Source organism: Haemaphysalis longicornis, unplaced genomic scaffold (assembly GCF_048455015.1).
Source record: "Haemaphysalis longicornis isolate Haplotype H1 unplaced genomic scaffold, Haemaphysalis longicornis Haplotype H1 scaffold_13, whole genome shotgun sequence".
NCBI classification, from domain to species: domain Eukaryota; kingdom Metazoa; phylum Arthropoda; class Arachnida; order Ixodida; family Ixodidae; genus Haemaphysalis; species Haemaphysalis longicornis.
This window is the reverse complement of record NW_027526233.1, coordinates 18991227-19059053: the sequence shown is the minus strand read 5'-3', so window position 1 is coordinate 19059053 and position 67827 is coordinate 18991227. Positions and strand designations below refer to the sequence as shown.

At 45.5% G+C, this 67827-nt stretch overlaps 1 protein-coding gene and 1 pseudogene across 1 annotated transcript; both read right to left on the bottom strand.

The window, feature by feature from the left end:
• Positions 1 to 17318: 17318 nt before the first annotated feature.
• Positions 17319 to 19840, bottom strand: LOC144163728 (uncharacterized; annotated as a pseudogene).
• On the bottom strand, positions 19837 to 54485 carry LOC144163727 (uncharacterized). Its single transcript, XM_077694471.1, has 3 exons — positions 53371 to 54485; positions 28709 to 28955; positions 19837 to 20093 (listed from the first exon to the last, which is right to left on the bottom strand). The coding sequence occupies exons 1-3, from the start codon at positions 54469 to 54471 to the stop codon at positions 19837 to 19839; spliced, it is 1605 nt and encodes a 534-aa protein (XP_077550597.1). The 5' UTR covers positions 54472 to 54485.
• Between the last annotated feature and the right edge of the window lie 13342 nt (positions 54486 to 67827).

Below are 67827 nucleotides of genomic sequence, written 5' to 3'. Positions count from 1 at the left end.
GCACTCTGCTGTGTTGCAGCGAAGAAAGTTCGGGCTGTCTTGCGTCGTCTCTCGCATTTTCTTTGTCGGGATCGCACTTGTGTCGACCGAACCACCCGTGTCTGAGCACGCCTTGTAAATGTGGAGGAACTAGTTGCCCCCCGCCTGACAGAATTGGGTGGTACCTTAGGCGAATGTCCACAAGCTCTGCGTCTCGTCTTTAGCTTGGCAGTCCTTTTCTGTTTGCTAGGCTTGCCCCGAAGTCTTCGCCTCTTGCGCCGGTCCATGTTGGTGTTCATGGCATCACTGTTCTTGATCAGATGCGGCGAAACAACGAACTTTTGATGATTGTTCACGTACTCTGTAGATTCTGCTGAGAGGTCTTCACTCTTAGCGCAGTCTATCCGTGACCACAGCGTAGCATGCGTGGAAGCGCTAAAGTCGTCTGTTGGCAGGGGAATGGTTTCCGTTCTTGTCGTATTCGTAATGAGAAATGGGTCTCCGCACTCAGATACCTTATCACGGGCAGCTGGAGAGGTAATCAACGAGCTCCATGATGGTTGGACGGTTGCGACTTGAGTGGTTGCCGACGGTCTCTGTGGAAGACTGTTCTTCGCGACATGCTGCGTGGTTATCTCTTTCAGGTTCAAATTCATCTTAGATATCTTGTCACTAAGCAGCCACTTCGCGCGGAATATCATATACAAGTATTTGTCAGATTCTTCATAATCCTTTTCGTAGTCTTTGATATCTAGGAGATCCCGTACCTTTCTGTCAAGATTATTGATGTCGTTCAGCACTTCGGTAAGAGATTCAAAGAGGATTTCAAGCGTACTTATTCTCGGGGTTGGGGACTAGACAAGTTTGTCCGTTGTTCTGACGAGTTAAATACAGAGCATTTCAGTAACTCACGATGTCACCCGCGTTGACGTCCGTAGTCCGCAACCATACCTTTCCCTACTATATAAAAAATACTATCCGGCGCCCGGCCTCGATACCTCGAACCTGCGGGCGGAACGCAATGTTCATGGTGCTCTACCCACTGCGCCACAAAGCCTACACAGAATGGGACGTTACGAACGCGCCTTACATCGTTGACTTATTCAAATTACTGCTTACGAGCGCTCTCTCGTCAGCAGTTGCCACAATTGCAACAACATTAACGTAACTCAAACTACTTAACGTCGTGCGGCCCCGGAAATGCATTTGATCGTGCCCCTCGCGAGGGGGATGTTTCACTGCGTCTTCTCTCGGTCGCGGGACCCGTGGCGCCATCTGGCGGAGGCGCGGCAGAACTCGTAGCACTTTCTTTGAAAAAGCGCCTCGAAAGCACGGCAAATATGAAATAGGGATGACGCGCTTTCGAGGCAATCCGCCGACGCGGCTGCTTTGTGTACAGACTCGGCAGTGAGCGTCCCGGGGTTCTGGTTTCACCGTCCTACCTGTCATCTCGGATCGATCATGCGCACAAAGTTAGTTTTTTGGTCATCTTCGCAGGGAGCAGGAGCAGTATATCCAAGCGCCATTCTAGATGTCACCAAGTGCGACCGCTAGCTTGAAGCAAATTATTAACTTTCCTTAATAATTCCTTAATAATAACAGGCGTTTGTTGTCGGGTGTCAGATGCTCATTCACAAAGATTTTGCTTTCTTCCGATTCTGGAAAATTCAGGGCTTTCGTGGTTATGCGAGCTTTCCTTGCCTTGCGAAGAAAGTCGGTTTTCTTTGTGCGCGAGCAGAATCTAGCGATAATGTTCGTATCCTTCTTCGCAGGAACGCGGTGCACAACATCTACATCAGCAGATGTTACGGTGCAACCAACTGCTTCCCCGATTTTTTCCAGTATCTTAGAGCAGTCCTCGCCTTGTGTGCAGGGGATCCCTTTTATCTCGATGTTATTCAAACGACTGTACTGCTCAGATTCTGCTAACCGCTTAGACAGCTGTTCGTTCTCTTTTTTTAGCACTTTGTTTTCAGATGTCAACTGCTCTTGTTTTTCCTTCATGTTTCCGTACAAAGTATTGAACACCGAGAGGCTTTTTTTTCATTTCCTCAATTTCTTGGCTCAAAGCTTTAACGTCACGCGCCAACTCAGCATTCGTCGGCATCATTGCGATCAATGCACGTTTGGCAGCACCAGCCGTGGGCAAAAAAGATGCAAAAAACTTAAAGGTACAGGGCCTTGTTAACTGACCTGCGTATCAGAAGGAGCGAGTTTAGCAGCGCATGCCTCTTGCCACGACTGCCACTGCCAAGTGATGCTCTGTGTCGGTCGTTGCTGTTTATATGTGGATTTCCGCAGCAGCGCCGACTGGTGGTTGCTACAGGCCCTCCGAGATGGTGGGCTGAGCCGCTTCCTTGTCTGCGCAGCACGATGTCGTCACTGGTCGGTAGCGCGTGTCGGGGACTGCGCAGCTGCGATGATGCCCAGGACGCAGTGGTTACCGTGCTTTCTTGCCAGCAGCTCGACGACCTGCGTATCAGAAGGAGCGAGTTTAGCAGCGCATGCCTCTTGCCACGACTGCCACTGCCAAGTGATGCTCTGTGTCGGTCGTTGCTGTTTATATCTGGATTTCCGCAGCAGCGCCGACTGGTGGTTGCTACAGGCCCTCCGAGATGGTGGGCTGAGCCGCTTCCTTGTCTGCGCAGCACGATGTCGTCACTGGTCGGTAGCGCGTGTCGGGGACTGCGCAGCTGCGATGATGCCCAGGACGCAGTGGTTACCGTGCTTTCTTGCCAGCAGCTCGACGACCTGCGTATCAGAAGGAGCCAGTTTAGCAGCGCATGCCTCTTGCCACGACTGCCACTGCCAAGTCAAGACGATAACCGATATGGTGGGTCTGCCATATATGTATTATCCAATCAGCCCTACCGTCGCAGAAATGATATTTCATTTTCGACTGCTAGCGTCGAATCAGTTTGGCTAGAGTTTGATTGCAACTTTCTGTGTAGCAATAGCCGTAGCACAGTAATCGGATCGGTATACCGATCCCCATCATCATCATACGTAGAGTTCTGCTCAGAACTTGAAACTATTCTTAATATGCTTGCATGTGAGGATAAAAATATTCTTTTGTTCGGTGACACTAATATTAACTTATTGGATCCAACAGATAAGTCCTGCTTTAATTACGTGAACGCTTTCGCTGGGCATGGTCTCGAATCATTAATTAATGCGCCTACTAGATGTTCTACCAACGGTACAGAAACTTTAATAGACCACATCTTATCCAACCTAACCATTGAGCAACTTTCTGGTGTAGTAAATATTTCTATAACTGATCTCTACCCTGTCTTCACACTGATTGAATCTAGCACCAGGAAATACCCAACAAAACAAAAACAAAGCTTTGATAAGAAGAAGTTTGTTGCGTCAATTTCTAACTCTGATTGGTCTCCGGTTTTATCTGAAACAGATCCCTGTATTGCCTTTGAAAAGTTCAATAGCATTATCCAGCGTGCGTCCCAGCAATCTAGTTCTACGATCAAGGTTACCCGATGGTTTTCAACCCCACGAAATCCTTGGATAACACGTGGTCTCTTGCGTAGCATTACTAAAAGACACAATCTGTATAAGAAAACTAAGCTACAACCATTCAAATTAAACCTCAAACTACGATACAATAACTACTCAAATACTCTCTCGACACTACTAAAAAATTCCAAGCGTAAATATTTTGAAGAGGAAATTATGAGACGCAAAAACGATTCAAGGAAAACGTGGGAACTGTTTAAGTCATTTCTTAATCAGCCATCAACGAGACACACAATTTCTAAAATCAACACTACATCGCGAACGCTCATGGAACCAAAAGAGATTGCAAATGAATTTAACGAGTTTTTTACCGGTAATGAAATAGCTAACGGCTCTGATGCCTCTCCTACGTACAGTGTACAGTCGTCACAATCATTTTATCTTTACCCCACTAATCCCCCCGAAATCTCCAGCACCATATCGAATCTGAAATCCACAGGCCCCGGGCTTGATGGAGTGCTTCCGTCGTCAATCAAAATAATTGGCAGCCACGTCTCCGTTCCTTTATGTCATATTATTAACTATATGTTTAAAGAAGGTACATTTCCTGATCAATTAAAAGTAGGTAAAATTACCCCGGTGCTAAAAAAAGGCGATCCGGAAGTCGTTCCCAACTATAGACCTATTTGTATTTTGCCATTTTTTAGCAAAATTGTTGAAAAGCTTATTGTAACACGTCTCACAAAATATTTCGACAAATTCAATCTTCTCTCCCCTCATCAGTTTGGTTTTCGTCCAGGATTTTCAACAGAACATGCCCTCATTTCTTTTACGGATACCATAAAACGCGCTATAGACATGGGTCATATTGTAGGGGCTATATTTGTAGATTTTACTAAAGCATTCGATACGATAAATCACACAATTCTTCTTCACAAGCTTGATGCACTTGGAATTCGGGGTCCTCCACTGTCTTTAATTCGCAGTTACTTATCTAATAGGTCCCAGGTCGTTGAAATTAACGGTTGTCTTTCACAACCGAAATTATTAATAAAAGGTGTACCGCAAGGGTCTATTCTAGGCCCACTATTATTTTTAGCATATATAAATGATCTTCCGAATTTTCTTAAGCTTACAAGCGCCGTAATATATGCTGATGACACTACCATATTTGCTCACAAAAAATCCCTAACTGAAGTCTTATCCCTGTTAAATTCAGACCTAGATAATTTGGTATCCTGGTGCAAACTTAATCAACTCTACATCAACCCTGCGAAAACCCATTTTATGCTTTTTCACAGTCCTATGCGCAATATTGATCCCACACCATCAATAACGTTACAAAACGTTGTCATTCATGCATCATCTGCCGTCCTATTCCTAGGTGTACTGCTAGATACTCATCTCAAATTTCATCAACATATTAATATGGTATCGAAAAAAATTGGTTTTGGGTTACGAGTGATAATAAAAACACGACGCTACTTTCCGCGCCCCATTATACTGTCCTTATATTACTCGTTCATACATAGCCACCTACAGTATTGCCTTTCATCATGGGGAAATACTTACTTAACCCACTTGTCCCACTTACAGCATCTACAGAGACAGGCTGTAAGACTAATTACCTTTAACAGTCATTTTTCAGAAGCAAATGCAATTTTCAGGACCCTCAATGTACTACCATTACACAACCTTTTCCAGCAAAAGCTGGCAACAATTATTTACCGCGTAGTTAACAACAAAATATCTATTGGTACCTTAACACAATCTAACCTGCTTAACCTAAACACCACGAGATTCTCTGAAAATAACAATCTGCTATTACCCAAAGTTAAAACTAACTATGGAAAATTTACGGTGTATTTTATGGGAATTACGTTCTGGAATCAACTACCTACTAACATCAAAACCTCTACTTCATCTTATTCATTCATAAAACATGTCAAACACCACCTAGTTACCACAATGAATTCATCAATGGCATGAAGGCTGCCTAAATCAATAAGTACCTATTGCTTATGTCGCTGTTGTTTATATTAATGATTTAAATAATAGCAGTGTGTTTTGATGATCCTTTGCGTTGCACAATTTTCTTTTTTTTTTGCAGTACATTTATTTAGTCGATTTCATTTTTCGTGTCTTTTATTCTCACTCATGTTGTGTAAGTCATGCTTTCAGACTTGAATTTATTTTGATGTACTAATGCATTATAACCACTGCCTGTAAATTTGTACTTTTCGTCTGTTTTATGTATTAATAGGAGGTCCCCCTGACAGTTTTTTAACTTTGGGACCTCCTTCTGTATTAAATATTGTTGCAATGTTGTTGTTGTTGTTGCAATAAAGAGAAATAAAGAGAAACAGTTTAAAGGTGACGCCTTGCGCGATTTATTTTATGTTAGATCAATACGAGAGTGTAATTATCTTCCCCGTATGATTGTACCTACTGTTTTTTATGATGATTTTCAACGCGCTTTGTGGAAATAGTTTGTTATTTGGTTACGTATTTGAGGTTTAGTATTATGCATCTCCCTCCTGCAATGCATGCAAAAGCAAGCAGGTATAAAATAAACAAATAAATAAATAATTAAATACATAAAAAATAAGTAAATAAATAAACAAACTTGCCGTGCTGCAAGTGCGCCTTCGACGGGTTGAGAACCTTATGCATACAAACATGACCAATGAAATATTTGTTGTTTTATTCGTTGCGGTATGCAAGGTTTGAGGTATGAATACTACCAATGCAATGTTTTTGGTTTTAAACAAATTACGAAACTGTAGTCTTACGCCTTTCTTTGAGTGAACTCATAGAAATACAACTGCAGCCACTTGAAGCGCAAGGTGTCATTCGCAACGCGTCTAGAATTTTTTGACCGTAGTACGACATTAGATGAAAATTAAATTCTTTTGTGCTATTAAGTGGTGCGCACGTAACTCATGAAAGCAACATAAAAAATGGATTGAAAATCAAAGCACGTGTTCGATCTCTCCTAGGATTCGCCCTGTGAAAGATCATCAGAAAAGTTGTTCGAGTGCAAACTTTCTTTGCCAGAAAAATGGGCAAATACTGGACATACTTTGTGTGTGAAGGAAATTAAATGAATGCTCCTCAGTTTTTGTGGAGTACCAAAACGCTTCGTAAAGGCATTCGCGCTGGTTTTATATAAACCAAAACTGGTCAAGCAGCTGTTGTAAAAAGAGTTGATTAAGTGAGAGTATGAAAGTGCTCAGGAAGATTGTCCTAAATGAAATTGGCTGACAGCAACACTTTTATCTTTGTAAAATTCAACAGCCTTTAGCTCCCCCCCCCCCCCTCTTTCTTCCCAGTTTATTGTAGGTAAGGTGCCCCACAGAAGATATCAGGACATGGACACAACATCTGTTCCAGCTCTACAAAAAACTGAATATTTTCTGTGTTCGACAGCAAAAGAGGCACATCAATTAAAGGAACGACGATTTGTGCCCACTGTTTAATAAATGAATTTTGGTGTCAACTGACGCTGATAATTAAGCAACGCTGCGGTGAAGGCTAGACGGCTGGTAGTTGCGCGCGGGCTCACTTTGATGTGGCTGCATTGGACCCAAAATGCTGGGTTTGTGCTGCTGCACAGCGTGACTGAGTCATCTACTTGCGCGACAATCAGTGACCGGCCTCAGTACAGTGAACGTACTGTGGCTGAACTCTAATTCCTGCAGCATGGCCGTATTTCCGGCACCTTTATTCCGGCTGGAGTCCGAGGACAGCATCTCGGGTGTCCTCCGGTGGCCGTACTTCGGCCGTACACAGGTGGCTTTGGAATGGCCGGAGACCTACGGCTGGAATCTGCCCGTATAACCTTAGCCGGTCGACTGTCCGATGGACACGGGCCGTTGGACAGCCGTGGGAGTACGGCTGAATACGGCCAAAAGGCCCACATTTGGACACGGGCGGAACATGGGTGCCGGACAACGGCTGGGCAAAAAATCACCGGCCAAAGTACACCGGCTTGAGCTAGGCCGAACAGTCCTGTGCTGCCTGGGTGTGCGTCAAAAGATGTCGTTGTGGTGAAACTTCGGTAGCAGGAATAAACCACTTGGTCGAACTTAACGCGAGGCCGTAGATGCGGCAATATCACAACACTGATGAATGACTAATGGCCGCTTTTCGCGTGTCTAAGTGGCGGTACTCTAATACCTTATCCCCAAACACCACACTAATACTGACACCAGACTCGGCTTCTCTGGCGGAAAATGCAGGGTCGTGCTTAGCCTCACGCACACGCTCTGCGTTCTGGGCAAGACCGGCTGTATTTAAGAAACGTAGTCCTGCCTAGCTTCCAATAATATCCGCAAACATAATCTGTACTGGTAATCAGGGGGTGGGGTCCACTTGTTTACCAGTAATCATCCACACTGCGGTTTCTATGCTCGTTTTGTGGTCTGCTTAACGACTTCAATAAATTATCAGCACTATGTTATATGCCTAATTAGCATGGAGCATGTGCTGGGCGCCTTAGGCCTTGGTTACTTGACATTTTTCCAAAGGAAATCGTTTTTGCCCACGGCGATGAAACCGTTCGTGGTAGACGTATACAGGTTGGCTGTAAAATAATACATCTGGAGTAGAAGCCGACAGGGAAGTCACATGCGCCTACTGGCGTCGGCGAATAGATTGCAGCATAGTTTGCCTTGCGCACATTTATGCGTGGGTGTTAATCCTTCGCGAACTATTGAATCAGATAACAAAACACTGGCTTTCGAAAGCGAAACTTCTGTCTACTGATGACAGGCGATACATACATCCCGTAAAGGAATATAGTCTACGGGGCTTCCATAGAGGCGGTAATGGGCGCCTAACTTCTAACGAACATAAAACAGTCGGGTGCTGCGAGGCACCGGGTAACATAACCCACAAAGAAACAAATCAGAGAGAATAGACTGCGGCAATACATATGGTACAATTTCAAGACCCCCCTCATGGTAAGCGGAGGTGCTGGCTCATTCAACTACAGTTGCCAGTGACGAGGCGCTTCCTTGGCATCCCTTCGCGCTTCGCTTTCCAATCTCCGTCCCTAAGTAAACCCGTTGTTGATACGTTTAGCGATTCTGGTCACTGGAAATGTCAACACAGAGCACTTTTGCAGTGGCCACCAAATACCTGATACCCGGTGTGCTTACCGCTTCTGTTGTCAGCGCCGACGCATAATGTGAGCGGATACCTGTGAATGGGTTAAGGCGCACGTTGCTTATCGCGAACTGCTGCCCACGAAACGTGCATCGAAGAATCGCTACCTCACTGAAGTAAGAATATCCCTCGGGGAATCAACTTGTAATAAAAATATTACCATCCCTTAGTTAGGGACGTTTCGAGAAGCGCGAAAGCGTAGTGACACCAAAACTGCATCAAAGGTGCGTGAAAACCTTCGCTGAAAGCGGGAACAAGAGATTGTTAAAACTTGGAAGTCCCAAACCGCCATTGTAGAACGAACCTGCGTGACGCAAAATGTAGTGCTACGTAAGTGCGCCTACCAAAATGAAAATGCGTATCAATACGTGGTTTATGATTTTAAGGAATGATATTAAGAATGATATACTACTGTACCTTCGCTATCGATACGTGTATCGTCTTAACTAGAAACTTATTTATTTCGCAGATTTCTTTGTATCCGTTTTGACACAATCAAATCCCAGTTTCAAGAACGCTCCTGGTGGCTAGAGAGCTGATGAGATATTTTTGGTAGAATAAATTGTGTACGGGGAAAGGCAATATATTTTTGATAGGACGCCAATGGTCCCATTAGGAAAGCGTTCCTTTATTTAAATCTTTAATGTCTATCTAATGTCTCTCTCCCTCGCCCTTGAAGCGCTGCGACTGGGTCTACATGTCTTACATTAAGGCACAAACACATCTAGATCCACGCACCGTTGGCGCACGGGAGTCGCTGTTATTTCCAGACGGAGGGCGTCATTGCCGCGATGTCCTTTGTTTGAATGGATATGCCGCGATTGTGAGTAGGGGGAATGTTATTCGGTTCCGCAACGAGCAGAAGCAGCTGCAGCACCGGCCGTCAGTGCAGCAGTGCGCCTCATCGAGTGTGATGACTCTGTGGTGACTGCTGCGCGGCAGAGTGAGGCTGGTGCATTCTGCTTTCTCCTACTTCTGCGCCTTCAGAAAATATGGATGCCTCTCTGTAACGACGTATAGGGGACCGAACGTAGGACAGGAGGCGCGGCTTTCACCGTTCATCAACGCCACACGCGGAATAACATCGCAAAAATGGTCGTGCCATGCACTGGCATGTGCATGTGTAGAAGGCGTATTTCTGTATTATTTAAAAGTGCAACCGGTCGTTGCCGTCATAATATAAGTCATATGACACGCACATTTCTTCCCAGAAATAGGTCAGGGCCACACGCATTTATTTAAACTAATTATGGAATTTAGGCTAATCAACTATTATTCATTAGTCATTGATTGGAATAAAATTCACCTTGATGTTACTAGGGCTTGTGAGGTATCAAATTAAAGGCATCGACAAAGGGAATCATTGGGGCAAATTAAACATTGCTTCCGGTTATACTCATGGGTTAGTCACGTGAGTCGTGGAATGGGTCAAACATTTAAATGATGCCGCTAGGGCTTGTCTCATAAAAATAAAAAGTCTCAATGAGGAGAATCACGTCGGACAAACTAAAAACTGTTTCCTGGTTATAGTCATGTGATAGTCCCGTAATTTATATATTGTGTTAAAAATCAAAGTGATGCCACTAGGGCTTGGGAGAGATCAGATTTAAGGTCTTGGTCTGGAATGTTTTCATACAAAAGATTTTGCGAAAAGTTAAAAACGAAAATTTTTGAATAAAATAGAAAAAATCACCAGATAAGGTGGCATCAGTAGATATCACAAACAGAGACAAGTCCGCGAAAAATCCTTATTAGGAAAGAGAGCGCATTGTGTACGAGATTTTCTATTTAGCTAGTACTTGTTTGTGTTTACTTTAAAGACAACATCAGGTGGAAAATATGTTTGCTGACAGTTTTTAGAACCCGATTATGTGTTTTATTACTGAACTCGCTTCTCTTGTGACGTGCCACGGCTGTCAAAGCTACTCATTTCAACGCCTAATGAGCTCCCGAACCTCAGTTAGCTGATAAATGTCATTCGCTTTAAGTGTCCTTCCGTGTTGTGTAGCGCAGAATTATGGGCAATTAATGAAAATGTCAGTCGCTCTAAATATCATTTCATCTGCCGTCTCAGAGTGGTATTACAAATGCTACGCAATTTCAATAGTAATCTGATATTTTTTCTCATAAAATAAACTATAAATGATCAGTTGAACCGTTTCTGGGACAGCCGCTATGTATCCAAAGTAATGTGACCGTCGCAGAACACTCCGTGCCAGTACATGGCTTGCACAACGTTCACACTGGACTCTTACCTGATGTAGTTGGCTTACGCGGTGCGCGATGGTAAAGTAACTCAAGGGCGAGGAGGGAACACATTGAGAGCCTTACATGTGTTACTCTCCGTTCACCCCGGAAAATATTTCAAGGGGAATATTTCTAAATACGGGCTGATATTTTCTGAGCCACTGCACAAACAAACAAATCGGGTTTGGATATATATACTGTAACGGTCGAATGAAGTGTGGTTCAAAGCTAAGCTATCTGATGAGAGACAAGAACTCTAGTTAATTACCGCCATAAGAACGGACGCCACAATGATGATCATGACATTTCTTTGTCGATGCCTCGAATCCATACGGTATTGGAATGAGTATCCACGTTTTGGGATGGCACATTAAGGCAATGATTGATCTATTACGTTTGCGTAATAAGCAATGGTGCAAAACCATCCAAACGATTGATTTTCGTTGCTGCCGAAAATACAAAAAAAGGTCATTTTGCGCTCGAGCAGCGCCGCATATGTGAATTCGCAAGTAAATTCGCAGCATTTAGAACGCGCTGTACGCTAATAAAATCTTATCGAGAAACGCTTAGGAGAGTTCCCATACATCCGGCGTATTGTAGATATGTGGAAGTGTTCACGTTTCATTTCACCCACTTAGGCGTTGTTAGTAGTGGTGTTCTGGTAAAGGTGGTGTGGCGAAGCACCGACCAATGGAAAACCGACGTCACAGCAATTCCAACCAGTGTCCTCAGGTTCAGAGGCACAGTTGGAGAAGACGAAGCCAGACGCGAATTAAGGAGAACAAAAGGCAGAACGGGCTCAAAATAAAAGAAAAAGGGAACGCTCCTAAGATAGCTTTACCGGTTGCAGAAAAGAGGTGCTCACAGCCTCTCCTAAACTTTCCTTATCTTTGTGGTTCACAAATAGTTCGCAAATGCAGGCTTCAATATTCAGATAGTTGTTTATTAAGATAGTTCTACAAAGACAACCCAAACAGGTATCTCAATATTGAGATACATGTATGTCGATTAATTCATAACACTAGTAAGGAGACGAAAAAAGGTATAGCGGTGTTACCTTGAAAGAGTAACCTGCCAAGGGTGCGTCACGGTGCTGTTGCGCCGCCTATTCCTAAAAAAGAGCGAAGTCGCCTCGAGTATTCTTACTGACAATAATCCTGAACGGCGCATGACGTGACTGTGGGGTTACTCGTTCCGTCAGCGGCTTGCGACATACTATCTACAGCATGAAGTCGTTGATACCAAATTTCACTACAGGAAAGTCTGGCACTGAAATCAGGTGAATTCATTGGACTGCTGGAAAAGGTTGCATTTTTACTTCACCTGCCTTTCAGATTCCTGTGCCTCGTGATTCACAACTCTCTTTTCCCTACGGTGGCTTGAGTTTCTTTTTCTCCTAGCAGCACCACAGTGCGTATGCACTAATTTGAAGCAAGCACTGCTTGCTTTCTTGAGACGCTGTGTGTTGCTTTTTTCGGCCGCTGTTATTTCCCGAAACAGAGCCATAGAAAGAAGAACTCTGAACACATGTAGAGAACGCAGGAAAACTGGATCAAATTGAGCAAACTTTGACCGCATCCATGATGCAGACAGAAAGAGGAAGGGACCAGCGGGGGGGGGGGGGGGGGGGCGAGAGAATGGGCTGTTACAAGTCCAGGTGGCCGAAACCTAACGTCTTTGGATGACATTTCCAGCAAAAAAAAAAAAACTAATCAGACGCGCTGCCTTATTGTATTATTTCAGTACAAAATTCAAATTATGGGTGTTTAATGCGCCGGGGCTGCGCACCTGTGCGACGAGGGCTCTGAAATATTTTGACCACCTCGGGATATTTGGCGCGAAACGAAATTTCGACATACCTTACAATCCCTAGTAACATAATCACAACACAATCACAAATTTTATACCTCACAATCCGTAGTGACATAAATTTGACTTTGAACCTGATCAATTAATAATGAATAAATAATTAAGCTAAATTAGGAAATTATTTAAAATGAACGGGGTTGCCGGACCTAATTTCTGCAAAACAAATGTCCGTGTCATATGACTGCCATCACCCCGGTAACAAGCAATTGCACTTTTTAACAAAACAGAAACACGTGTGCTCCACATGCGCACGCAGGGCAAGCCCCCCCACCCTATTTTTGAGATTTTCTTCCATGGGTGGCGCCTTTTAACGGTGCCCCTAAAGATCATCATCATCATCATCAGCAGCAGCAGCAAGAGCGTCACTTGTCCAACGTTCCAGCCCTACTGCAGCGAGAAAAACTACTGGGGAGTGATGACCGCGCTCGATCAAGGAAAAAAAAACGTGGTATGAACTCCGGGAGACGGCTTACTGCCCGTCCACAACTTCCGTTTTCCCCCGCTACGGCAAAAAAGAGGCCCCTAGTGTCGCGGCAAACTCCAGGTTCCCGTAATTATACCCAGTTGGCGCATATAATCGGGTTTATAGCCACGTGACTCGTGGCAGACAATGGACACGTCGGGGTAGCGCATGCTCGCGTCGGTAGTGAACGTGAATGTAGGTGTCATTTCGGCGGTACAGACGCCTAGTGAGGCCGTTTTACCCAGTTGACCTTTTGTGCTTTTGGCTTAAAACATGGAGGGTAGGTGTACTTACCGCACCCGTATTTTGCGTGAGTGCAGTTTCCCTGATTCTACCTTCATTATTTCTCTCATGCTTAGACCGGAGCTGCTTATGGATAGATTCCCTATACATTTTATAGTCAAGTCCACTGACGTCGCACAAAAATTTCGCGAGGCTTGTTCGCACTACTACTTTTGATGTGATCGCACTGTTGGAACCCTCAAGCGGCATTTCTCAAGCTCTAAAGCGCGACGGGTCTACGAACATCGTCCAATAGCGCCGCCACAAGACTACCACCCACGCCATCTCCGTCCAGTTGACCTTACCCCATCCTTTATACCCTTTCCCCGTCATGCCTACAGCGACCTCACCAGATAAATGCTTTACCACTCTCTCTCTCTCGCTCTCTTTCTCTCTCTCTCTCTCTCTCTCTCTCTCTCTCTCTCTCTCTCTCATTAGGTTCAAGATAGTTTATACTGGAACCCTTCGATATACAGTGTGCGCTGTAACTGGGCCAAAGCAGATTAAGTAATGCAGCGGCAGAAAATAGCCAGGTGAGCCAGCAAACCGGCAGCGGAATACACCATAGTCGTGCTCTCTATCAACGCATAGCGGCAGGGACTCTCCTCGGCGAGGCGCGTAGAAGTGAACTCTGTACAAAGGCGTGTTAACTCTGAGGTAATTGATTTTGCAGTCGCATGTCCTCCCCCCCCCCCCCTACATTCGTCGTGTATTGTGAACTTGGGAACTGTTTGGATGTTTTTGTTTTTAGGGCACCACTGTTACTAGTAGTCAGTGCGCCCGGATATGGTGTTTGTAATAAATTTTCAAACAATAATTTGTTGAGTGGCTGTCTGGAGGACACTATAGCAATATTTTATCGCGTGTCAGTGCTGTGCGCTATACAAAGCGGAAAATAAACTATCGAGCCACCCAACAACTTATTGTTTGAAAATTTATTACAAAGCCCATATCCCTGCGCAGTAACTACTAGTAACATTGGTGCCCTAAAAACAGAAAAAAATCCAACCAGTTCTCCAGTTGTTCGGGCAATAAACACAATACACGAAGAATATCTTTTGCGGCAAAACAGCGACTTCAAAAGACTTACCACACAGCTGACACCGCATTTAGAGTAGTTCAGTGTGCAAAGCATAGGGAACGATCATCTAATAACTAACTATATAGCTCGCATTAAAAAATAAAAAAAAAAACTTGTCGCATCTGTATTTCAGCAAGATGAAAGTGTTCACTTATATTTTTAAACTGTTAAATTTTGTTTTGTTTTGTTAAAGAGCAATAAAGTAAAACAAGTACAAGTTTTTTTCTGTTATTAGTTTAGTGCGTTTAAAATTAATTACGGGGTTTGTTAAAACATGCATTAACATATTTTAAAAACACACTATTTAATATCCTAGTTTAGACAAAATGCACGTTCTCATACAATGGCATAGAGAACTGGATAAGCAAAAGACAAAGCCTTCAACATATCTTGCCATTTCTCATTTCAGTTTTATACAGACTCCGTTAAAAATAAGTGCGTTTGCGCCCATTATACCCTGTTTCGTTATGCTGTTTTGTTATGGTGTTTCGTTAAACCCGGATTTCCTGCATGACGGGGTACCCAAAAGACCCTGTCCTAGTACCTTTTCATGTAGTGTGCCGCCTGCACGCGGTATTTGATTGTATAGGATGAGTGAGCATGCCTGTTGTGAATCATTGTAGGCGTCAGATGCCGGCACTGCTGCTTCTCAGAGGACAAGCTCGGGAGAAACGCAACTGTAAGTGTAACCGGCAGGAAACCAAAATTTATGGAAAATCAAGTAAATCAAGTGCCCTCTCGTTAAGGCGAACTCGGTTAAGACAACTTTCATGGTTTGGACGAACCACACTTTCGCTCTGTTGTATGCACACAATGCAAAAACGTTCACTTACGACGAATGTTTTATAATACGAAAATATTTCATGGTCCCTTTTTGTTCGTTTAAACGGGAGTGTACTGTTTATGGGTGAATTATCAAGAACGCGGGAAGACCCGTTCTCTAAATAGCGACCTTTAGGCTTGGCCCGACTATTACGGGTACCTCCCGGCTACAGAAGTCTGCAACACCGCATTTCTCGCACCTCCCTCGTACACACCCCAATCGTTCGTAGCGCTCTCTAACCACACACGCGGTCACGTTTGCCCGCCTTAACAGCGGCCTTCACTGTCTTCCGCCCTTCTTTTGGAATTCCACCACTGTGGGGGTCTTGGAAACTTTATTACCGTTCCCATCCCTTTGCCAACCTGCACTCCTTGCACACTCTATTTTGCAACGCGCACACGCGTTTATACAGGACACAGGACGTGGAAAGGCCTATGTGTCCAGAGTGTCGCAAGAGGGAAGTGGGGAACCTACGTACGACGTGACGTGTCATTACAAACATCGGCAGCGCTGCGAAAACAGCTCTCTCCCCTCTCCAAGGCAGCTTTCTACACGCGTTCTGTCCAGTCAGTCTTTTTCTCAGTGATATTTCATAGCTCGCTCTAATTCCCCTAGCTCTGCCGAGTTTTTTGTTCAATGCTCCTCCACAGCTCGCTCTACTGACGTATGGGCGGCAAATGTTTCCCGCTATTTTCATGAACAGCTTCCCTAGAAACATGAGGCTGAGCTCTACACATAGAGACCTTCTTCAGAGTGTACCAATATTTTAGAACGCCGGGTCTGTATGACAGGTTTTCTGTGTTTGAATAGCACCGTTGTTCGGAGATAGAGAGCAACAAAAGCGAACACAAGCAACAAAAGCGACAGCTCGCTCTACCTCTACTAGCTCTGCCCAGTTTTTTGTTCAGAGATCGTCCACAGCTCGCTCTACCGACGTATAAACGCCAAAGGTTTTCCGTTATTTCCATCAACAGCTTCCCTAGTAATATAAGAAACAGCGCTACACCTAGACAGTTTTTTTCGGAGCGTACCGATATTTTACAACGACGGGGTTATATGACAGGTTTTCTGTGTTTCAATAGCGCCGTGGTTCGTGGACAGAGACCCACAGAAGCGTTTACATCGGTCCATCAGCCCACCGGAGCCAACTGTCATATGCAAAGTGTCCACGGCTACTTCCTGTATTTTTAACTCAGAAGTGGGGAGAATGGACTGAGTATACTGTGATCAAATAACAATGTGCCTTGATTTGTTTGGTTTTGTAAGTTAGGCACTCTTTGGTCGTAGCCGACACGTCGCCTCCTACAACGTCCTCGATTATTTCAATACTGTATATGTACACAATAATCGTTACGTCGCTTAGTGTGTGATACATTATCTAGAAATTTTGCACTTTTAGGGACAGCTGATTTCTTTGATACTGGTTTTTCTGCAATTTTGTCTTGGTTAATTTAGTTATTCCTTCGTTTCGCTTTTTTTCTCATCTTTGGGAAGTCGGGTGCCAGCGCCCAGGAAAGCGGCTCTGCTTAGGTCCGTTAGCCACAGATCGCCTCAGCTATAGGTTGTTTGAACGATAACATTTCACTCGGCCTTTCAGCGGGGAGACGTGGTGTTAAGTCAATCCTCTGTCTCGGAAGGTAGCGTTTGGGGGGGGGGGGGGGGGGGGGGGAGGGGGTACGAGCGCTGAGAGCTGCAAACTGCGGAGGGTCTGTTCGGGAAGCATGGGGGATATGGAAAATAAAGAATGAACGGAAATGGTGAGCTCAAGGCTCAAGAAAAAGAAGTGGAGGACTCCAATATTTCCTACAGATATTGACGGGCAGTTAACACAGCTCGCCTTGTATATGTGCACTCCTAGCACACCACGCAAAAACGAAGAGGAAAAGTGTGCGTTTTACCTGAAAACTGGTGTGGTTCGCATATTAGGCAGATATTTGAAATGCACGCAAAATCGCATATTGTCACTACACGAGAAGGACAGTTGGATGAACGGCTTTTATTCAGGGGCTACTTTGGCCCAACCAAAGAAGTGACGCCAGCATGGAACCACGAGACGACGCCCTGTGAAACTGCGCTCGCGTGATTTATTTTCTTCTTTTCGCCTTCTAATCCGCGTTTTTGAGCGCATGCTCACGGGGCGCATTCAGCCGCAGAAAGGCTGCATAGCCCACAGCAAGGCTAGCAGCCTGCCAGGAGTCTAGGAGACTACGAGCGTGCGTTATGCTATTCCCACTTCGCTGAGTGTATGCGTAAATATGAACAACTTTGGGCTATTCTTTTATCCAGAGAAATTAGGCAACTGTGTTCCCGCGCCTGTACCCATCAGGTCTGTTCCCACAAGCAATATTGGAACTTTTCATACCTTTCGGGACCTTAATACACGCTATTGGCAATAGGTACCGCTGACCATTAAAAGCAGATCAAAGCGTACTCCTTCTGAAAGAGAAAAAAAAGTACTCAAGAATTAGGCAGCGGGGATCTATGCATATAGTCGGGGCACCGTAATACACTTTCCCGAAAGTGTACCGTGTTTAGGCAAGCAGCTGGGAAGGAAAAGAGACTTAATTGAACAACGCGCAAGCATTTATGCATGCGAGCTGATATGTGCCGTCCGTAGCCGTGACATGCGCAGTAGTGTTGCGGGCGCGTATGCTTGCGCTCTGCTACATATTCCTTTTCGTCGAAGAGAAGAAAAAAACAAACATAAAAAACAAAAACAAGAAATGCCGTTCTTCACTTTTAACAATGCAAATGTTCGGTTATTCTGGTAATGGGTAGCGCCGGGGCTGTTAGCGGACGCGTTCGCTTCTTCGTAGACTCGTGCTTGTGTTGTCTTCTGGGATGTGCGTCACAGGCTCCGATTTCGCTTGCGAATCATGCGTATCGGTCTCGGTGGTCCTCAGGTGTTCCCTCGTACGACGTAGCTCCTGTCCGCTTTCTGTAGATACCACGTAAGACCGAGCTGTACCCGCAGTGCTGACGACCACGACCGGGGCCCATGTTTTGGTACGAGTCTCGTAGACAGACACTCTGGATCCACACTCAAGTTCTGGAAAGAATCTGGTACCTCTGTTGCAGTAGACGCGTTGGTTGTGCCTTCTTCTTCTTTAATGCCTGGTGAAAAAATAGGAGAGGTTGACGCTTTATAAAAGCGCCGGCTACTCCTTCTCGCGTTAGTTACTGTTCGTAATAGACATTTCAAGAGTCTCAAACTCACTGGCCAGTTCGGCGAAGGCAGCTCTTGCGGGAGAGTCCTTGCAATGTTCATGGAGTCAATGCACACAATATACTGCAAACACAAATTTGTCCCTGGTGTCCCTTTATAGGAGTCAGAAACTATGGTAGACACTTGATGGTGGTTAGGGGAACGTCACACAAAACAGGAGATGACAAATCACACAGAAGATTACAAACAAATCATACACTAAAGAAGTCACAATGTGCACCACAGAATGGAAGAAGGAAAAACAGCACAACGAGCAACGCAATAAAACGTAGTGTGGGCAGTCATGGTTGGAGACTCTAAGCGCAATAATACCAAAGGTAGAGGTAGATTTCATACTAATAAAGGCCTAACAAGGCAGTCTTTAGAAGGAGTTTAAGAGCAGAAAAAGAACGCCGTCGCTGACTGGGTGTTGTCCATGGTCTGATAACTTTGGCGAGATTAAACGGCCTATTCTCTAAGGACATGAGCACACTCCTAAAGTTTCTCCTGCATCGTCATGTCGGGGACATTCTAAGATTACATGATGAATCGTTTCATCAGGATGACCACATAAACATCAAAGGTTGTGCCTTATTTCGTGGAGTCGTTGTCGAACCTCCTCTGGAGACACAGTCCTTGGCTCCAGGTGATAGTTGGTCATAGGGAGTTGTGTCTTGATGTGGCGTCCCATCAACCTCTCTGCGGGAGACTTGAGGCGGTCGTCCCTTGGGGTGTTTCGCTACTCCAACAGGGCGCTGAAAAATGCGAGCGTAGAAAATGGGCATGTCTTTGGCAATTTTTTTGCTTCCTGGGCAGCTCTTTCTGCCATGCCGTTACCGCACGAGTACCAGAGGTGACATGGCTGATGCGGAAAGGCGACATGAACGTTCGGAAGCTTTAACTGTTGAAAGGGGCCCGTTATCGCTGCAAAGGCTGGCTAGAATTCCATGCGTCGCGAACACTTCTGCACAGGCACTTATCACTGCATCAGCTGTAGTACGGGGCAGTTTCTGAATCTCGAAAAAAAAACGAGTAAAAATCTTCTAGAATAAGATAGTCATGGCCTTCGTGGTTGAAAAGGTCAGTCCCGACAACTTGCCACCGCAGACTCGATATCTCGTGACTGAGCATGGGGAGCCGTTCATTTCGGTTTTTATACTTTTCGCAAGTGCTGCACGACTTCGCGAGAGCAGCAATGTCGGAGTTCATGTTTGGCCAGTACATCACCTGTCTGGCAATGGCCTTCATTTTTTCTTCGCCGCCGTGAGCGGCATGGAGTAGGAGAAGGACCACCCGGCGCTTGGCTGGAGGGACGACAAGCTTGTTGCTCCTAAGCAGCGACCCTCTTCGATGTGTAGCTCGTCGCGGTAGTTCCAGTATGGCCGAAGGGCGTCGGGTAGGTGGTCCTTGCGCTCAGGCCACTCTGTGCTTACGTAGCGACAGATGTTGGTGAAGGTAGCGTCGTTAATAGTCGCTTCCTTGATGGTTTGTAGCCGCCGATCTGAAACAGGCAATGAGGAAACAACACTGACGTGGAATTGCTTCGCTTCTTCAGACAGTTCTTCCTTGAAAGGGAATCGCGATAAGACGTCCGCTAACAAAAGATGCTTGCATGGTTTGTGAGTCACTTTGATTGGAAACTTTTAAAGTACCAGCCGCATACGTTGCAGTCGGAGAGGGAATTCGAAAAGCGGTTTCTTGAATATTGCTTCCAGTGGCCTGTGGTCCGATTCCACCGTTACTTCCAGTTGGCCAAGAATCTAGTCCCGGAATTTGACGCAGCGATGAAATATGCCTAAAGTTTCTTTCTCGATTTGCGGGTACCGTTGTTGCGCTTCGGTCCAAGAACGTGACGAGTAGGCAATTGGGTGTTCTCCTTGCAAAATAACGGCTCCTACACCATACTGGATGGCATCTACCGAGAGCTTCACACGTTTTGTTTGATCAAAGAAAGCCAGGACAGCGCTTTGCCAAGACTAGCGCGCAATGCTTCGAAGCTCTCTTCCTGTTCGTCTCTCCACAACCATGCGATTTCCTTTAATAGCTCCCGTAGCAGGGCAGTTGTGACGGACATATTTGGGATGAACCGTGAAACAAAGTTGATCATGCCGAGAAATACTTGGACTCCTTACGGTTCTTGGGTGGCGGTACTGTCATGATGTCGTCAACCCTGTCGTGATCGAGGTGAAGGCCTTGCGGGGAAAGTACGTAGCCCATGTAGCGCCCTTGGAACTGCGAAAAAGGGCGCTTCTTATTCAGCTCCAGGTCGTGTTCCCGGCATCGTGTAAGCAAGGCAGCGAAATTTTTGTCATGTTCTTCCCGCGAGCTTCTCCACACTAATAAATCGTCCATGACCACAGCTACACCGGTCAAACCATCGACTACTTCATGCATTGCGCGCTGAAAAACTTCTGGGGCCGATGGAATGCCGAAGGGCATAAGCAAAAACTTGTATCGTCCATAGGGAGGGCTAATGGTATAAAGAAGTCTTTCTTCGTCAAGACGAACCGGCTAGAATCCTGACGAAGCGTCGAGCGCGGAAAAGTACTTGGCACCGTGCTAACCTGGAAGTATGTACTCTAAAGTAGGCATGTGGTAGTGCTCTCCGAAAATGGCTTTGTTCAGATCTGACGCATCTAAAAATATACGCACTTTGCCATTCTTGACTACTAAAACCATGTAGCTGGACCATAACGAAGCCTCTGTTACCTTTACAATGACGCCGTCGCGTTCCATCTCGCCGAGCTTTGCTTTCACAGGCTCTTGAAGGGCGACCGGGATTCTTCTGGCCGACTTTATGGTTGGTCTCGCTTCGGGCTTCAGTTGCATATGATACGTGACGCCTTTAAGTTGACCCAGGCCCTGAAAGACGTCTTCAAGGCCCTTTGGGCAATCTTGAGAATCTTTGGCATTGAGCGTAGCTATGCGGGTTATCAGGCCCAGTCGCTGAGCAACGTCTCCGCACAAGGTAACCTACACATTTGACCACACCACAAAAACACTTGCCTCAGTGCTTTGTGCTTTGTAGGAGAGAGCGAGATTTATCTTCTTTGCAGCCTGTTCTGTGTGTCCGAAGAACGTGCGCAATGTGGTGGAACATTTGTGCGTGCGCGAAGCTGTTATCGTTCGTAGCACAGCTTCTGACATGACACAGCAGTTCGCCCCGGTGTATATCTTACACTGGACTGCGGTGCCTTCGATAAGTATGGTTGCCGACCACTGTTCACGACTGGAAAGTGCGTTAACGTGAAGCGTTGCAAGAACATATTCGTCCTCATGACTAGCCACTTCCACTTGGTGTACATAACGCCCTTGTGACAAAGTTTTCGCGTCCGCAAAGCGACACATCCTCGCAAAATGGTTTCAGCGACCGCACTTTTTGCACTGTCTGCCTATGGCGGGGCATTTACCAGATTTGTGCTGCTCCAGGCCGCATCTCGGGCAGAATAGGTAGCCTGCTTTTGTAGCGTTTATCTCTCACAAAACTGGCGATCGTTACGCTGCGGCTTGAATCTCGGAGATTTGTTCTGTACTCTGCTTTCTGGCCCGGCACATTTCAACTGTTTGGCGAAGGAAGGGGTTTTCGCGATGAGCCTTTGCTGCATCTCTTGGTCCCTAATACCCAGTATTGTTCTGCTGCGCAAAAGTCGCTGTTCAAGTTCTCCAAATTCACAACTCTTCGCGAGCGTGTTTAGCTCGGTTAGCAAATCAGTAAATGATTCACCCTCACGTTAATTTCTAGAGCCAAAACGAATCTCGTTGAAAGTTAGGTTTGTTGCCGGCTTGAAATGAGCTTCGAACTTCTGCATCGAAACTTTCAAGTCTTTTTTCTCATCGTCACTTTCGAAGGTGAAGTTGTCAAAAGCCGGTCGCGCTTCTTCACGAATTGCTATGAGAAACACTGCCGCTTGCACATCTGCATCTTGTTCCTTTAGTTTGGTTGCAGTGTCGAAAAGCTCGAACTCTCTTTTCCACACGTTCCATTTGTGAAGCACGTCGCCCGTCGTGTCAAGGTGATTTGGTGGCGGAAGAAGTGTTGTAGTCATTTCTTGTGCACCAGGAAAGCTTTACGGATTACGCCTCCATCCTATTGCTTGTGAACGTTGGAGACGGCAGAACTGAAACGCCGCCCACACTCCTGACACCATGTTTTAGGCAAGCAGCTGGGAAAGAAAAGATACTTTATTGAACAACGCGGAAGCATTTGTACATGCGAGCTGATAATCCCCGTCTGTAGCCGTGACATGCGCAGTAGTGTTACAGGCGCGTATGCTTGCGCTCTGCTACAAGTACTTCCGAAACTGCTTCGAGCAACCCTGAGGAAGTAAATCTCTGCCGAGGTTGGACACCACCAAAGTACGCTGGTTAGAGAAAACGGGCAGAATAAAAATTCCCCCGCACCTCCCCGAAGGGAATCGGGCAGAAATGCGAATGCATTGGGTGCACCGATGAGTGTGTTGCGAGTAATGGCGTAATGAATGACGAGAGTGTGAACGTAATCATTTATTCATCAGCACCTGTTTGTGTTATCGTTGTACCTGACGGTTACAATCACTGCCTTGTGATCGCTAAAGTGCACGGTCAAAGGGTCTTTCAGAAGCATACGCGCGTCACAGTTTCGCGTAAAGACCAGATCAATGCAACTCCCGTGAATGGTAGTGGGGCACATATCGAAGCCGGCAGAGAGACAATGCATAGAGTGCCTGGTCTGCATGTACTGGACCAGCCACTCGCCACTCTTCTTGCGGACGTCAACGTTGAAGTCGCCAACCGAGACTATAGGGTCAGAGGGTTTGGAGCGCACGCGCACAATTTCCATGGCCCCGTCCAGCTGCGCGGCAACGGCGTCTCGAGCGAGGTTGGGCGCGAGGTACACGGTCACCACAAAGACTCCGTCTCCGGTGCAGGCAAGGGTGTACAAGTCGTTGTACGGAGACGTGTCTCGTACGGGAGACGTGGCAACGGCGTACGATATCAAGTTCCTTCGGGCGTGTCCTCTCCCCTTGCCCTCCGCCACTCCCGTCCGAGCTACCACCTGCTCCGGTTGCTAGGCGCGCCACAGCTGTTGCTATGGGCGAGGAGGAGCGTGGAGAGATAACACCTGCGGGCGCACGCCGACGGAGCACGACAACCCCCGACTAAGAAATGCATTCGCATTTACGACGACGACGATGACGACGAAGGCAGAACGACGAGGCGCGCGGTCACGTGCGCTCGCGCTGGAGCAATGCAGGCGCAAGCCGGCCAATGGAGCAAGACAACCCCCGGCTAATAAATGCATTCGCATTTAAAATGGGGCGGTAGTGAGTCGGCCATGAATTCACCTGAGTCTTGCCCATCGAGCAAGAAATAGTATAGGTTTCGCATGGCGAAATATTTCTAGTCGTATGTATATATATATATATATATATATATATATATATATATACAAGAGAAGAAAAACTTCGAACAAGGTAAAAGCACGATTGTGGCCTACCTTTGAGCAAAGAGAACTTGCTTTCCTGAGGAAAGCAAGTTATCTTTGCTGAAACGTAGGCCACAATCGTGCTTTTACCTTGTTCGAAGTTTTTCTTCTCTTGTGTTCTCTACCATCTTCAAAGTTCTGCTACTCCCTGGATTATTATATATATATATATATATATATATATATATATATATATATATATATATATATATATATATATATATATATATATATATATATATATATATATATATATATATATATAGTCGTGAAGTGGAGTCCTTAGTTGCTGCTGGAATACGCACAAAGTAGAAGTACGCTCTTCGGAGACTTTATTTCCAACGTTTCGATCTGAGACAGGTCTTCCTCAGGAATGAAAGCTTTGGGTAAAATCGTACGGACTCAGAGTTGGGGCGGCGCCCCGAAACACAAGCCACATGGGAAACAAACACACAAACGACCACAAACAGCATACAGAGCTTCTTCTGCCAAAGGCAGGCAAAAAAAAAAGCCTTCAAAAAAAAAAAGACGAAAGGAAGAGGGAGGAACAAGGTGGCAAGGAGGAGGCAAGAAAGAGGCAAGGAGGAACACACTGCATGAACGCGGGTTGTGGGGATAACAGAAAATGCGACGAGTTCACGGGTGGCGAAAGGCCCAAAAACATGCGGTGTCTCCGGGAGGGAAAAACTACAAAGCACACGCCGCCACGAGCAGTGAGTTTACATGCGCGTCACCGGTAACAAGGATTAACTACTGACCGTCTTCAGCGGCATGGTCAAGAATGTAAGCGGGGCCAATTACTGCATCTGAAGCGCAGGCAGCCTCCACGACTTTGGGGGGTCCCACAAAAGCCAATGGGGGAGCCCATTGAGGCGTCCCCTTCTCCGCCTAAGCCTCCATTTGTACACGGCGTCGCGTCGTGTCGCGCCAGGTCAATGTACGGCCTGTTAACTGTTAGTACTCGGCTGTCGCCGGCACGCGTGAAGCCCTGGGCCCAATCCACGAAAATATGTCGGAGCGCGGCAATTTAAAAAAAAAAAAACATGAAAACAAGAACAGAGAGGCGACCGTCGGTATGTGCCGTGCCTCTGGGGCAACCAAAGAAAAAGAAAAAAAAAAGAAAAGAAAAAGAAAAAGAGGGAAACACTGAAAAAGAGAAAAAAGCAAAACATGAGTGGAAAGACAGGAAGGACGCGTGCACTCCGTGAATACCAGCATTGGGGATCACAATGTGATTACAAAACACCCGAGGCATAAGCCACAACGGCACCAAAATAAAATACATCTTACACGCTCGGTTGGAACTAAAAGCTTTAACATTTGGTTTCATATTTCTTAAGGATAAACTGGGTATGACATATGGTGACATAAACAGGCAATGGGTACCATCTGGTTATTAATGAGGCATGTTATGCTTGCTGAGCGTTGAGACAAGGAAATGAGAGAAAAAAATATAAAAATAAAAATAGCGGGGACGGGAAGGGAAGTCGGCAGCGGACGAGATAATTGTAGTGACTGCGGAACATAATGGTAGGTTGTTGGTGTTACAATGTACAACCTCACACCTGGAGCAACAGGCTGCCTGTAAACATCAGACCGTGCAATGCCCTGCGCGGGAAGGGCCGATAGCAAAAGGACAACAAAACTACAAGGTGTCGTATGTCCCGGGGTCACTATGCTTCAATGGTCATGCAGCGTACGAATAACAGTCATAGTCCCAGGACTCTCATTAAGACCCCCCTTCAGGGTATTAAATTTGTAGATTTAGTAAGACTCAGATTGTTCTCGCTCCCTACAGCTAAAAAAACTGCTCTGTAGAAGCGTGACTTTAATGTCATCGAAAGAGTGATTTTGCATCGCTAGGTGTCTGGACAAGGGAAGGTTTGGGAGTGCCTTGGTGTGATAGCGGTGATTGTTAAACCGCATTCGAAAAGGTCCATCCGTCTGTCCTATGTACTGCATATTACATCCGCCACACTCCAATAGGTAAACCAAATTTGACGAGTCACAATCGAATGACCCACGTATAGGATATGGGAAGTCCGAATGTGTGCTAATAGCCACCCTCGCGGTCTGCACGTGTTTACACACCAAACATCTGTTTTTGCCACATGGTCGGCAGCCTAATTGCTGGGCGTCCCTGTCTTTGGCGTGGACAAGATAGTCCCCTATGCTTTTTGCGCGCCTGTATATTACACGCGGAGGATCACTGAAAATTTTGGAAAGTCGTTCGCTCTGCTGAAGAATGTTGAAGTGCTTTTTTAAAAATTTTATTCACGTTCGGTGGGCTACTAGTAAACGTTAAGACCAAATTAGCGCGGGAATTATTCCCATCATTCACGTGCGACCCCTGTAGCAGTGTGTTACGATTTAAACTTGCCGCCCTAGAAATGGCATCGTCAACAAGGGCCGGCGGGTAACGCTGTTTGACGAGGACGCCCCGCATTCGGCTGGTGTTCGAACGAATGTCTTCATCCCTGGAGCAAATTCTTCTAAATCTATGTGCCTGGGAATAAGGGATAGCCGTTCTGCAATGGCGTGGGTGGCAGCTGTTGAAGTGCAGGTACTGCTGGCGGTCTGTAGGTTTCCTGTACACACTCGTCTCCAGTGACCCCGCCCGCACATGAACCTGAACGTCCAAGAAACTAATTTCAGTGCGAGAGTACCCGTATGTGAATGAGATATTAGGATGAACTGTGTTGAATTCTTCTATAAAGGCAATAAGTCCTTGCTCAGTGTCTGTCCAGATCACGAAAATGTCGTCAAGGAATCGCTTGTACAGTGCAGGTGAACTGTCTGAAGTAGAGAGGAATTTGGTTTCAATATTGTGCATGAATATGGTGGCATAATTAGGGGCCATTTTTGTTCCCATCGCAGTACCACTTGTTTGGAGAAAGTATTTGTTTTCAAATTCAAAACTGTTGAGTTCTAATACGAGACGCGTTAATACCTCAACAACCCTCGGGCTGGGAGAGTCTTCTTCGCGGTGTTCGTTGTACGACTGAATGAAGGCACTGATGCCATCGCTGTGCGGAATGTTGATATAAAGGGAGGTCACGTCCAATGTTACGAGAAATGCACCGTCCGGCAGAACCATTCCCTCGATTTCTTGGAGAAAATGGTTTGTGTCCCGTAAGTATGATGGAAATTGAGAGGGTATATCGCGAATGAGGTAATCTATATAACCTGAAATTGGCTCTGTGATGGTGCCTATTCCCGATATAATTGGGCGGCCGGGATTTCCAATTTTGTGTAATTTTGGAAGCATGTAAAAGCGGCCAACCACTGGGTGGGCCGATGTTAGTGCCCTGCAAGTTTTCTATCAATTTCTCGGGCCCCCAAAAGTTGCTCCAGCACGTTATTTACAATTTTTTGGTGTTCTTTAGTAGGGTCTGATAGAAGGGGCTTATAGAATTTCCGGTCGCCTAATTGCCGATCCCCTTCTTTGACGTAATCATTCCGGTCGAGAATAACAATCCCCCCTCCCTTGTCAGCTGGTTTGATTACAATGTCCTGTCGGTTACTCAATGCATTGAGAGCATCCTGTTCGTTTTTTGTGATGTTGTGATCACGGGTTCGGCGTGATTGGTATGCTTGGAAAACGTCTCTCTGGACGGCACGAACATACAAGTCGAGATTTTCCTCCCTTTGTGCACTGGGGGTCCAGTGGTGCTTGGCGACGAAAGAAGGTTTGGCGTTCTCCCCATCACTTCTATCGAAGAAGTACTCTCGTAAACGCAGAGTACGGGCAAAAATTATCTAAATCTTTCAGGAGTGTTAATTCTGAGTACTTCCCGTTGCTCGGGCAAAATGTGAGACCCCGGGACAGAACAGATATCTCAGTGGCGCTTAATTTATTCTTCGATAAATTAACGATTTGCCCGCCCCCGTCGCCGCATTCAACCCCTAGTGGCGGTTCCCCCGGCATGCTGTCAACACCCTCCTCGCGGTCAACCGCATTCACAAGAGGCAGACACGGTTGTTGTCTGACGCCCCTCGCATACGACCCGCCATGCCCCGGGACGTTATCCCTTTCGAGTTTTTTTAACTTTGTTTTTGAAACCTCGGGGGTTTTTTTGGCCTGAAATAAATTCAGCTCCTCGAGTTCCGGCGCTGAAAGTAGGGCACTTTCCCGGACTCGACGTTCCTCTCCCAAAAGTGACGTTAACATTACTTCAGAGTCCTCTATTGTGACCTGGAGTAATTCTAGAGAAGCAGTATTTAGTATTCGATTCCATTTTTCTACATTCTCATTAGATAGGTTCTTCATTTAAGGAGGCAGTGAAATACGGAGCCCTTTGGGTACAATACCTTCTAGCTTATATGTTTGAAGGGTACGAACATGAAGGTCATGGCGTACGCGCTTGTCTACAATTTTCCTGACTTTTAAGAATTCTTTGGATTTTAAGGTTACGGCACCTGAGGAAGAGGAAGTCGGCTTGGGCTCGGGGCCAACACGTCAATCACTCTGCACTCGGCGGGCCGATCCAGGGCATTTCCTAAGGTTGTACCTTGGAGCTGGAGTTTTGACAGCGTCCTCACTGTCCCCCGTGGAAAGTGTGTGCAGCGCTGCGCGATCTTGCGGTGCTATCCTTGACAGGGGTTGCTGCGGTGTTGTCTGGGGGGTGTTCGTTGTGGGTAACTTGGGAGACGTGCGTCCATTTCCCCGTCGGAGCTCTGCGGTGGGGCCAGGGCTGGAACACCTTCGTCGTCGGAGGCGTAGGAAGAGTGACTCGGGTCCTGGTGTCGGGTCCACTTGATGGGCTTCAGGGCTGGCACTCTGCTTTCGTGGTCGGCGTGGGGGAAGTACCTCCGGTTGTGGAGCTGGACTCTCAGGAATGACAGTTGCACCTCCGGCGGGTGTTGCGTCAAGGGAGTTGTGAGGGTGAGGACCGGTAGCTGGATTCGGGGAAGTCACATGGGTCAGTGGGGGCCAGTCCAAGTCCAAATGCCGACTTGGTTCAGTTTGCAGTGTGGCCTGTGCGAACGTAGGCTCCTGTTGCGTTTCACGAGCTGGTGATGGTGACGCATAATCCTGCCAGTCTGCAAACCTAGGCCGTCGGAGTTCTAGGAGGAAGGTGTACAAGTTCCACGCCATAATCGACACACCACCAAAGCTTGGGTGTAGACCGTCGGCTGCAGAACCATTTTTGGGGGGAAGTGATGCAGGCAGTGGTGCAAGAAAAAGACTTTTTCACGGTTTTCGCACAACTCGACCAAGAGGCAGTTGAAGGCGTCGGCTTCTCTGTTGAATCTAGCTGCAGCGCGCCAATCATGGGGGTTCCGTCGACGGTTTGGCGACCGTGGGAGCACCAGAGTTGCAAATGTTGCCTGGATATCAGGTCTTTCCTTTGCAATGTGGTCGAGAAGATTCGAGTATCTCTCCTTTGCGACTTGGCCGTTTGTGTTGGCTACGTCGTTTGTCCCAACGTGTAGGATGAGTTCTGTCACACCTCGTGGCACGAGGTCCAACAAGTTCACAACGTCGCGGATGCCGGCTCCCGGTAGCGTGATAAACGCCGGTGAGTGAGGACTAGATGGGTCGAAGTTCTTGTGTAAATATTTGGTTTGCGAATCCCCAACGATGGCGCACGTGGGGGCATGGGAAGGAAATTTCCAGATGAGTCTCGAAGAGGCGCACGCAGCAGACATTGTAGAAAAAGTCGTGAAGTGGAGTCCTTAGTTGCTGCAGGAATACGCACAAAGTAGAAGTACGCTCTTCGGAGACTTTATTTCCAACGTTTCGATCTGAGACAGGTCTTCCTCAGGAATGAAAGCTTTGGGTAAAATCGTACGGACTCAGAGTTGGGGCGGTGCCCCGAAACCCAAGCCACATGGAAAACAAACACACAAACGACCACAAACAGCATACAGAGCTTCTTCTGCCAAAGGCAGGCAAAAAAAAGCCTTCAAAAAAAAAAGGCGAAAGGAAGAGGGAGGAACAAGGTGGCAAGGAGGAGGCAAGAAAGAGGCAAGGAGGAACACACTGCATGAACGCGGGTTGTGGGGATAACAGAAAATGCGACGACTTCACGGTTGGCGAAAGGCCCAAAAACATCCGGTGTCTCCGGGAGGGAAAAACTACAAAGCACACGCCGCCACGAGCAGTGAGTTTACATGCGCGTCACCGGTAACAAGGATTAACTACTGACCGTCTTCAGCGGCATGGTCAAGAATGCAAGCGGGGCCAATTACTGCATCTGAAGCGCAGGCAGCCTCCACGACTTTGGGGGGTCCCACAAAAGCCAATGGGGGAGCCCATTTGAGGCGTCCCCTTCTCCGCCTAAGCCTCCATTTGTACACGGCGTCGCATCGTGTCGCGCCAGGTCAATGTACGGCCTGTTAACTGTTAGTACTCGGCTGTCGCCGGAACGCGTGGAGCCCTGGGCCCAATCCACGAAAATATGTCGGAGCGCGGCAATTTAAAAAAAACATGAAAACAAGAAGACAGAGGCGACCGTCGGTATGTGCCGACGGTCTCTGGGGCAACCAAAGAAAAAGAAAAAAAAAGAAAAAGAAAAAGAAAAAGAGGGAAACACTGAAAAAGAGAAAGAAAGCAAAACATGAGTGGAAAGACAGGAAGGACGCGTGCACTCCGTGAACACCAGCATTGGGGATCACAATGTGATTACAAAACACCCGAGGCATAAGCCACAACAGCACCAAAATAAAATACTTCTTACACGCTCGGTTGGAACTAAAAGCTTCAACATTTCGTGTCACATTTCTCAAGGATGAAATGGGTATGACATATGGTGACATAAACAGGCAATGGGTACCATCTGGTTATTAATGAGGCATGGTATGCTTGCTGAGCGTTGAGACAAGGAAATGAGAGAAAAAAACATATAAAAATAAAAATAGCGGGGACGGGAAGGGAAGTGTTGGTATATATATATATAGATATATATATATATATATATATATATATATATATATATATATATATATATAGAAAAAGAAAGACACACGTCGAAAGAGGAATGGTATAACGTTTCGGCCGAGGGACCGGCTTTCGTCAGAATAACAGTGGCGGTCGTTGTCACGAATCATAAAAGGCGTCTGTTGCAAGATCACGTGAGGGCAGAAACGATCAAAATGAAGTGACATTATAATAAATAAATAAATAAATAAATAAATAAAAATAAAAATAAAATAAAAAATAAATCTGTGCGGCACTCCGTTTGATAAAATACAACATAATAATGGGTCTGACCCGTGCAGTATAAAAACCAGCAATGACAAGCACAAATACGCGGAAAAAATGAGGGCATGATGAACAGTCAGTAGTACAGAACGCAGTCACTGATGCAAGCAACTTAGCTTTCCTGCACTTTCATTTAGGCCACGTGCAATAGTATTGAATTTAAATATCAGAAACGACTCGCGAACTTCCCTATCATGATGGGTTCGAAAACCAGACTCCAGTATCGTGGCTTTTATATGGTCAAATGAGTGGCCCGTGATGTTGGCATGCTTTGACATTGGAAGGTGAGGGAGTGTTGATATGTGGGCCTTGTGGTTGTTGAACCTTTTCCTGAAGGGTGTTTGGGTATCGCAAACGTACTGCATATTGCAAATATCGCACTGAAGGAGATAAACCGCGTTGCTTGGGTCGCAAGAATAATTCCCAGTTATCTTCACGCTGAAATTTCACGCATTGCTGCTAGCTCTTATTGTGGTAGTCATTTGGCTGCAGACCTTGCAGCGCGGTTTGTTGCATGGGCGGCATCCAGTAGGCGCTTTAGATTTGCTTTTAGATGAGGTAAGTAGGTCACGTAAATTTTGAGATCTACGGTAGGTTACACGTGGTGGTTCTCGGAATATCGGTTTCAATCGCTCGCTTTGTAGTAGTATGTTATGGTGCTTTTTTAGAATGGCGTTTACATTCTGTGCATGCGCGGAAAAGGTAAGGACTAGGTTAGTATGGGAGTAAACGGGTTGCCTCGTTTTGCTCAATAAAAGTGCTTTGCGGTCATGGCTGTCAGCACGCCTAATGGCGTCGTCAATTATCTGAGGTGGGTATTTCTGTTTAACTAAAGCGCTTCGAAGCTGGGAACAATTGGCACTAAAATCTGATCGTTCGGAACAAATTCTTTTAAATCGAAGAGCCTGACTATATGGTATGCTGGTTTTGCAGTGCTTCACATGGTAACTTTTGAAATGAAGGTATTGTAGCTTATCAGTTGGCTTTTTGTAGACCTTCGTAGTTAGTTGACCATCATGAATGGTCAATGTTACGTCGAGGAAGTTGATAGTATGTTCCGAGTAGGTATGCGAAAAAGAAATAGACGGATGGGCGGTATTAAAATCATAAATAAAAAATAAAAGCTGGGCTTCCCCGTGGTGCCAAATCATAAAAATATCATCAATGTACCGCTTGTAGTAGGTCGGTCGTAGGGAACGGCTTGCCAGAAATTCATTTTCAAGTACGCCCATAAAAATGTTTGCGTACGTGGGGCCGATGGGTGTACCCATCGAGGTGCCATTAATTTGGAGGTAATGAACTCCATTAAATTCAAAGTTGTTTAACTCTAGGACTAATCTTAAAAGGGTTCTCAAAGTGGAGCTGTCAATTGACGTGACCTACTTACCTCATCTAAAAGCAAATCTAAAGCGCCTACTGGATGCCGCCCATGCAACAAACCGCGCTGCAAGGTCTGCAGCCAAATGACTACCACAATAAGAGCTAGCAGCACTGCGTCAAATTTCAGCATGAAGATAACTGGGAATTATTCTTGCGACATGAGCAACGCGGTTTATCTCCTTCAGTGCGATATTTGCAATATGCAGTACGTTGGCGAAACCCAAACACCCTTCAGGAAAAGGTTCAACAACCACAAGGCCCACATATCAACACTCCCTCACCTTCCAATGTCAAAGCATGCCAACATCACGGGCCACTCATTTGACCATATAAAAGCCACGATACTGGAGTCTGGTTTTCGAACCCATCATGATAGGGAAGTTCGCGAGTCGTTTCTGATATTTAAATTCAATACTATTGCACGTGGCCTAAATGAAAGTGCAGGAAAGCTAAGTTGCTTGCATCAGTGACTGTGTTCTGTACTACTGACTGTTCATCATGCCCTCATTTTTTCCGCGTATTTGTGCTTGTCATTGCTGGTTTTTATACTGCACGGGTCAGACCCATTATTATGTTGTATTTTATCAAACGGAGTGCCGCACAGATTTCTTTTTTTATTTTATTTTTATTTATTTATTTATTTTTTTATTATTATGTCACTTGATTTTGATCGTTTCTGCCCTCACGTGATCTTGCAACAGACGCCTTTTATGATTCGTGACAACGACCACCACTGTTATTCTGACGAAGGCCGGTCCCTCGGCCGAAACGTTATACCATTCCTCTTTCGACGTGTGTCTTTCTTTTTCTTGATATTTGCCGGTGTCCTAGAAACATTTATTCGTGTATATATATATATATATATATATATATATATATATATATATATATATATATATATATATATATATATATATATATATATATATATATATATATCAAAGTTGCAGTCCTCATTGCCAGTGCTGTTTGGCGTTTTAACAGTGTTTTATAGTGCCGAATGAGCTATGATTGCCTTTTTTTATGCAGGAATAAATAATTGAAAATTCAAGTCGAGAAAAAATGCGCCGTTTTTTCCGGAAGCGGGAATCGAACCCACAACCTCCGCATAACGCGTGCGGTGCTCTACCATTGAGCTAGTTCCGCGGCAACTTCTCTCTCGACTATAGCGCGGGGTTTTGTATTTACGACTGCTCAGAGCCCGGTCAACTAGTGCCGCCCCTCGACCACCGCGGGAAGACGTAGAACGTCTTTTTCCCAGCGGCCGCACGTAAGACGTGGTCGGAAGTCGGGGATAGCCAAAGGCGTTTCAGACTGCTGAAGCCAGAACCCTCGTACTGCATTTTGTAGAACAGAGACGTACGGGACGAGGGATTCCGTAAGGACACATATCAAAGTTGCAGTCCTCATTGCCAGTGCTGTTTGGCGTTTTAACAGTGTTTTATAGTGTCGAATGAGCTATGATTGCCTTTTTTTTAATGCAGGAATAAATAATTGAAAATTCAAGTCGAGAAAAAATGCGCCGTTTTTTCCGGAAGCGCGAATCGAACCCACAACCTCCGCATAACGCGTGCGGTGCTCTACCATTGAGCTAGTTCCGCGGCGACTTCTCTCTCGACTATAGAGCGGGGTTTTGTATTTACGACTGCTCAGAGCCCGGTCAACTAGTGCCGCCCCTATATATATATATATATATATATATATATATATATATATATATATATATATATATATATATATATATATATATATATATATATATATATAGCAGAACAGAGAGATACGGGACGAGGGACTCGGTAAAGATACATATCAAGGTTGCAGTCGTCATTGCCAGTGCTATTCGGCTTTTTTCGAAATATATAATAGGGCCGAATGACGTGTGTTTGTCACGTTTCCCTGATTCATTGATAAATAAGCGAAAAAACGGCGGATTTTTTCTCGACTTATATTTTCGCTTATTTATCAATGAATTAAAGAAACGTGACAAACACACGTTATTCGGCCCTATTATATATTTCGAAAAAAGCCGAATAGCACTGGCAATGCACTGGCAATGACGACTGCAACCTTGATATGTATATATATTTATATATATATATATATATATATATATATATATATATATATATATATATATATATATATATATATATATATATATATATTGATATATATATATATACCTACAAAAGACACAACTAAAGTTTGGCCGTCAAAAAAACCTCGGAAAGCAAAGGGGAGGATATGGTATGTGATTGAAACAGATAAAAAATTTGGAACGAAAGAAAGTCAAGAAAAAATGTCCGCCAGGTGGGATCCGAAACCACGACCTCCAGAATACCGGGCTGGGGCGATAACCAGAACGCTACCGAAGGGGCTATTTTTTCCCTCCACTTTCTTGGGTATTTATTTCAATGTAATGTTTTCCTGTGGTTGAGGGTAGTAGCCAGCGCACTCCGACTTCTCGGGGTGGAGCGGACCTTCTTTTTAACCCTCGGGCCGTGCCTCGAGTGTCTACGACATGTCGAGAGTGGTCGACCAGCGTCGAACCCTCTTAAGCTTCCTACTGCACCAAGACTGCCAGAACAGAGGCCCTCGCTATGCATGTAGCGAATCAGAATAGGAAATGAGGGGCTCGTTGAAAATAGGACAGAAATAAAGTTTGGCAGTCAAGAAAACCTCGGAAAGCAAAGGGGAATATATGGTAGATCATTGAAACAGATAAAGAATTTGGAGAGAAAGAAAGTGAAGAAAAAATGCCCGCCAGGTGGGATCCGAACCCAAGACCTACAGAATACCGGGCTGGTGCAATAACCACTATGGTACCGAAGGGGCTATTTTTCCCCTCTACTTTCTGGGGTATTTATGTCAATGTAATTTTTTCCTGTGTTTGGGGGTCGTAGCCAGCGCCACTCCGACTTCTCGGAGTGAAGGGGACCTCCTTTTTAACCCCCGGACCTTGGCTCGAGTGTCTACGACATGTCGGGAGTGGTCGACCAGCGTTGAACACTCTTAAGCGTTGTACGGCACCAAGACTGCCAGAACCGAGGCCCTCGCTATGCATGTAGCGAATCAGAATATGAAATGAGGGGCTCGTTGAAAATAACACAAAAATAAAGTTTGGTATTCAAGAGAAACCTCGGAAAACCTCGCAAAGCCACATTCCAGAGGATGTCAAATGGCGCCCTTGTCTCGTTTACTTGGATGATGGAGTCATCTTTTCGGCCACGTTTGATGAACATCTTAAACGGATCCGCGCAGTATTTCATGCGATGCGTGCCGCCGGTCTCTCCCTCAAACCAGAAAAGATCCACTTCACCTTCGAAACACTTAAGTTTCTTGGACATGTGGTGAGCTCTGAGGGTGTGATCCAAACCCCGAGTAGACATCTGCAGTAAGCTCGTTCCCAACGCCAACTGACAAACGTACCATTCGCTGATTCCCTGGTCTTTGTGCTAATTTTCGACGACTTGTGGCCGACTTTTAAAAAACGGCGGAGCCCCTAACTCGCTTGACAAGGGACGACGAACCTTTCGTTTGGGGAGGACAGCAGTGCATAGCTTTCGAGGAGCTCAAGAGGCACTTGCAAATGACCCCTATACTAGGTGATTTTGACGAAGACGCCCGGACTGAGCTGCACACAGGCAAGCAACATTGGTCTCGGTGCCGTTTTAGTACACTGGCAAGAGGAAGTTGAGCGAGTGATTGCCCTCGCAAGTCGCACTCTGTCATAGGCGGCGAGAAACTACTCGACGGAAGAAAAGAATGCTTGGTGGTAATATGGGCGATTAGAAAGTTCAGACCCTACTTGAACGGCCGGCCATTCCGCGTCCTTAGTGACCACCACTGTTTGTGCTGGCTAGCAAGTCTCAGGTACCCATCGGGACGCCTTGCGCGGTGGAGCCCCAAGCTTAAAGAGTTCGATGTCACCATTGTGTATAAATCCGAGAAGCGGCACACCGACGCCGACTGCTTGTCGCGGGCCTATTTTGTATTTGGATGTGCTTGCTTGGATGGGATCTCTGGAGTTGGATGCGGATGCAGGGAGACCGGAGTGGTGTTTCGCAGGTGGGTCTGATTTCTCTTTCGTTACCTGGCCAGAGTTTGACCGTTCATAAAAGGTCTCATCAAGCTTCGTTGGTGCAGAGGATGTTCTATTGTATAGCATGCGTGAGTATGAATGTCTGGAATCAGTGTAGGGGCAAGACTCTTGGCGCTTCTGCTCCTTGGAGGAAAAGCATCGGGAAAAGGACGCCATCTTTACACGGCGGGAAAAAATGTTTCAAAAGATACTGGTAGAAATTCTACAATTCGCCAGCATTTTGAGCCTTTCTTTGGTGAACGTGATGCTCCTGCCGACTTCTTCTCTTTCATGAAGCTGCAGAAGTCCGCAACACAGCGTTTCTTCCACATCCCTCGTGCGCCGCCTTAGCCATTCTTAGCGCATTGTAAGAGGCTCGGGGATCAGCTTTGCTCGCTTTAACAGCCGTTTTGGCTGTCTGCCACCCTTCTTTTAGATATCTAATGCTGTCGGCTTTTGGTCCCTTTCATTTGCACTAATTTCCCCTTGCCTCCCTGCCCTAGCTGCACACCCTATTTTAGAACGGGCCCTAGCGTTTATTGGTGTTATGCGTCTATAGAGGTTATATGCGTCCGTTCTTTCGCCAGAGGCAGGTGGTGAGCTGCCTTTTCATGTTACGTCTCCATGGCAAAGTCATCAGCGTTGCAAGGAAATCTCTCGCCAATCACACGGCAGCTATCTCCATCCTCTGTCTCAATTTTTTTGTTCGGAGCTCTTTTGCCGTTGGCCGCTCTGACGGATACACTTCCAACTATTCCGGTATACCCATCGATTGCTTACGCTATACTACGTGATCGTGTGGACCACCCAAATGCGTTCTTCACAACGTTCGGACGTTTTTGAGACGCTGGGTCTGTATTACGGGCCACATGTGTTTTAAACGTGCAGTGTTACGGAGAAACATACCCGAAAAAGTGAATACTTAAAACAACGGCCCCCCGAATGCACTCATTTATGTGCAAGTTCTGTGCAAGACGTTCACGGCTCCTCTCAATTTTTCGGCTCAGTGGTGGGAAGAATGGACTGATCGTTCCTGTTATCAAATAAAAAGCTTTTATTTGTTTTCAATTGCCAGCTACGCAATTCGTTTACGCATCACCACCGTCGGCTGGCGCCCCGAAGGTCATTTTGGTATCATTTACTGAAAATAAAATCATAAGGTCGCGGAGCATTTGATCAGCTCATCTTGCAGTGTTGCTTTGGCCGTCAATCAATTCTTATGGACTTCTTTTGCTTCCATTTTTTGTTGTTTATTTTATTTCAATCCCCTTTTCTCTTTTCTCTCATTTTTGGGAGATGGTGGGCTAGTGCCCAGGAAATCGGCTATACTTATTTCCGATAGCCGCAGTTTGTATCAGGTATACCTTGAGTGAAAGATGCCATTTCCCGCGTCTTGGCAGCCTGGTGGTGTAGCGTCCCTCGCTTTCTCTGTAGGTAGCGTCAGTGGCGAAAGACGTGCTCTGAGAAATGACAAACTGCGGAGACGCAAAAAAAGAAACGCAAACAGTGAGATCAAGAGTGAGACAAACGGATGATGGCCTGCAGTCTTTCCTGCACATATTACGCATAGTAAACAATGATGGCCTCGTATTTACAAACTTCCAGCGCCAGCAACGGCAAAATTACAACACGAAGAACTCATTAGAAAACTCCTGCGGAATCGCCGCGCAACTGCTTTCGGCGTTGTTCTAGTTTTAAGGCACATATTCTCAATGCACACAGAACCGGATGCTGTCACGTACATAGGAAGGACAGATGGAGGAACAGGGCTTATTTAGGGCAAGCTTGTGTCCGAGAGAACAACAGAGGCCAGCGTGTCTTGCACGCTGCGACGTCTTGCTCATAGTTCTCATACAATTCACACACCCCACAGAGTGGAGGCTTTGAAGTCGGCAATAGTGTTAACGTTCTTATAATGCCTCGTTTCAAAACGGCCGACCAAAATCTTGCTCGCCAACGCTATCGCTGCTTGCACTGAAGATTCCATCACAAAATCGTTCAATCTTTACAATGCAGTCTATGACGGCAATATGAAAACGAGGCAGAGCATGACGGTGCTCGAGTGCTTACGATCCAAGGAGGCTCCAGCATATCCAGGATATCGTCACCCCCCAGTATTGAAACATTAAATCACAACTCATTTCAGCTGTTAGTTCATAAATTGTTTTAGTTCATTCATGTAATATAGTGTATGCATTTGCTTGTGTTGCTGAAATTTCATTATTAGCCCGCCTCCCACCAACACCTGCACCATCGACGATCACCGTTGTAGAATATTTGTCTTCCAGTGCCTTTATAAGTACCCCGCAACAGGCCTTTAATGGTACAGTAAATCATGAGTGATGATGATTACCGCCTCGTCCGCAGTAATTATCGCCCGGAACTCCACAACTCACCCTGTCACAAGAACGTACCGGGCGGCTTCTCAAAATCTACACTCTGCGTTGCAGGGCGGTACAGCATCACGTTCATCGGTCCCTGTACCCATCACGTAACTTCCCCGCGTGTAGTATCTGTGCCAGAGTCCCCCACTCCAGATGGGGCTGCCCTCTTGACCCTTTCCCTTGAATATCCTCTGATGTGGAGTGGGAGGAGCGCTGGGTAGCTCAGTCACGGGAGTGCACGCCTTACTCGTGGACAGAGCTGCTGCTGTCGCCACCAGACTTGCACCACAGCCACCCCGCTTTTTAGAGAAGATCCTCCATGCTATTCCCGCTAAACAAAAGGTTTTTCGCTCTCTCTCTTTACACTGCGTTTTCTGAGCACGTGCTCAAGTGGGCCATCGCGCCTCGAAGAGCTCGTTAGCCCCCTGCGTGCTACAGGAAGCATATCAGGGGGCTACTTGAGCACGTGCTTCTACGAACGCTACCGCGTCATGCGGATTCGACAATATAACCCCATGGAGGAAATTATTTTAGGAATTCACAACTTGCCAACTGTGAGCACGTGCATGTAGCTATCACATTGGTTCCCACAAGCAGTATTGTAACTTTTTATCATCGTACATTTTTGAGTCTTCATTGTGACTCCTTGGTGTTTAACGCGCGCTTTTGACGATACACAGCACCGACTGTTGAACGCAGTTCGAAACGTACGAAGTGTACTGCTTATTAAAGGGGTTTTAGAAAAACAAAAAAAAGCCCCCAAGAAGTCGGTCCCCGGAAAATCCATGGTACCGTAACACACAATCTAGAAACTAGTGAACCGACACTTTTTTGGACACCTCCTAAGAAGAACACCTTTGCCCAGGCTTGATACCAACAAGTTAGCCTGGTTAGAGAAGCAGGGTAGAATAAATATGGCGTAGATGAGTCGCCCATAAATTTTCCTAAGTCGTTCAGAAACCGCCGCACCGGCACCCTTCAATTTCCAGCAGCAGCTCCAGCCACAACGCTGGATCGCGCGGCGCCTCTTGCGCGGACGTGCGAGAGCACAAGACATGGGATCTCGCTGAGTTGTGCTATGAATAGAATCTGTTCGTCTCGGCGACGAACGGTCCTCCTGTCCTAGGTTATTTTCTGCCCCTTGAGATCGCGCCACAACACATAAACGTCTATTCCTCTCCTCTTAAACCTCTGAGGGTCACTTTGGCCTACGTTGTGAGGCTAAACGCAGTTTAATAGACTTACAAGAGGCAGTGCGAAGGCTAATGTATTTAAAAGGCAAATTCACCACCAAACATCATTAGCCATCCATATCAGAGAAACTTTCCTCGTTCCACTTGCATGCTGCATACAAACCCACTAGTGGTACTTAATGCTTGCGAAGTCATGGACATATGGAACGCGATCACGCAAACTTGAACAAGATGACATAAACAGCGCTTTTTATTTCCATCTAAGTCAAATTGACACTTGTCCCAAGTACAGTATTACGAATGAGAAATGCGGCTTTCGAAATATACCAATAGCGTTACATCATTAAACCTCCACGAACGCCACAATTTTTGCGTGTTCGGGTCAATTTTTGCGTTGATTAATCATTTGTTCATGACTGTACGTCCGTGCCAACAAAATGTCCGTCCATTTTAGTCACAAAATGTACAAGTCAAAAAATGCATGTATTAAATGCATGTAAATGTATTAGTCACAAAATGGACAAGGATAGGTTACAGCGCTAGAATAATTGGGTTGAAACCGCTACCTCGCCGTCTTTCTGGGCGTGTCCCTTTTTTAGGCTTATTCGCGCTATGTTCGCGACGATTATACATTATCGTATATTAACGTCAACTTGTCTTGGCATGGTGGTTCCTAGGCAAACCAATTTCAATTGTAACCTAGAGGGCTCAAGACACCTGCTAGACACTGCGGAGGGTATTCTGCATTATTGTTGGGACATCTTCAGTCATACAAAGAATTGCCATCTGTGCCCCGAGATCACCCAGAAAGCATAACATTTGAAAATCATCCCCCATTGTCAATTGTTCCACACATACGCACATCTATAACGGAATTTGCAAGTGAGCGTTGCCTTTCGTTCTCCCAAGTTCTGTATAACATGTAAATTCAAAAGCGAAATATCTAAGATCCCGGGATCTGATCAAAACATACATTTACGTCTTTATCGTAAATTCAGATTTGTATACTTCTTTAAAAGTCTTGTGCCGAATGGAAAAGAAAACAGTACTGAGTGATAAGCATGCGTGCGCTAAGAGGCCCCGGAGTATGTGAACCATTTTCCGCCTTTGAAACGAGTGGAAATTTTGTTTCGTATTTTCGCAAAATAAATGATTCTTGCGTAACGTTTTACACCGCACGATTTACGAACGGCAGGGTACATGGCGAGTAGGTGGGGCAATCGCGCCAATTAAATAAACAAATTAAGCGCTATTAAAGGACGCAAAACACGCACCAAATCACGCGCCCTGCAGAGATGTGTACTTCTATAACATCACATAACACAGCCGCATACACGGCGCGGGGCCCCGAATATTTCTATACGATCATCACTGACTGTGTTGGTTTTCTAGTGCAGGGGTCGTACGCCGACACGCCAGTTATGACTTCAAATGGATTTAGACAGCGAGACAAGAACAGAGAAGTGGCATCCTCCAGTTGAATTGCCCCCCCCCCTCCCCCCATCTTCACACTTCGCCAGATTATTGTCAAATATTATTAGAAATTCGCTGATTTTTTTGTCTTTGCATTCAAAGCCCCCCTCCTCCACCCCCCCTCCCCCTATTTGCCGTCCAGCCCTCGGCTGTGTAGGCTGCATGGAACTCAGCCGTTGCTGACCCTGATTCTAGGCTATTAGGTGCGAACTGGGAATGTATGCTGCAAGAGCGTAATTAAGTAAAGTGAGAGCAAGCAAGAAAAGCGAGCGGCCTCTTAGTTCGCCCGACCACTTTGTTTTACGGCCACTAATTTCGGAATCGAAAACAGATTTCACGCTTCTGGCGGTCGCGGCATTTTGTCACTCAGACACGCAACAAAACGGCAAGCTAACGCTGCACCATGTATTCGTAACGGCGACGCAAACGAGCACTGTTTAATGAAAACGCACGCATAGTGTGCAGGTACGCAAAAGAGCGGCGCACCGCAGCAGGCGAGCCTGCGGTCCGTCGGACTCGCTGGCTTTTTAAAGCGCGATCATCGCCGATTGCGTCACTCTTCTTTTTTGATCGGCTGTTTTTGAGAAGTCTTTGTCACCTAGAGTAATAGTTTAAACTAGAAATTTTACTTAAAATTTCACTTCGTACGACCATCGATTCGTGAACCTGCGAGTAGCAGACGCCGTCACGGTCCCGGCACTTTCGTCGGCGCTGTAAACTTGTTGAGCGCTGCAAAGCTTTTTCCCCTAATGCCAAGTTGATCGCTGAAATAGATCTGACGCGTCGGGGATGAGCTGGTGACCACGTCGAAAATAATCGGGAGCGTCGAGCTCATTTTTCTTTGTCAACACGGGATCCTATGGGACCCGCGCAGCTTTGTACTACCCGGAAGTACTGCCCGGAAGCCGCTTGCGCAGCGCCCCCTGGGCAGCGCAGGAGGCCTATAAGTGTTTTTCCATTTCCTCCCGTTCATTTATTCTAAGGGCGCAGCCCACCTTAAAAATCATTTGCTCAGTAGGTACTGTATCAGAAATAATTATACGGTCATAGTGCAAGAAAGAGGGAAATATAAAACTCAACAAGCGTTTTTGCAAGTCGCCCAAGACGCGACAAAAAAATACAATATAAAGTAAAAAACTTTTATAAAAAAAAAACTTTAAACACCGAAACCACACAAATGGATTGCTATTTAAAGTAAATATAAAATATCATACAAAATTGGTTTCTAAATGACGCCAATACAATACAATAATAATGTCTTGTAACATATGGGTATGAGTAGGGAATACCTTGAACCCTAATAACTAAGGACAAGAAGCATACCAATATAGTTCTTCAATGAAACAAGTAATATGTTAACATTGTTAGTTCTGTAAAACCAGAGGAAAAAAAAAATGGCATTGTGTGTGTAATTTAAAGCGAAGGATATTCTAGTATCGACGGGGTTTTGTAAAAGATTGGTTCTAATCCACGTTGAAAAAGTGGAAAAAACCACAATAATTTCCCATGCGACGTCACTTGAATTCACACACCTGGCTCTACAAAGAATAAAACTAGAGATTCTGGCAGGCGTTACCTGTAATTCGCTGGGGCGTCGTCCAGGGTGGGCAGTGTGGGCCACTGCAGGGCTACAGCCGCGGAAGCCGCCGCTGTAATCCGGCCATGCGTCGGAAGAAAGACAGCCGAGAGGAGTGTGTTTCCAAGGGTGAGAATGTGGAACCTACCCACCTTGTGCTGCCTCAAACTACCCCACCGCGCGAAGCTGGTGCCGACACCGAGACCATTCGTCATGTGAGCTCTGATTCCCATTTATACCAATTTGAACTAGTTAGTTTAGTAAGTGTGACCGTTACGAGAAATCCTAGGGAACTTTAAAAGTCGCTATTGGTCAGATCCAGTTGCGGACACCTGCCCCTTCTGTGTGACTCCTGCGCCAGGAGCTGACGTTGAATCCCTCTTCTTCAGGTCTTAGAAACGCAAGAATCCAACACCTCCGAGGCACAGGGCTCCATCCTGGGAGACCGCCCGATCTTAAGCGTTGTATATTGGGACCCCAGTACCGGTCTCTTTTTGGCTTTCTTTGTGCAACTGTGCAATGTTGTACCTTTAGACCTCCCTCTTATTCCGTAGGACAATCTACCGCAATAGCAAAAAAAGATCTGAACCAGTTTCTTCTTAGGCCTTTTCTAATAACTGTTACAACACAACCCAACTGGTGTTCACCGATTTCGAAAACGGAGTCCCCTTCCCGGCAATCCGCGTGCAAAACATAGCGTTCCTCTAGGGGCCAGAGATCTGTATGTTGTCTCTACAATTAGTTTTCCTGCCCTGCAAACCAATCCTTGCCGTATTTTTGCTGTACGACCACTTATTTCGGACTGGTTAGGGTTACTCAGAAGGTGCTGTCGAACAAGTAAATCAAGTCGTGCGATGGAAGCTTGCAATGAACGCGAAGCTGAGCCACAATAGGCCAAATGAACCGTCTCAAAAGCAGACAACAAATCCGTCGGAATGGTCTCGTCAACACACTCTCAGGGTTGAGCAGGCAACGGCGGGCGTGAAAAGCTGGGTAATAGCGTCCTTTCGCAGCGCCATCTACGCTGTGCTTCGTGAGTGAAAAGCGTCCTCCCCCTGCGCAGCCGTGTTAGAAGTTTCTTGCGGTGCACGCCACGACGAAACCGTTGGCTGGTAAATGTAGAAAGCTTTCCTTCTGACCACGGTGGGCGTTTGTGTCTTTCCAATTGCCCGCACATGTTATTGTTCCCCACCGTTGCTAACTTCGACCCCTCGGGCTTCTGGAGTGACCGAATGGTTAGGTTGCCGGTTTCATTGTGTAAAGTCTCCAGGGGAGGTATTCCTGTGTTTTGTCCCTTTTGTGTCCCTTTCAAAAGTGTCCCTTTTGAGCGAGCCCAGATTGGCTAAAAGCGAACACCCGGATGTGACGCCTTACAAGCACGGCGGAGCTATGAGCCGTTGCTACTCGGAGCAGACGATTTGGAGCAGACGATTTTAAATGCGGAGCATTTCTTCGGCTCGCGATGTCAGTTGTTGATGTTCTCGGCACCGTCCACACGCTCACTGCGCATCCGCGTCGCGTCGAGGCGCAGGTGCGCGTCTCTCCCCCGTACACTCCTCGCTCTCAACAACAGTAGCGGCGGTGCGGGAGGAGCGCGTGTACCCCGTGCGCTCCGTCACTCTCAACAACAGCTGCGGCGGTGCGGGAGGAGCGCGTCTGTGGCGCATGCGTCGTAGCTACCCGTGCGCTGCGTCGCACTCAACAGTAACGGCGGCACGGCATGTACACGTGAAAACGGCGTGGTGGGTGCGTGGAAAGTTCGCGCGCTTGTGTACGGAAGTGTGCGCATGCGCGTCTCTCCCCCCTACTCCTCTCCCTCGAACGCGGGCGGTGTGTATATAAGCGGCGGAGCGCGCGTTCAGAATTCAGTCAAGGGCGTCTTTGCTTGGCTTTCGCTTGAGTTGACGCTTTGCTTGACGGCACCAAGCAATAAAGACAGACTTTAACTTTACACTCCTTGCCTTCGCTTCTCCTTCATTCAACAAATAAGAATAATAAAGACGAAATAACAATTAAGCATTCCCAAACCATACCCAATTACGCAACATTCACGCGATACCCCCACCACTCTGCGACGCATTTACTCGAGTTCCCCCCGTGGGAAGATGCGGGCAGGTTTTTTTCGTCGCCTGTTTGTTGGTTCGATCGCGGAACAAAAAAAAAAAAAGATACTCTGATACGGTTTCACTTCTTTAAAATGCGTTTGCAAGAACAGTTACGGTATTTGAATCAAAGGCCCACTGCTTAACCGGTAGTACAGTCGGTAAAACGCTTGTCTATAACAGCGATTTCAACTTCAACCAGCTACATCCGAAAACTGCCGAAACATACTCGTTCCAAACATGTCGGAGGCAAAAGCGAAGGGCTAAGACTTCAGAATTACGCAGTAGTTTTATTCAAATCCCGCTTCGGCGGGGCAGGGTAGGGCTGAGAGTACGAAAGCTGTGTTATAGACAAGCCTTTTACCGGCTGTACGTCACGATGAAATAAACGCAAGAGACGTTTTCAAAGGGGACAGTTATGAGAATAGCGCCCCAGGTTTGGTACCGGGATTTTTATCAACTTTGTTTTCTTGAGGCTTTGGGGTTTTCTCTCTTCGACGGACGGATTTTTTGTCGACGTAAACAACTCTGGTGTTGCAATTCACCTTAGAAGTTGGTAACAAACGTCTGTATAAGTGAATGCTTATTACTATCTTCGGCAATGCCTTAGTATTCACCCAATTGATGACAAGAAAATTATCACGCCGTTTCTATGGTATGGGCTTCAATTGGTAACTATTTGGGAACCGCCAGCACTACGCTATACAAGTCCTTAATATGAACAGTATACAACCAATTTAATGTCGAGGATGACATATGGGTCGAAACTGGGGTCTATCTAGCTACGCTGAAAAGAAGGTGGGGTAGGCTAACTTGCGCAGGTAAAATTGTGCTGTGTTAACACATACATCACGGAACTTTGCTACGGCCAAGGAAACAAACTCGCTTTAAGGACATTTTAGTTCACGATAAGAGTGAGAAATGTAATTATGCAGGTAAAGTCACGCGGCGGACCGTCGACCAGGGCCCGTCCGCTTGAGAAATTGGGTATCAAGGAACGAAAAATTAAGTAAATGCGAACCAAAGAAATGTGGGGGCGTATCTTCTTGCTTCGCTACAAACATTCTTTAATGAAACAGCATGCATCGCAGCAACAAAACCTCGGCGTAGGTCGCAATCTTTAGCATCCCGACTCAAGATCTTTCGCCTCAGCCTGTTTCGTAAAATATTTCACAATCCATTCCTGCACGATATCCTCAACGGTATTCCTCAGCAGGTTTGGATTATGTTCATAAAGTAGATGTACCGTCAGCCCGAACCAGCAGTTTTTCAGTATTGCTTACCTCGTTCGCACCGCGTGGTGTTTGGCTAGTTGGTACTGCATTTCAAGGGTGTAAAAACTGTGCCTGAGAGATAAGACAAAAAGGGAGGTGTATGACTGCGCCCGTCCTATCCTTTCGTTATGGTACTGTCTCTCAGGCGCAGATTTCCCACCCTTCAAATGTGTTACCTCGTTCACCCATTGAACAGAACCATCTTCTCGCACTGACGGCCACCATCCAAGATCACGAACTATTCAAAAACACCTTAGCTAATATTGTGTAAGCACTATTAAAACTACGGATCATATAATGCACTACCTCTCTTTAGTTTGGTTCGTAACTACTCCGCTCTGTAATACCGTATGGCCCTCAGGGTACCATTTAGTTAACAGAATGCCGTCTAACCCTGACCCTGCTGACCCTGCTAGATAAGTACCAGTATATTTTCCATTTGTTTTCTCGGACACTGTTGGCGTCTACACGTGGCCTCCATGACTACTGCGATGGTCGCAAAGGGCGGAAAACCACGAAATCAAACACCGTTGTTTCCCTAGCTTGTGCATCCGCACACAATGTCTACAATAATGCAGGACTGAGTACCATTTACTCACGACGTACAGTCACAGAGAAGCCAAACACGAAACGCGGAGAGCACCTCGAAAATACTGGTGGCGGACCGGGTGGCTCAACCGTGCAGTAACACTGGAAAACACCTGGACGTGCGCACAAAGCGTAACCGCGAAATTGAGCCATCAGTACCACGGCGAAACACTACGGAGTTCGTAATTCGACAGTAGTTGTAGCATTGCATTTCATACTACAATAGTCAAGCACCCATCTACTTCTTAATAAACGAACCATGCAGACATCACTTATGGAATCATATTGTGCCCCAGATATGCGTAATGGCTTTTTTTTTGCTGAACAATTTTGAAAAATGTTTATGCTGTCGCGATATTTGGATTCTTCTAAATGGCTTTGCCATATGAACATCTCGTTGACAACAGCGTGAAAATTGGCCGGGCAGCTGTATCGAGGGAGCGACAGACACAGACCGATAGACACAGCGATAGTCCTAAATTTCAGCGTTTAAGTAGCCCAAAAAAGAGTACCGTATGAAAGACTGTCAAGCAGCCCAAAATAATATGGCACCAGATTATCGCTATCAAGGCCATCGCTATCAAGTAGCAAGAAATACCGTCGCACGCAGAACTTCCAAGTAGCCCAAGAAAAAATTAGCCGCGCATCTGCTCCTTTCGTGGCAAATGTCAAAAAAGACGACATTCTTTGTCGAAATGTGCCAAGTAGATGCCCCCCTTCGCTTTCCCGCTCACCTCTCGTTCTTTTCGTCTTCCTTTGCGCTCCTGTATCCACGATAAACACGCTCGAGGTTTGCTGAAGTCAATTTAAATTTACCGCGTTCCACAGCTCCACGCAGGGTGCCTCGATACCAAGGCTGCCATATGACGGATACGCGCGTGAATCGAGGCGCCCCACTTCAACGTTTATAGAGCCATGTTACCTTACTCCATGTGCCTTCCAAGCAGAACGTAGAACCTATCGTGTGGAACCTTTCGTAACTATTGCCGCTTGATTTCTTAAAATGCCGCTAGAAGCTATTATGGCCCAAGTGACAGCAGGTGACGGAATGAAATATTTTGTGAAGTGGATGCAGTATTTCATTTCGCAAAAATCAAGCATCTAATATTTTTTTTATAAAAGAACACTGTCAATGTCACTTAAGTATTAATTTTCTGGTCATATATTTGCGCAATGTATTGATCTTGTTCAACAGTTGACAAGCCATAACACTGACACTGGACGTTTAGATTTGGCTCGGAGGATATGACTATTATTCACATTTTGTGTGAATTTGGCAGGTTGCTTAATCAAATCACAGACAGACAGACAGACAGACAGACCAAAATGTCTGGGTTTAAGTAGCCCAAAAAGACCACCGTATTTAAACTTTATATCACAGTAGCTGGCGAAATACGGAAAATACGCTGCGTAGGATGCAGTCGGATATTCAGGCGACCGGAGTTGAATGAATTCACAGGGAGGGGACTTCGTGATGGAGCGGATGCAAGTAGGACGCGAGGTATAGTGATGCTAACGATCATCACGCCGCTCGTAGTGCTGGTGGGGGTGTTTGTGATGAAGATCCCAAAATGCGAGACATTTTCCAACTTCAAACAATATTGCGACATTCCAGGCCCTAAACGTGCGCGTTGAAAAAGAAAAACATCACCCTCTCTTCTTATAAAAGCCAAAGACCGCAGAAAAAAGGCGTCTTGGAAGAACTGTCACTTATACATATAAAGATATCACCCTTCCCCCACAGCAGCTTGCTTATAGTTCAGCCAGCATGTGCGATTGAGATTAAAAACATTTTAAGAACAAAAGCGAAAGATCTTATAAAGCCCAGTAGCCTAACTCAGTAACCTAGTAACGTCAAGAAACCTAGCTCTGTTGCCACCCTCTTTAGGGAAACCAATCTATCTCAATACCAAATAATACGGACAAATGTCTCATCTTCACATTTTCAAGCAATGTGGCAATAGAGAATAAAACTTCAGTTCAGAAAACTGCATTTTTGTTGCCATCACAGTGACGACTTCATAAGCACCAGTTTGATGCTTTGGGTAGAAGTACGGAATAATTCAGGCACGGGAAGAAAAGTTTGGAAGTTCAGAAGCCTCCACTCGCGGGTCTACGCCGTGATCGCCATCCTGAGTGCGGCTCGTTTACTTTTGCTCTTTCCTCCTTCCGTGACTCCTCATCCGTTAACCCCGCTAAAACTTGGTTCTTCTGCGCTTTTGCCGTTGCTGAACATTCATCCATTTTTCATGGCGCCATTTCTTAGGGCAAAAGAGACAACCCCCGCAGCTGCACACCAGCCTCGACGAAGCAGCTTCTTCCGGTTGTTTCCCCGACCACTGTAGCTGAAAATGCGGGAGTAACTGAGGACGTGTGAACTCGCTTCGTGATTTCTTTTGTACCTTTCAAAGAACACGCGGCCGCTGAGTGGTTCCTGTTCCTGTTTTCCTTCGGCAGCTAAAAAAGTGTGTGCGTATACTGAGGCGTCGTAGACTTCCAGTGAGCCATCGTCAAGTTTGAGCTCCACACTCGGTTGCGAACAGGCTCTTACTTAGATAAAGCAAGAGTCGTCTGTCAGCCAAGATGGTAGTACGTTTGGGCGGGTACACCACCTACGTTCTAAGCTGTAGGTAACCCATCATTACAACCTATCCAAACACTATGAAGACTGGAACGTTTACACTTAAACAATTACGCTACACTTCCCACCAGCACTTCTGGATTCTAAAGTGGTTATATTTTGGTATAGTTCAAGAAAACATTTCCTGAAGGTATGGCTAACTTCACATGTACAGATATGAGTAGAGACTGGATGTTAGGCAATATTTTTTTGTTTTTTGCGCTCCCGATCGCCTGTCTATGATACATGCGCATGAATTAGAGGTTGGTGATGGCTTTTATATAGTTTTTATAATGCTACAGATGCCTATTTCGGTGTTTGTGCCTAAATGTCTATAAATAGCCATTTTCAAAATCGACGCCTATATTAAGTTCCTCTGTCGATTGGAGTTTGGGATCGCTATTTAGGTTGCCGGCAAAATTGATTGTTAAGAACTCGATGGGTTTCAACCCTTCTTGTGCAAAAAAATCCTAAAAATCAACCGCTGGAAGCACTGAAATGGAACGCGCCGGAGTGGATAAGTCGCCACGCTGTTATGGCTCGAGCAGTTGGCGAACGCGAAGCGAGAAACACGGGAAACGAGAGTGATAAGCCAATACTTGTAACTTCTTCCCGATAGTTAGATAAACGACACACTACAATCGGTCTTTTGTGAAAACGAAGGTTTTTATCTCTTTTAAAGACCTTTCACGCATTCCTGATGGTGTGGACTATGCGATCATAGCGTCAGTTAAGCCGTAACACTTTTCCTAGTCGAAGAACTAGGCTCCAAAACCATCTGCCTACATGGAGCGTTGCTTATCAGGGTACAAGCTCCATTCTCCTTGAGAAGCCACACAATTAGGAACTGAAATGTGGCGGTTGTCTCATTTGGTGCGGAGCTTATATGCGGCCGTTCCTATGGTTTAACGGCACCTCCTTCGCTCGTTGTAACGAATCCAACGAAGACATAACCCAAAATTAACCAGGTAAAACGAACAGGAAAGCCAAGGAGGAAATTATGCCCGAACTACCAGGGGGAGGGCTGTATGCCGAGACGGCGCGAGTCAATCTCTCAGGCTTCGCTGTACTACCAGGTAACCGAAGAAACGAAGAAGCCACCGAAGAGAAAGTGACCAGGTAAGCGGAAGATGACAGTGTGTTATAAACGGGAGGCATCACCTCCAGCGGCGCCTAAGTATTTCGCGCGCCTTCGTGTGTTCGGGGATACGGCGATCACTCTGTGAGACGACGCACGTATGCGGGGCTACTCAGAAGACTGCAATTCTCTCTGCACGTACATTTCAGTATTGGGGAGTATCGAAATCGGCAGCCAAATCATGTTCCACAATTTCACACTGATTCGTGGAATACGTTCCGCGTGCTCTCCAAATAGATTTATTAAACAATTGCAGTAGCATCCTCAGCTAAAGGATCATACGTAAATGTAACTTTATTTACACCGCAACGGTTGGGCATACAGCACGCCTTTGTTAGCGGATTACTCCTATATCGAAGAGCCAGCGAAAACATATCACTGCGGAGCCGTATTTCCTTACGCCGTAAAGGAGCCATTAAGAGAAAATACAACTCTGTTTAATTTGAAAGAACTAGGATTCAGTATCTCACTCAAGTCCATTAGACCCACAAAAGATGTTTTTTCAACAAAAAAAAGCAAGAAGTATTTAAAAGCATTCAAATTTTGCGCCACAGTGACGTGTATGAGCAAGAATGACGTCATACGGGCCAAGAATAGAAAATAATTTTCAGTGCGTTAACTGCACGTTAGCATTTAATTCATGCGGTCAAATGGAACTGCAGTCCCCATTACAGACGTCCAGTTATGTGTCGTCGCGACAGGTCAGTTAGGCGGCCGCCAATCGCACAAACAAGATTCTGTGACGTCATAGAAAAGTTGCCGGAAACTGGCCAGGGGTCGCCACGGCTTCACAGGTTTTCTTTAATATCTCCGTTATTTGTTCGAAGATTGCGAGGATATTGGTATCATTGTTATCGGGACTGAGCAGTCTTTCTAATAAACACAACTTGTATTTTGTCTTCATGGCTCCTTTAAAACTATCATTGCCATCCGGCATTAAAATATACTTTTCCATCGATTTTATGTTAGGCTGCTGAGCACCTCTTAAAAAGTTATGTTCAAATGTGTGTGAGAATTGTTTTAGTGGAGCGAGGTCTTGGATGTACAATTTGAACAATAACATTGTATATAAGACAACCGCCTCAGGTGTGCTAACAGTAGTTGTGTAAAAACAAGTTGACATCTCATTAAATCGTTCTCTCCCCTGTGTTAAATCATTTTGTCGGTTTTTTTGCGTCGTATTTTAACGGCGGAAGGGAGAATAATGTAGTGCTTTCTTAATAAGTTCTCCCATCTTTCGGGTGTTCTTTCCTTAATATTGCACTATGTATTACGCTCCAGAAAGCAATAGTGGCCATTGGAATCTGAGCACAGCACTTGTTGTATTAAGCCAATTGATTGTGATCAGGCTTGTTCATCATTGTCATCGGCTATTGCCGCCGTTGCGCCGTCATAAACAAGAACATTTTCGGTTTTTGTGTCGTAGATAGAGGCCGGGCACGAGTTCGTTTTAAATTATGCGTCTTTATATAAAAATTGATGCTGCTGTACAACGTTGGAGGCTTATAATGTTTTTTTTATATATTTAAATATCTGACCACTAGTTATCATGTAAACTCTGCCGCAATTTATGCTCCCAACACTCCCGCTAAAAATTCCCTTCATTAAAATATATGGACGCAAAACATGCGATTTCATAAATTCCCAACGAGGGCACATTGAAAGGCTAGACCACTGAGTGAGGACTAACTGGTTGATGATATTTCTAGTTCTTTAAATTACTCATGTGATTTTGTGGCGGAACGTGTCGATTCATTGCAGAGGTTGGCAATTTAGGAAGCGGTGCACGGGGCGCGCCCTTTGTAGAAGATGTGACGTCCTTGGACATTGATGATCTTTTATAGTGCATTTCTCGCCGAGGACTTCTCTGCCACTCGTGAGCGTCTAAGAGAGTCGATTCGGCTTCCTTGATCCTTGAACCCTTTTGTTTTTTGAGTGTTTATATGATAGGCGCCTTCTTTTCCAACTGGGGAGCGAGTGTCAACATTCAGAGATTAATTATTCAGAAAACATCGCACACAACGATTGTTTTGGCGCTCTTTAATTACCGTCAATCGATTAGTAATCTGGTCATGGTTTTCGTTCACCACAAAGCTGAATGACGGCCTTATAATTTGGCGCACTATTTAGCACTAGCAAACATTAAGAGAGGCCACATTACGCAATATTACATAAATCTGCAGTTGTAAAAACGTTTGATAGCGATAATAGCTCATAAAAACGACTGGGTTGCTAATTTCTCCAAATTTATAGAATACGAACCACTTTCTTTGCTTAAATATAAACTTGGCTCACCATTATTGACGAGTCGTTCATGAGAACGTAGTAGTTTCTGTATTCGCCGTACGGGTCCAGAAGCCAATGAGCTGCCCAGGAAAGCTGGTCGCTCGTCACTGCCAGGTTTATATCCAGCACCACCCTTAGTCCGATCTCGTGTGCTCTCTCCACAAAGATCGCGAAGTCTTCCACGTGCTCCAAGTGAGGATCCACGTTGTCGAAATCGATGATGTGCTCGTACTCTAGCTGATAGTCGAGCGCACTGAACACGGACGTCAACCGGATCGCCGACGCTCCTATCCGGTTCCGAATGTAGCCCAGGCGCGACGTGAGCCCGGCGAAGTCGCCGAATCCGTCCCCGTCCGAGTCGACAAATGAAGCCACAAACACTTCGTACATGACCGCCCCCTGCCACCACGAGCGTTCGGGGTCGCATGGTGTAGGTCTCAACAGGAGGACAACCACGACGACGCAAAGCACGGCCACAAGGCAAGACACGCAGAGCAACAAGCACCCAATCCGAATGGCTGGCCAGTTCCAGCCAACTAGGAAGGCCGGCTCGCAGCACTCGTCGTCTTCACCCTGTCTCCTTTTTTTATCGGCGCCCGAGCAACGTCCCGCGGTCTCGAGCAACGCCGTGGTGCTCCCGGTCGTGTCTAAGGTGCCAGAGTCCCCGCATGAGTCCACGGGTGTTTTGGCGGACGTTGAGGAGTCGAGGGCTCGAGTGAGAGCGGTGTAAGCGTGACTACCTCCCGTGGAGAACAGATTTCCGAGGCTGAGCCCTCTATTAGGCTTGCCGTCATCGATCTGTTCCAGTTGGAAGAAATCTGTTGGACTGATTACTACGTTATTATTTCTGCAGGATTCATTCTTGTTTGTCAAGCAAGTCTTTTGCTGGCTTTTGTGATACGTGTGGCGCGCTTGATGATTGTGCGGATTCCTGTGGACGTGTTCTTGCGACAGCTTCCTTAAGTTTCCAACAAAAACTGCCGGCGTAGATCCTGTGATTTGGAAGATGTCACCGGGGCTGATCGTCACGCCATTGAGACCACCTCCACCTCCTCCTGTGTCCCGATATCCGTGGTGCCTATAGTTGTGGTCTTCCGCATCATTTTCCATGATCTTGGATCCTGCGTAACAATAAAAAACAGTATTTAAAAATCGTACATCACTTAAAGGAAGAAGGTATTTGTTGGTTTTAAATAATTATGAACGTAGCTACTGTTATGACTAATAATTGACTAAAACTGTTCATTTATTCATTTTATTCTCTACGTTCCTGGGCCGTGTCTCAGTGCTTATCATTGTGGCGCATTCTTTTCGTAAAAGCCACAAACTTAGGTCATTGGAAAAAAAATATTTATACCATCTGATGTGTCGGCATCAGTGCGCTCACCACGAAGTTCAACGAGTGGTCTAGAGGCTTTTACTCATTTTGCACATTTTACGCGTTATTGATATGAGGTAGGCCACGGCAGTCGGGAAAAAAAAGACGTCACCAAAAATAAACGGTTTAATTGAACAATACTTCTGGCCAATAACTCCATGCGAAACTCCTCCCCCCCCCTCTCACACACACACACTAATTCCTCACATCCCTGCGATAAACGTACTTGACACTTAGGCAAGGATGCTTAGTGAGGCTAATTGTGTCACAGCAACGCCCACATAGCACCCCGCAATGGCTGAACCACCAAAATAACTTCTTTTTTTTACAAGTTTTCAAGCGCCCATCTGCAGGCGATGTGGGGCTCATGTGTTCAACTTGCCGCCTTAATAAAAAAATTTAAAAATTGTTCGTGTGATGGTCTAAGCTGTGAAACCTTGTGTAACTGGTTATTTATGTCGTGCCGCCTCAATAAATGACACAAATTAACCCCGTGTGCACAGTGCGTACATGCCTTTATGCATAATCTGCAGCGACATATCGCAGAAGTGGGGAAACCCTGGCGAGCCCATTAGCAAAAGCCGCAACCTTAAAAAAATGGTTCTTTTATCAGGAACGAAGCAAGGCAAGTGTACTTTAGGTTTGCAGATAGCGTTTGAACACATAAATAAAGTGTATGTGTTAGCTAACCAAGCAGGCATTCTGCTTTGGTAGACTCATCTTCTCTCTCCAAAGAATGCACAGCAGCTGAGTTTTACCGTTGTCGTGCCAGTAAAACAGCGTCTTCAGACACAATTCATGCTTATTTCTACCTTCCATAACAAGTATGTTGACGCAAGATTCGCATTTCAAAAAACCGCATTGATTGATTTTTTTCGCCAACATTTCAATTGTTTGCTATGTGCACCTCTGATAGCAACCGTACCATATCGTCTGGTGCGATGATCACAATATTCTCCCCTAACTTCATAAAATGATACCTTCAATTTCTCTGCGCCTTCCCTCATTCTTATTGTTACACAGGGATTTTGAGGATAGATTGATCGAGGTGTCTCGTTGGCCCGGTCTGCGTAACATCGTCCAGCGGTGCCGTGTCCACAGATGCTGTGGACAAAAATAAAATGTGTTCGAAAAAAGCAAAATTGATGGCATGTCTGCGATAATCTGGGGATTAGGCGAATTCATTTGCTAATTCATATAATATTATATGATCATCTTTTTGATATATATATTGTGGAAGTTTATTTGCCTGCCTTTTTCGAGTGTGGAAATGAGTTTGAGTTCCTGTTATTGTGGATCGTAATATTTAGAGTATGAGTCCAGGCTGCTACCGAAACACAATTACAAAGGGACCCTGCTCAACAGCGCTATAATACCAGCGCGCACAAGCTCTTGCAAAAAGCTTGTAAATATACGGTCACTTTCAGAGCCCTGGAGCAAAGGTTGAAGTACTACGCTAAAGTACATTGCTTGGAGTTCTGGTACGCACAGTGACTGCGTTTTAGTTTAGGGTTCTCCTCAATTACACCGCGAGAACAACTCCATCAAGACACCAATCCTGTTGATTTGTAATGCGTCCATCAACAATTACCTGTGATATCTCAAAACCTTGTGAAGAAAATAAAATTATTCCCCCACGCAGAAACACGCAATACTGTTAGGGAAAGCGAAGCTTCAACACAACTATTTTATAAGCGCCTGGCAGGACTGCTGCTATCGTCTAAAACATCGAGTCTCTTGCGTATACCGCGGATACCATGCATGTTCAGAAAAATGATAACGGGCTCAGCCTGCAGTCCGGCTTCATTACGCCTCTTATGATAGAGCGTACATATTTGACACGACTGCTTCGTGAATGTTTTCCTCAAAGCAAGTGGTGTTTTAAAAACATTAGAAATAAAACCCTAACTATTGTTGCGCTACATCCGCCATTGAACTAGGCTAACACGCCGAGACCCATGATAAACTCCATTGGGCACGCATGGGACGCTGACTACACCTGACGAATATTACTGGGCACCTTCAGGCGAATCCCACGACTTATCGCATGTTCAAACACTTCTTACTTGGGCGCATTACAGATTTGTTTTTTATTTCCCCCGTTATTTTGAGTTTTCCTGGACGTCTATTGTAAAATTGTAGATTTGACAATTATTATCGTAGATTACAATTGGTGACTTTCCTATTGTAAGAGTGTATGCAAAACAGTTCATGGAAGGCAGCATGCTTTGTTTGATGTTTTTCTTGCGCCATAGAAGAAAACCAAACTGGGTGTACCACATTATAGTAGGGAGAATAAGGAGTAAGTGGCGTCGGGCTGGGCATGTAATGAAATAAAAGTGGTGAACTTACAGTGTAAAAGAGGGACTGCCGAGAGAAGACCCCCTTAACAATGAAAAAGTGGCGGAGTGAAATAACGAAATTTTGCCTGTAAAGTAATTACCGGAATCCCATCACATCAGATGTTTTCGGTTAATAGGATCAGCCTTTGCCCTTCGGTGAACATATTCTCCTTACGATGATGTTAACTAGTATCTTTCAGATGCGCGGCAAGGATATACATACATGAAGGTTATAAAGACGTTAATTCGGTTAGTAGGATAAAGGAATTCAAAACATTGAGGTGATGGCTCTGAAGTGTTTAAGTAAAAATGTCAATTTTGTGTTCAGAAACTTATAAGTGTGTTCTTTATGTTGTAAGTATGCATGGCCTTCGCTTCCGTGTTGAACGTGTGGCGTGACATTCTGCCCGGGCATAAAAGTGCTCATGCAAACCAAAGCTCCGACTGCAAATATCCCCTGGCGGTTACCAACTGCCTATCTTACCAGAACCTTAAAATGAAAATTTGTTTCCATTATCGGTACCATTTATCTCTCTACAGTATGGATGCTGTGTAGCACCTCCATTGCGAAACCGTCCTGTTACAGCGATCCTGCCTAGCCCTCATGCTATACAGCGCACACCCAGTATGGGTTTCCTGGAGTAATACAGGTCTCAGATTGTAATATTCCGGGCCTGTACCATTTCATCATGTTACATCCGCATGTTTAATTAGCTCGTACGCTCAGAGTAAATTGAGCAGTTAATTCGATGTTGCGTACGGAAGTATTTTGGCACCGGTCAGGAACCACAACGGCATGACCTTGTACAGCGGAGCTCTTTAGGGCGAGCAAGTTCCGTACTTCGCAGCCAGAAACATCGAAGGGTGAAGTAAAGTAGCGAGAAGCAAGGATCCCACGAGCAGGTTTTGGGAGTGTGCGCCGCAACAAATATATGTGGTTAGGGAGGTCCCGTGAATCGAAGAAGGGACATTTACGCCCTGAAACCAATACACTAACCAGTGAACCACCCGAAAGGGCCGAGGAGTACGAATTTGCTGCGCTGGGGAACAATAACACGTGCAGCGTTTGGAAAATCAAAAACACTTTCCATGATCGGAATCAAATGTTGGTCCCTCGCGTCAAGACAAAAGCGTCTATTCGATTGCATTATCATCGCATTCCAGGCGCACAACATTTTCTTCGAGTTTGTAGCGCGGGTGTTGGAATTGGATTCGGCGCGAGTTGTAGTGCATGCTAACACAGTACACTTTGTGAGAGATGTGAAAGCTTGCGAAAGAAATCATTCGGGCCTGCCACTTCTATTGAATTTTCAGCAAGAAGTTAAGGAATCAATATCAGGTGTGAAAACCTCTTTTCTGAGGACGAGAGAGGGGGCCACCAGCGCTGCTGCTGCTCCAGACTGGCCCCACTGGTGCAAGCTGCACCTATTATTTTTATTTTGCAGTCATAGTTGTTCAGGACTATGCAGGGCGGGATTTTGTTCTCTCACACCGTTTGCAGCTTAGTGTAGCTCACAAAACGTTTACATTAAACGCCGCAATAGTCTACTTTACAGAATTCCAACTGGTCGCAATTGCAAAATTGTTTTAAACTCTTTGAATGACCGAGGCAGGTAACATCGATCACTAGTTATTATTATTATGTGCAGCTTGAGGACGCTTCACGTTGATGGCAGCTCTCACTCGGATGAACACTATGTGTGAGCTGCTGCCTGACATCTAGTTTTGTGAAATGACCATACTTCTAACATTAGACGACCAACTTCAGTGGTTTATGAAGTCTAGTGCACTGACGCACCCATATTACCCAACATCGGCGTTCGCGGAGTGCTTATTTAGAGTTGTATTGCCTTCCCGAAAAGCTGAAATGGTGGTACAATTACTCCCTTTTGTACTGAAAGCATGCGCGGCGGCTTCGGTCCATTAAAACAGAATGACCTATGCATCTGTGCCTTGGTTGAATTTATCGAACTTTTAAGGACCGCAAAATATTTCCTTTTCAGATATAGCTCTGACGTCTTTGCAAATAGGCCAGCATATATCGCATCGAATAATAAGCAGGGATTACGTACTGCTGAGAGGGTACTCAAAAGCGAAAAGTTTCAGCTATGAAACCCTTGCGAGGTAGTGGCGTTACAAGAAGCACACCACCGCTATGCCGGTGACATTAGGAGCCATGTTGGTGTTTGCAAGGCACATTCAGCACCAATGCATACACGCTAGCGGAGCGGTCACTGCACCGATGAGCTTCAGGCGAGAATATACCCAACATAGATACAAGAGCGCCTCCACGTATCCGCCGCTCTAAATCCGATAAGCATCAGTCAAGAATTCACCCAACATTGATGCTAGAACGCTCATGAAGCGCGCTTGCAATATTTCCAGATATGCGGCCATCGAAGACGTAAGGTTCTTAATTAATTATTTTATTTATTTATTATACCTCAAAGGCCCCTGTACAGGGGTTTTACATGAGGGGTGGGCATACATTAATAATACAGTGGTTGAAATTCAGTACAAAATTTCTTTGATGGCTTGGTGAAAACGGATGGGACTGGAGTGGACCACGGCTTCGGCGGGAAGGTCATTCCAGTCTTTGGCCGATTTTATAAAAAAAGAATTCTGATGAGCAGAGGTGAGCGTCTTTCCTGCGTAAACAGCCAATAGGTGGTGGACGTGGTCAGAGTGACGGTGTACTTCTTTAATGACGTTGGGAGCTGTTCGAGAATGATAAAACTTATGAAACAAGCAGAGCCGCCTACCTTTGCGCCTTGTTTCTAGTAGAGGAAGATTAGCTTGACTTTTTAGATTAGTGACGCTCGTGTGATAGGAATAGTCCGAAAAAATAAACCTTGCCGCACGGTTTTGTACAGATTCAAGTGTATTAGATAAGTTAGAAAGGTGGGGATCCCAGATTGCACATGCGTAGTCGAGTTTAGGTCGTATAAGTGTTTGATAGGTCAGCAATTTGACGGATGTAGGACAAAAACGTAAATTTCGGCGCAAGTACCCAAGAACGCGATTGGAATCATTGGTCACGTTAGTAATGTGAGTTGTCCAAGTAAGATCCTGGGTTAAAGTTACGCCTAGATACTTATAGGTTTTTACAGACGAAACGTTACAATTCCCAATTACATAGAAATGCGAAATGTAGGCCGGCCTGCGATGGAATGACACTGCTGAGGTTTTAGTAACGTTTAAAGACATTAACCACGTATCGCACCAATTTTTAATAATATTAAGGTCGCGCTGGAGAATTATATTATCATTGCTATTGTAGATGGGACGATATAGGACGCAATCATCAGCGAAAAGACGTAGGTTAGACTGGATATTAGTTGGCAAGTCGTTGATGTAAATTAGGAATAGCAAGGGTCCCAAAACTGTTCCTTGAGGCACTCCTGAGAGAACGGGAGATAGGCTAGAAGAGTGTGAGTTGGCGAATACAAACTGCTTACGGTTAGTTAGAAAATTTTGCAACCAAGCAAATACAGCGGGGTCAAGGTTTAGACGAGATAACTTTAGAAATAATCTGTTATGTGGGACTTTATCAAATGCCTTCTCGAAATCTTGAAATAAGGAGTCTACAGGTACATTCATGTCCAGGTTAGTACTTATGTCGTTAATAAATAAAGCTAACTGGGTGTCGCATGATAGTCCTTTAAGAAAGCCATGTTGATTGGGGTGGAAAAAGTTAAGGGACGTTAAGAATTTTGTAATGTGGGAATAAATAACATGTTCCATGAGTTTACACGAGATACTAATAAGCGAAATAGGACGGTAGCTGTTTTGTGACGAGGAATTACCTTTTTTTGGTACTGGAATGATCTTGCCCACCTTCCAGTCCTGCGGGACCACTCCAGATGATAGCGACTGTTGGAAAATGAGCGAGAGTATAATACTGGATATGTGTTTAGTATTTTTGAGGATTTTGGAATTGATGCCATCCAGGCCTGATGAAGAAGTGAGCTTGAGCGATTCAATCAGTTTCAAGATACCGTTAGCCTCAAAGGTAATGCCGGGCATGATTGGGTGATCGTAGAGAGGAAAGTTCTGTAATTCTGTATCGGGCTCCTTCGTGAACGCCGAGCAAAAGGTAGAATTTAATTTATGGGCAACATCAGACACTGGAATCGGACAATTATGTTCGTCATACAAGCAGATGGGTTTCGAATGGTTCGGATTTATTGCTTTCCAGAATTGTTTAGGGTTATTCTGTAGCATGGTGGGCAGAGATGTAGAGAAGAAAGACCGTTTAGCTTTAGCCGAAAGCGATAGGAAAAAATTCTCAGATTGGCGATACCTGTCCCAAGCACTAGCATTGTTTTTTTATTTTAGCCGCTTTATATTGCCGCTTCTTTTTGTTCTTAAGGCGCTTAAGTGAGTTATTAAACCAGGGAGACGTTGATCGTTCAGTCGCAGAAATAGTGGGGATGTATTTTTTTTATTAGAGTCTCTAATTTATTTTTGAAGAGTAACCAGTTACTTTCGACAGAACGGTCAAAAAAGTTTGGAACAAATTCTGCATAAAAATCCTCAAGTTCCGCATTCATGCTACCGTAATCGCCTTTGTCGTATAAGGTTATCGTTTTTCTAATTCGCGGCTGGACGGGCACATCGCCTTCAACTGAAACGTGGATGATAGAGTGGTCCGATAGTCCTGGGTGATATGTAATAGACGAAACGCTATCTGGGTTAGATGAAAGCACGAGGTCAAGGATCGATGAAGTGTGGTCCATCGGTCTTGTCGGATTTGTGACGAGTTGAGTTAAACCAAAAGTGAGGCACGTGTTAACAAAGTCAGCTTCTATGTTATGCCTCACAGTTGACGCTGCAAGATTTGACCAATTGATTGCTGGAAAGTTAAAATCACCGAACAAAAGAAAAGAAGCCTGGCGATGGGAAGAAATTAAAAAACGAAGCGTTTCATGCAGATGAATTACAAAGGAATGGTCAGCGTCGGGCGGGCGGTAACAAACGCCAATAGTAATTGGGGGATAGGACGAATTGCAGCGCACAAAGAGCAGTTCAAGTGGGGAAGGAACGTTTATTACGGAGCACTGTAAGCTGCTGTGAGCAGCTATCAGTACGCCTCCACCACGTTTACCAGAACGATCGCAGCGAAAAATGTCAAAGTTAGGAAATGCAGATTCAATTTCGGAGTCGCTTATTGAAGCATTGAGCCACGTTTCGGTTAGAGCAATGAGATTACATTCCATGGTATTAATGAAGGCATGAAGCGAATCACATTTGCGTAGAACACTCCTGATATTAGTACAAAGACACGACAGGGCAGTAGCATTCGAGGGTTTTTTGCTCTTGATTAGTGGCTATACTTGGCGCGGAACAACACTGTTAGAGCTGTGGAGTTGTTTAATAGTTAGGGCCACCGGTTCCTGGCGCCACTAAAAATCTCCGCATAAATGTACACCAAAGATAAATGTGGTTGATTCCTCTGTCATAGGAATAGGTAAAACAGGAAAGTGAAATGTGCAGCGAAATCTGCAGATGAGCATCATTTTCGAGTCGGCGGCTGTCTTGTGGGTGTGCTTGGAGAGCGTCGTTCTACTGGCGGGTCGTTTCGGCAAAGGTGTACTGGCGTTATTTCCGTGATTGATATGACGTCAGAGAAATCTTAGGGCATCAGGGAATAAAACACTTTCGTGTAGAAATATATATCCCGAAAACGAACAAACCTAAGTATAACGTACTATTTAGTACTATAGGTTTAGTACTGTGGGTGCAGGGGTGCTCCCTTTGCAGGCCCTTGCTTCGTTGTACTGGCATCATTTCCGTAACGGATATGACGTGAGTGAAATCTTTGTGTGTCCAGAAATAAAACACTTTCGTGTTAAAAATGCTAAGGTGAGAGCTCTGAGGGAAGTTAGCGAGGAGGCAAAGATCCGATGAGCCGGCGTAAGGAGTGCGCTCCTGAAAAAACAAAGTTTCCAATAGTACAAACTGAACGTGGGCCCCCACGTTATGAAACTGGCGTCTACGCGATTCTGCTACTGTCGCCTTCCGGAAGATCATTATTTTCTTAGCGTTTGTAGCTTGAGCGTTAGTTAAAGACTTTGGCTCGGTTTATTAAACAGATGTTCGAGTTGGCAGACGCGCATCGGCGATTGACTGCGCCTTGTCATCACGTAAGCTCTGAAGTGCAGGTGCTTTCCCAGTTCAGAGAGACGGTGTGCGCTCGGTGGCATGTGTCCGATCAATCAATTGGATTGGCTCTCCTAGGGAAAGCCAAACTAAACATATTGAAATCCAAAAGTTTCGCAGTTTCGTCACTCTTTTCTTCTCAATCGCGAAGGTAGCCGAATCTTTGCTATGCGTGCATGCAAGGCAGGGTCATTAGGTGATAATTACAGCTGTAGTGAGGATAACCGCCAGGCTCATTGTAATCAGCTCACTCTGCTTAAAATAGCATATTGGGGTTAAAAATAAACACCCATACTAAATATATAAACGTTATGAAATCCGCTAAAAAGGAGTCACCTATAACACTACTGACTGCTAGATTCCTCATGAACCTTGTAAATCCCGCCGCCTCCTAAGCCAACAGTTTGGTCGTTCTGCCTCGCGAAGAAAACCTCTCAGCTCCATACCGGAACACCGAAGTGCAGAGAAACAGCGCCAAAAAGGTCATGCTCGACACCATCATAAAATTCCCGCTACATGTTTCACCTCGTTGTGAACAGCGCTTTAATGCACTGAGGCAGTGTACCCAAACCCCCTATAAGAAAGTACTGGAAGATACAAGTTGACCTTCGTATTGCTATTGCTATGCCAAGTGTGCATTCCCGATGTTTACGCAGCGTTTCAATATTCAAACCCATGCAGGGCTGGCGATGTAGCGGCCATTTTCTTGGAAGTCGTTCTGTGCCAGCAACCACCCACCTGTGCAACATTCTTAACCAGTTCCTCCAACGTTTGCGCACTTTTAGGAAAATAAAAGGAATCAAAAACAAGGCTAACATAAACACACCTAGTTTCACTGGATCTCCGAGTCACCACTCAAGTTCATTGCAAGACGCACATATGCGGGCGGTTCAATTAAGCCCTCTTAGAAAAACCTGCCGACCAAGAAACCTAACGAGGTGTTTCTCTTTCGGCAAATGCGTTGGCATTCGCCAGGTACATAGCTTTTCGCGGGGGAAATCTGTCAACACGAGTAGGCAATCACAGATTCCGCCCAACTGCATATTCCTTGGCCGTAGTAAGGACGCAATTAAGCACGCGGCGGTTCATCCTCACATATTAGTGCGAAACGCTTGTGTATCGAGCCCAGAGATGGTTGCACGGACGCTTTCTCCGCCGCAAATATTACGGCCGCATTCTCAAATAGCCCCGAGGCGCGTGGAGCTAATCTACCGGGAGCTCGCTAGGAGTTCAATCACTGCGGCATGTTGGATAATGTACTTTACGTGGATGCAGCGGCAGTTAAGTGCAGCTCAGAGGAATGCGGGTTGGGAGTGTAAGGAGATAGGCAGAGAGTTGGTATCAAGGGCATTGCGCGTACGAACCCCGTTAGGGAAGTCGAGGGATTAGCTGGAGTATTGGCGAGCACTGGCAATGTAATAGCAATGGAAACGCGCGTAGATGCTTTTTTACAATTTTTTTGTCTTAGGAGGTGCTTCAGTGGGAGAATGCCTAATCTTTGAACAAGCGAACAAGGAGCTTACGAACAACGAGAGAGGTCGAAAGCGCTACTATGACATACATAACTACAGTAGTATAGTCAGGAGTTTTAACTACTTTTCCTTTTCTCTTGTTCACAGTTTCAGCGCTTTGAAAGTTAAGCTGTGGAACACCAACTATCCCCCACGGATAACCTGGTAAATCTGGAAGTGCATTACACATGTGTGTTTATTCCTCCTGAAATCGCACTTTCTAACTGCCAAACTAAGTTTGAAAAACGGGCCCAAATGTGCAAGACGCACAAGGGTAGAAAAATTGAGGAAGCCCCTTTCATAATTTGTAAGACAATTTGAGGCGGAAGACAAACTCCGGGACAACCTCCGTTATATTTCTTCGTTTATTAGTGAACAAAAAACAAATGATTTTACTGCGGGTTATTTATGATGCCTTTTTCTGCGAGAACATTGTAGTGCGGATTTACAGCATCCGTAACTGGCTAACTAACTATATAATAAACAGGAGCATGACAATACCATTCATTACATCTCGTTTTGAATAACTCGAATCCTGCAATTATTTGTTCTATCACCTTAAGTTCAGAAAGTGTAGGTTTAGGTGTTGAATTTAGGAAAACAGTATGATTAAATTCTGCACTTCATCTTCGTTGCCTGGGTGCCACAAGCGATACTGAAGTAATTTTCTCAAACTTCTGGTTGCAATTGTATTGCGTAGGCTGACTCAAATAAACATAGTTTTTGTCGTTTCTCCGATAGCTTAAGCAGTACTTAATTCATAATGCCTGAAGAGAAAAAATAGGAACAGATTAAGAAAGAAGAGAAATAAATAAAAGGGAACGAAAGGAAAAGAATTCCCCTTAGCAGTACAGTCATGCCTCGTTAGTATGGCCCCTGTAACACGCGCATCCCGCAATATGGACTAAATTTGCGGCGACCGGTTTCTCGCCATTTACCTTTGCCCCGTGAATATAGAAATCCGCAGTCTGGACTATGAACCGCTATTTTGGGGACGAAGAGTGTATATACAGGCACTTTTTTCTCGTTATTATGGACGCGGGTCCACAAAGCAAAAAGTAGAACAAATGACTGGTGACCCCCTAGGCCCAAGCGCATACCAGGAATTTACGTTTTGCCGAAAGCATGCATTTATCTCGGAATACTCTTCCTTCCAGAACCTTGGAATCACATCGAGAACATTCGTGATCAGTGAACGAACCTCTAAGGTCGTCAATTCAGGGTGACACCCTTTCCCCATCAAACACGATTGTCCAGTGCGGAATACTCCGGAAAGGGCAAGTCGTGAGGCTCAGGACAAGATAACATGGTGATAACAGTTCGTGCCAGTATCCGCCACGCAAAAAAGGCAAAGCTTCTATGGTCAGTTCGATGGCGGCAATGGCTGGTGTTAAGAGTAAACGGACCGATCTTTTCCCGGTGTTTCCTTCAACGATTCTTCTTAAAACGAGACTTTCTTAAACAAATATTCCATAATGTTTGTGCTTTTGACCTTGATTCGTTTTTATACAAGACTCACATTATGGAGAATTTTTCTGGAGAACGAATGCGCCCATAATAACGGGACACGACTGTACTTTATTTATATTTATTTATTTTTTTATATTTTTAAAGGTAAAGAAAATATACCTGAGGTAGCCGCAACAACTGCAGCAGTGACGCAAGGTAACGTATACTCTTCGAACGATGTGATTCGACGCTGTCCAAGTCTTCAAACCTGCTTGATACTGATTTGCGTTTTTGCAAATTCTTTTATTTTCCAAAAGTTCAGTAGCGTTGGCAACAAGCATGTGGCTCGGAGTGTAGTGGTTGTGGTATATTTTTGGAAGGTAGTTCAAACCAGTTTCGGTTTCATTTCCGTGCAACACGGCCATGGCTTCCGACCGTATCTGCTATCATGCATGAGCAATACTTTAGGAGTCGCGGTGACGCGGTTTTACCATTTTTAGACTGCGGAAAAGAACCGGATAGGGCTGCAGGATACTCTCAGGCGACCATGTCTACTACTATTGAGCGCCAAAGCATGAGCCGAGGCGTAGGCAGTGGCTGACCGCACTCCACACCATTGGATATGCTCAGAGGTGCGGACTTTTGCCCGTGCCCTCGAAGCTCGCCTGTCTCCCCTCTTTGAATTCATGAGTCACAAAAGGCGCGTTCACGCTAGGCCTACAGCCATCCGAAACGATGAAAAATGAAGTGGCCCTGCAAGGGCTTTTATCCGCCACGGAGAGATGGTGCTCCCGTACTGCTCCCTACGACTAAGCTTTAACTGCGACAAGTGACTAGAATTCATACCTAGGTCTACTCCCTCAAGTGTCGCACTGCTGTTTACAAGTCGGATATCCGCACTCTGAGCTGCTGGCAGAGCATGCTCTTAGCAAAAAGGACTACAATAGGGACTAAATACAGCCTTTAGTCTTCAGGGGCCACCGTTCATCTTCAAGGGGAGTATCTGCGGCAGAGTATGTGCCGTGTGCACAAATGCTGACTAACTGTTCATCCCCGCCGATCGCTAAGGAGTAACGGGAGGACGAAACGCATGCACTTAGTCTCTTTGCTGCATCGTTAATGACCCTAATGGCGTCGTCGTTGTCCTTTCGCGCATATGTCTGTGAACAGTTTTAGATTTCCGCAACAAAATTGCAGTCACTGGGTCATTTAGATGATGCCACGGGAGAAAATATCGATGTTAATTATAGGAAAATCGCCTAGGTTTAATAGAGCGCCGGGTAATGGCAAGAAGCGGCGAGCGCGATGGCCAGACACTTCTCGGCGAGGTTATGTTGATACGCTTTGTTGCCTAGGATTCGTGCGAGGTAATAACGTTCAATGAAAGCTTTCAAGCGCCTTACCAGTAACGCAAAAATTAGTGACAATAGCAAAAGTCTATTCCTGAGCGTGATGAATATGTATATGTTTAACAAACGAGAAAAAACGCATGTTGCTCATGACAACTGCAAAACAAAAATGCTCGCTACAGATAAGCGCCTCGAAGTTATCTTTTACACTGGGTACATAATTTCCTTGGGCACCAAAGCTATGACAATGCTGCAACTGCTGTAAAACCCGCTTG

Coding starts and splice junctions, on each gene's coding strand:
- LOC144163727 (XM_077694471.1), bottom strand. CDS start 54,471: ATGGAAAATGATGCGGAAGACCACAACTATAGGCACCACGGATATCGG. Junction 28,956..53,370: donor TGAACGACTCGTCAATAATG/GTGAGCCAAGTT, acceptor CCCCGAATCCAG/CTACCGGTCCTCACCCTCAC. Junction 20,094..28,708: donor CGACGGGGAAATGGACGCAC/GTCTCCCAAGTT, acceptor TGCCTGTTTCAG/ATCGGCGGCTACAAACCATC.